This window comes from Capsicum annuum, chromosome 4 (assembly GCF_002878395.1).
Source record: "Capsicum annuum cultivar UCD-10X-F1 chromosome 4, UCD10Xv1.1, whole genome shotgun sequence".
Taxonomy (NCBI): Eukaryota; Viridiplantae; Streptophyta; class Magnoliopsida; order Solanales; family Solanaceae; genus Capsicum; species Capsicum annuum.
Window position 1 is genome coordinate 112,370,972 of NC_061114.1, and position 72,089 is coordinate 112,443,060.

Genomic DNA, 72,089 nt, shown 5'->3' on the forward strand with positions numbered 1-72,089 from the left:
ACAAAATATGACTTATTAGTCAACTCCCAATATCTATACTAGTCTGATAAGCCTCTAAGAAATTTAATAAAACCAGCGAGCCATTGAGACATGCCCCAACTGACTCATACTCAGTTATCAAAAGTAAATGATTTCGTGAAACCAACATCAGACATCACATCCTAGGAAGATGAGGACTTACCACAACAAAGGATGTAGACAGTGTGCTCGAAGAATCACTGTCAAACCTGGAACTGACCACCTGAACCTATATTCTGAGAAAATGTAGCCTATATCCGAAGATATAGGTCAGTACCATGGAAAAGAACCGAGTATATGGGGTTTTATGCAGTTGTATAACATCATCATCATAAATATTTATAAGAAATACACAGGATGTATGAAAGACTCACATAGCCCGATGAAAATCATCATAATCATGAGAGGATGAAATAAGTACAATAACACATGTAAGTCATCATGTAATTTGTCAATATGTTTCAGTTCATCAAGAATATCAATTCTCATTATGTGAATATCATTTAAATATTTCAAAAGAATAACTTTCACAATTTCACTTTCAAATCACTTCACCATTCACCATAGACACAAGGAAACTCACACACACTAGGAGATCCTACAACCGACATAAACCATGTGAGATACATGGAGTCCAACGTACAAGCCACTTTGGGGAGAGCCATCCTATCCTTTCCATCATAGTAGGACTATCGATGTCAAATCCACACAAATTAGTAATCACTATATAAATCAGCCTCAGGCTCACTCCTATAGGGGCACGTAGTTCTAGGGAAGTAAGGTCACTTTTTACCTCCCACTCGGTGCTAAAGATTTCTCCCGGACTTAGCTCACATCATTTCAAAGACAATCCACAACAAAACAATTTCAGTAATATATAAATATACATCGCGAGCCATCATGCTTCCCATCTATAGAAATCAACAACGTTGTGGATTTCTTTCACACTCGAGTTCAAAACAACTCCATTAAGATAAAAAGGTCAAATCATTCAAAATATCTCAAATGTTCAATATCAACGTGCTTATAACACACACTTTCTCAAAAAAACACAATTTCCAACGGGGACTCACGACCCAAATATCAAAATTATGATAAATATCATTCAAGATTCATGCTTTATATCTCCACACATGCAAATTCATCTTTCAAAATCATAAACATTAAGATTTCATAATAATAATCATAAGATATGGGTTCATGCTTCAAATTCATAAAAATAAAATAAAAATCATGCCTTTGTAAAGAAAATTACTTTTGGGCACAAGAACGAAAGAGAGCTCTTGTTGAAAAACCCCACATACATTGAATGATGAACTTTTGATCGATACTCATTTTTGAGATGTTAATCGTGCCCTTGAATGATAGTTCTTGGAGTCCTTGAACTAGGAACTTGGAATCTTGAATAAATTTGCAGAATTAATGGTGAACTTTAGAGGTTCTTGAAGTTGGATGCAGGAGCTTAGGATTTTCTTTTTTTGGGAATTTGTTGAAATATAATATATAATGTTTCTAATAGGCTTTAGTATAGGATTTGAATGGATTTTGGGTGAGAGAAAATGACCAAAACGCCCCTAAAAATCAAATAATTCTAGAATCTTTCCTTTGGTGGACTGTTTTGGTAGTCTGAAGTAGATCAACCATAATGTTTTACTTCGATATCCAAATTGGATGAAACCAATTTCATTAGAAAGAGGACTCGCAGAGCTTTCCATTGATATATAGTAGATCACACAGATCATTATGTGCAAGGAGTGATGATCGTTTAAAATCAGAGAAAAAATATGCCAGGCGTCAGTACTTTTTCCTTCACGTTTTATTGTTCACTACTATTCGCGGTTCGATCGGAATGTTCATAACTCGTCGCTCGAGTGTCCGTTTTGGATGATCCACATATCGTTGGAAAGATTATTCAATACTCTAAACAATGGTGGGTCATAATCTAAGACATTCCACATGGAAAATTTATAATTCATTCTAGAAGATAGAACTCAACACGTTTAAGCACAAAATTTCAACGAAAAATTTTCTGGGGTATTACACAACGGTTCATCGCTGAGGTGATGGTACGTTACTTGGTCCGTCGTTGGAGCTCTAGTGATACTGCATTCTATTTCTTGTCGAGGGTTTGGGTGACGGTTCATCGAAAATTCAATGGTCCATTGCCTGGACCATCACGGAACTTCCAATGACACTACTTTTTGCTTCTAGGCGACGGTTAGGTCGATGGGCCGTTGCACTGTCGATGTTCTATAGCCTAAGTCATCGCTTGTCATTTTTCTCTTATTTTGCCCAATTTTTCCAAGTTATTCTTCAAACTCAGTTCTTGTCCCGAAAACACTAAAGTCTAATGTTAAATACAATATTAGTTGCTTGAAAACACATAATCATTCTAAGAAAAAGGCCTAAAATGTTCTTTCCAAAGCCAGAACATCAACATCCTCAACTTAAGGAAATTCCTTGTCCTCAAGCAACTAAACACCAAGATGCATGTATGAACAACATCATGATGGGTATTTCACAGTCAAACCAACACAATCATACAATTATTCATCCGCCCATTCGACTATGTGACCTCAACATATATGGATCTACTACTGGCATTAACTGCTAATCAGCACATTCACAGCCACAAATACAACACCCCAAAGAAATAAGTAGACCAGGTATAACTCAACATGCCCTAACAGTAAAAGAAGTCCACCTCAAATTATACAATCAAGTCATGGACGAAACAAAGACTCTCACTCTCAGACAATAAGTTACAAACATAGTGTACACCCATAAGCTTGGGCTTATTATCTAACGTTCTGTCAAAATTGACTCACCAAGATAAAGCAAGACTTGCTAAGGGTTGTAATGAGGTTTTATGTTTGGTGAGGGTTGATAATTTGGATTAGTGACTTAAAGTATAAAACTTCACTCTTTTTATCCTTTTTGGTAGCTACTCATTAGTATTACAGTTTCTTTTACTCATTCACAATCTTTATTACCCATTTTTGCCCTTGCCATAACCTAGTTTTTGTTTTGTTTATTTTAGAAGAACAGCAGTGCACAATATCTATTTAGGCATCTAACTAGACCAGGGATGGATGCTACCTCTCAAGGTAACTTCAACTCGCCCTCCTAGGATGCCAACTATCCAGCAGTAGCCATCTCAACTTACGTAATTTGCCTAAGTTAAAGTTCATAAGGCCAAAAATTTGACTAGAGACAAAGCTAAGTGTTAACACCTTCTAGAGAGTGAATCAAACATATTTCGACAAAATAAACACTAACAAAGTTCAACAAGGTTTACAAAGAAAGCAAAATATTTTTGGTGGGTTATTATTTTGGCTAAGTGAACTAACAAAACATGGAGGCATACTATCCTATCTTATTGCGTCAAACACACGACAACATCCAATAAACTAGGCAAGTTCTAGGTGTAACACTTATGCAAGAACTACACATATACTCACACACGCAGACACCGAATTAATTCCTATCCTACAAACTCTTGGGATCCATATCATATAGCTATGCTTTACTTCACTTTACATTCTAATGCCAGTTTTAGACTCACAAATGGTTGAACACCACTTTACCACATAGTAAGAAGAAATAATTATATAAAAATTTAGAATACTTTACCTCCATAACTCATCATCCATATATACACAATGATGCCAATAGAATAGAAAATTACTTATATAAATAATCACTTGATGATATTTACAGCATATCACATCAAAATAAAAATACAAACTAGACATGCCAATTCTCATAAATAAAACATGAGGGAAAAGAACATCGGCAACAAAAACTCCCATAGTATAAGTATTACTGCCTAAAAAATGATGCAATGTCCTCAATGCATGCAAAGTAAGGAGAGAAAAATACTTGTACATCCTTTCAATCAAATAAGGTATCAATCAAATGGTCTGAGGCTGCTTTGGCCTCGTCTTTAGTATTATTGACCCCTATGGTGGTAGGGGTTCTCACATCAATATCCTTCGGAATCAGAGAGATCTCATGGTGAATTGGGTCAGAAATTGTCCTCCTAGCTGGGGCCAAACTGGTGGAAATACTTGTAACTTCATCGTGCAGTATCTTCTTCTACTTTTCCTCTGTTCTCTTTGACCTCTTAAGTCCATTCTACATATCATAGTCTTCTCTCTCTTTCGGTTTCATGGATTTAAGTCTCCTTTTCTTAGCTGCTCTCTTTGCAGATTTCTCAGCCTTTTCACCAATTACTGCTACTTTCTAACCCTTTTCTTTAATAGATCTCCCTTTTAAGTCAACAATACCATCATCTTCACCACCTGCAATCTAGGTTAGATTAAACATGGGCTTCTATGGATGCCATTTTAGCTCGGCTATATCTGCCTGGGCCTGTCTAAACTTCACTATAAATTTGATGAAATCTAAAATGGACAAGGCATCTAACTTCTTATTGAGTTAAACCTCCATATCATCAATTATTAGCTAAATGTTCCTGAAAAAATGTACTGCTACCTCTACAATTCTTTCAACAAAGGGTTTAAAATTCACCCCCCATATAACTAACTATTTTTCAAACCATTTATAGGCTTAGACCGACTTTGCAAAGTTCTCCTAGTTCAGCCTGTATTCAGAATATTGGGGCAATACTAATGTAGAATCTCTCATCCCACCCATAGGCATTGAAGCTAAATATGCAGATGTGGTAGGAGGCATATATATAGAAAAAGGTAATGGCATAGCTGAAGGAACCTCTGAGGATTGAGGAAGTAGTGCCAACTGGCCTTGATAGGATAGAGGTCTGTTGACTCTCATATCGAACCTTAAGTCACCCCTTGTCTTTTGAATATCTTATTTGTGCATTGCTCGGAGATCATTATCAACTCTATTGATGAAATGGACATTTTCCCACCTGCACAAATTTATGATAAAACATGGAAATAGTAATGCAGTTATGGTTTTATGAGCGTGGGTAAAAAATTCATCAGTAATAATGTTGCCAAAATCTACTGTTAATCCCTTAATCAATGCGGCAGCAATCACAACTTACTAATTTTTAAGCGGTCATCACTGCCTGTTGGCATTAGCCTCTGTCTCATAATTGCCTACCAGATTTGACCCTAAAGCTTAGGGATGACTTAGATATCCATTCGCGAGAGTTGTGTAACCATATAGGATCACCTAACCCTGCCAATATTCTTGCCAACCAAGGCCTTTTATTGGTCTCCATGAACAATCGATGCTCTAAATTTGGTATGGCACTCAGTATCCGATAGTTGGGCCCGAACAAGAATCTATTTAATGTACACTCTTAGATATATATGTTGACTCCATACACAAGAACTGTGTCTAGATTGGTCATCTCACTAACTGATGTACCTAGGGGACAGTCCTTATATAGCAACGCCAAGTAGTTGGCAACAAACTCAAGTACCAGATTTGGTTGACATATTTTGGGTGGCCTACATATCAATGCCAACTCATATTCATTGAATTGGTGCTCAAGTTCTAGATACTCGTGTAGTGTTGTTGTCATAATTTGATGTTCCTTGAAAATAGGTCTCTATATTCCAACCTATCATTTTTCTCAAACCCTTTGTAGAAATGATCTCGAGTGCCTTCAACCTGCCACCTGGTAGCCTTCCACAGTTGTGGGTCCTTGCACCGAACTATTTTTGGGTCCTCCTACTTTGGAACCTCCTCTTGTATGGAGTTAGATACTTCAACCCCTTCCTCAACTGGGCTCAAGTTAGAGATACCGCTACTACTACTTTCACCCTTTGCTTCAAACAGGGAGGATGAAGAAATCACCTAACGTCTTTGTTTGGTTTTATGTGCTGGTCCGTCCGAACCCTGCGATGGCTCTTGCCTGGATCTTTGACCTTTACCTATGCCTCTGGTTGGTGGTAGTTTGTGTTCCATATTACCTGTAATTCAAGCATTTATTAGATAACAAACTCAAACTAGAAAAAAAAAAAATTTTTGACCAGCGATGGATAGGGATATGGTCTGTCGGGCCTGCGTTCGTCCATCGACCCCAACCATCGGGTCGATTATAGTAGCTTCAATTCTGGGGTAGTTGGGATGGTTTCAAGAGAGTTCATTGGAGGTCCGACGGTCTGTCACATAAACCATCGCATGTACTTTTCAAATTTGACCTTTATTTTGATATTTTGTCAAATACCTAGTATACACTTATATTAAACACTTATAGTACTTTGCCATTTTTGATCCATGGGCTACTTAGACTTCACCTAGGGTAGTGTTTTGTCAGGTTTTGACTTAATTCAGACCCACACAGTGTCAATAAGAGAAGAGAAAATTGTTTCAATATTATTGCCTTTACCAACTTCATTTGTTCCTCATGTTGAATAAAATAGATAGTGATGAAGAGATCATACCTTAGTAATGCAGTACTTGGTCACTACTCTGACTTGCACATTAAACATAAAACAATAGATGGACCTTTGCTTTTGTTAAAGACTTTGTTTTGCTTGTGATGGAAAGATGAAAAGGAGAAATGGAGTTTAAATAGATGGTAAAGGTAAGAGGAGGATTTTTAGAAGAGAATGAAAAGACTCAGGTACGTTGAATGCATGGAAAATAAATAGTCTCAAGCACTTGAATAGTTGGAGCATTAATTAACCACTATAAATTATGTATTAAAAACCGTTTGGGTCGGATAAGGATGAAACATTCAGCAATTGAAATTGATCCGACCTGACCTACTAAACTAGGGTTGAGTACGACAGTGCTAGCGATGGTTTGTCACAGGTGCAAAGATCCGTCGGATGACCTATCGCCCCTTCCAGTAACCTTATTTTGCAACTCATTAGCGACAGTTGGGTCAACGATCCGTTGAGCTTGCAATGGTCCTTCGGTCAACCCGTCGCTACTTTTCATTAACCTGGTTTTTAGAATTTGTTATTACGGTTCCCAACGATGGTCCGTCAAGAAAGAGATAGTCCGTTGGTCACCCCCAATACTTTCAGCTTCTAGTTTCCTGCACTGTCTACCTGCACACTTACACGAACCCTTCAGCTTCACAAAACAATAGAATAACTTAAACTAATGCTTTACAACAACATAATGTGGGTTGCCTCCCACTAGCGCTGGATTTATCATCGCAACAGGACTCAGTTACCTCGATTACTCAGACTTCATCGAGATAGATGGTAGCAATATTCTTTATCGAATCCATTGGACCGATATTCAAATTCACATGCTACCCATTAACCTTTAAGACCTTTCCATCTTCATTTTTAAGTTCCACTATTCCAAATAAGTAGACTTGGTTAAATTTAAATGGGCCAGACCATTTCGATTTGAGTTTACTTGGAAAAAACTTAAGTCTAGAGTTAAAGAGGAGCACCAAGTCACCTTTCTGAACATCCCACTTTTCAATTTTGCGGTCATGGTACTTTTTCATTCTTTCCTTGTATAGATTAGCCCTTTCATAAGTTTTGTGATGGAACTCATCATCTCATTCAGCTGCACTAGTCTCATATCAGCTACCTCTTCGAGTTTAGGTTGATCTACATTAGTGCCCACAACGCTTTATACTCCAGCTCAATCAGAAAATGACACACCTTGGCATAAACCAATTGGTATGGTGACATACCAGTAGGTATCTTGAAATTTTTTCAATATGACCATAAGGAATCGTCAAACTTACTAGACCAATATTTACTGCTAGCATTTATAGTTTTGGCAAGGATAGCCCTGATTTCTTGGTTAGAGTTTTCCACTTGTCCATTGGTCTGTGAGTGGTATGGGGTAGCCACTCTATGATGCTTAACTTCATATTTTGCCAAGGTGGCTCTGAACATTTCATTGGAAAAGTGTGATCCTCCATCGCTTATGATGGTATGTGGAACCCCAAAGTGAGAGAAGTTATTTCTCTTTAAGACTGCAATAACCCACTTTGATTCATTATCTTCCAAAGCCACTGCCTTGACCCATTTTTATACATAGTCCACGACAACCAATATGCCCTTCATCCCAATTGAGTTCATAAAGGGCCCTATGAAGTAAATGCCCCGGACATCAAATAATTTTACCTCCAGCATTATAGATATTGGCATTTCAAGGTGCTTTGATATAGATCCTATCCTTTGACATTGGTCATATTTCTTCACAAACTTGTAGGCATCCTTGAACAAGGTGTGCCAATAATAGCCGCTCTAAAGCACTTTTTCTTTAAGTTCTAGTAACTACATGATAAGCTCCAACTGGGGAAACATGACTCACTTCCAGTATACTCAACATATCTACTTTTTGGATGCACCACCTAATAATGCCATCTTCACACCGCTGAAATAGATATGGCTCATCGAACAAATAATATGTCAAGTCATTGAGAAACTTTTACCTTTGATGAAAGGAAAGATTCTCCGACATTACTTCACTTACCTCATAGTTCGTGAAGTCAGATACCAAGGTACTTTTCTAGCACTGCAGCCAATATTTTCTCATCCAGAAAAGAATCATTAGTTTCTAGGTCGTCCTTGGCTTCCTGTTCGCCTTCGAGTCTAGATAGGTGATATGCCACCTAATTCTCACATCCCTTTTAATCTTTAACTTCGAAGTAAAATTCCTGATGTAGCAATACCCGTTGGATCTACCTTGGCTTAGATTTTTTTTTGCCATTAAGTACCTCAAGGCAGAGTGGTTAGTATGCACCACCACCTTGGTACCTAACAAATATGCTCGGGACTTCTCAAAAGGATACACAACTGTTAGAAGTTCCTATTCAGGCATAATATGATTCTTTTGAGCCCCATTTAAGGCATTCCATGCATAATTTATTGGATGGAATAACTTCTCTTTATTTTGGCCAAGAACAGCTCCAAGTTCCACTCCACTAGAATCACACATAATATCGAATGGCTTCGTCTAATCAGGAGCAACAATAATTGTAGCCTCCACTAGTTTCAACTTAAAGCATTCAAAAGCCTTACTGCAGTCATCATTAAAAGTGAACTTAGCCTCCTTCTTGAAAAGTTTGCAAAGAGGGTTTGCAATCTTTGAGATGTCCTTTACGAGCCTGCGGTAGAACCCCGCATGACCGAGAAAGCTACATACTTCTTTGACTGAGATAGGGAGAGGTAGTTTCTCAATCACTTCAATCTTTGCCTTATCTACCTCAATACCTTTAGCAAAAATTTTGAGACCAAGAATAATGCCCTCCTTCACCATGAAGTTGCATTTTTTCCAGTTAAGGACAAGGTTGAACTCTTCACATCGCTGCAAGCCTAACTAAGATTCAACAAGAATATCTCAAAAGAATAAGTGACCACTGAGAATTCATCCATAAACACCTCCAAGGTATCTTCAACCATATCAGAAAATATCGACTTCATGCACCGCTGAAAAGTGGCAAGTGCATTACACAAACTGAAAGGCATTCGTTAAAAAGAAAATATACCATATAGGCCCATGAATGACATTTTTTCCTGATCTTCAGGAGTAATAAAAATCTGGTTGTAACCAGAGTACCCATCTAAGAAGTAGTGGCAACCCTTTTCTGCTAGTTGATCAAGTATTTGATCCATGAAAAGCATTGGGAAGTGGTCTTTCAATGTCCACGAGTTGAGTTTTCTATAATCCATACAATCACTCCACCCAGTAACATGCCTAAGTAGGATCAACTCCTTTTTCTCATTAGCCACAACTATCATGTCCCCTTTCTTAGACATGCACTGAATGGGAATCACCCACTTACTATCTAAAATGGGGTATAGCACCCCTGTGTCTAGCCACTAGATGATTTCTTTATTCACCACCTCTTGCATAGATGGGTTTAGATAACACTAGTTCTCAATAGTCGGGACATAATCCTCTTCTAGCTGAATCTTATGTGCATATTTACTGGAAGGAATGTCGATGATATCTGCAATCATTCGACCAATAACCTTCTTCTATCTCATAAGAACAGAGTTGAGGGCTTCCACCTATTGCTTACCTAGGTCAGCTATAATAATAACAAGTATTGTATTTCTAATACCAAGAAACGCATATCTCAAACGGTCAGGCAACTCTTTCAGCTCCAAGGTAGGTGGCTTTTCTATAGAAGGCTTAACAGGTTGACTTGGATGATTTTTTAAGTCCGAATCCAAATTCTTGGGTGCATATGAATAAGAACCCATACACGTTAAGGAACACATAGTCTCCTCATAATTTTCGATACTGTCATGATTAAAATTCATTAATACAGTGGCTAAAGTCTCCACAACAAATTTTTTCTTCTATAGGCACTTCCTACTCCTCCTCATAATAGACGTCCACAATAGAGAATACACTCATATCTTTATACTCTTTCATGAAATGGCATACATCTAATCGAACTACCTCATTGTTCTGCCTTGATAGTAGCTCATTTGCCCTTAAATTCATAAGTACACTCTTGATTGCGAGAAAAGGTAAACCAAGGTAATAGCCAACTCAAAATCCAACTCACAATCAAGAATAAAAAATTAGTTGGAAATATGAAACTAGCCACCTTTACTAATACGTCATATAGAATCCTCACGGGGCACTTCACACACCTGTCTGCAATAACTAGTCTCATGTTTGTGGGAGAAGGATTCCTTAAACCCAATTTATTATACAAAACAAGTGGCATCAAGTTTATACTAGCTCCCAAATCACATAGAGCTTTTGCAAAATCAAGATACCCACTAGTGCATGGGATAGTAAATACTCCTAGGTCTGCCTTCTTCTACACCAAATATCTTATGGAGATAGCACCACAATGATGGAGATTGTCCACCAGCTCATAGTTAACCATCTGTTTCTTTATGACAAGATCTTTCATGAGCTTCACATACCTAAGCAATTGTTCCAATGCCTCCACCAATGGCAAATTGATTGTCAACTGCTTAAGCATGGCCATAAATTTTCCAAACATTGTCGTGAGCCTTCTTCTTCAATCTATAAGGAAAGGGAGACAGTGGTTTTGGTAGAGAAGTAACCAATACTTCTTTTTCCTTGTCTTGCCCCTTTTCCAATCCATCAACCAGCTGATGATTAGAAGGAACATCAATGTCATACTGCTTTTCAGAGTCTACAGGATTACTTTCTATGAGCTCAATATCTTCTTTGATTACCTCTTCAATAATAGCTTCACCCACAGAAGGTCCTGGTAATACCTTACCACTCTGTGTGGTAATTTCTATGTAAAAGTCATTATTTTGAGGGTTCTAAACTATATCAGTTGGAAAAGTTCTTCACTTTATCTGATTCAATGTTGCTTAGAGTTAGATTAGTTGCTTCTCTAACTATTCGATAAAGTTAGAGTGTGATTTTACCGACTCATAGACAACAAATCACTCTTCATAGTAGTCACCCCAGAGTTAGTAGTCTCAACTACCTTTAATAATTTCACCATCATGTCCTGCATGGACATCTTGCCAGAGGTAGTTGTAGCATTATCTCTACTTCTAGGACGTATAAATAGTCCACTCCTACCATTCTTGCTCATCCAGTTCCCCTTATCTCTATCCTTGTAACCAGCCTTATCATAATAGTTCTGACCTTAAATTCCCTGCCTATTGCCTCGGACCAACTGATTATTTAGGAAGTTTTCCCCTTCTTTCGAATTAGAGTTAGCTCTTCCCTAGGATGCAACGGATTTTACCTTCTCTATTTTTCCAGATAATAGATGCTTAGTCAATAAATCTGTCTGTGTCTTCAAGTGTGCTATGTCCTGGTAACATTTTTCCTTCTTCTTGTATTTCTCTACAGTCATATTACTAGACATAGTAGGGCTTGCTACCATAGAATCCCTGGTATGCCAAGCTCTACTCTATTTGGTCATTCGATCAACCATCTCTAAAGCCTCCAGAAAATTAAGGTCAACAAATGACCCTCCTATATCATTATCTACGACTGGCTTCGTAATAGAGTTCAAAGCACAATAAAGAGTCTCTATCAAATTAATATCCATCATGTTATAGTTCGGGTATTGCATAAGCTTTTTTTTAAACCTCTCCTAGGTCTCATGAAGAGCTTCAGTAGGAAGCTGTTAGAAGTTACTAATTTCATCCCTCAACTCTACCCTCCAAGAGGGTAGAAAGAACCTTTCAAGGAAAGCCTCTTTCAACTACCTTTAGTTGGTTATAGAGTCGGGAGTCAATCTATTGAGCCATAGTGTTGCCTCTAAAGACAGAGACAATGAAAACAAGCACAGATGGATAGCATTCTGACCCACTCCTGGAATATCAAAAGGCTTGCAAATGGTGACAAAGTTCACATAATGCATGTTTGGATCATCTACAGGAATACTACGAACAACCCCTTAAGATGAAGGAGTTGAATCATCTTACTATTAATGTTAAATTTAGCTCTAGGTGCTATAGGTGGAGGAATGATAGCTCTAGTTACACCTGCTCCATTCATTCCTTCATCATCGTTATTCAGATCAAACTGCACCAATTGACGCTCTTGTGTTGCCCTAAAGGGCCAATTTCTATTTACATTATAGTTTACTGGTGTAGCTACATTTTTTACAAACCTTTGGTTGACAGGATCTACAAAATCATCATCCCCCAGATGTTGGCTGGTTGTTATTCTACTAATTAAGTTAAGCTCTACCCTAAGCAGCTAGTCTTTCGGCATCTTGGGGGTCTGCCATTAGACTAATTGACTGTAGTTCTGGATGTACTAGTAATAACAGTGCACCTAGTATCTATGTACTCAGGATACACAATAACTACCCTGCACAAAACAAAATAACAAACAAAGGTAAAATTTGGGAAACTTTTATCGAAGGTCAAATAATAATCACAAACTTAATTGATAACCGTATTCCCTGGCAAAGGCGCTAAGATTTTACACGCCCAAATTAAAACATTCTTACAAAAGTGTAAGCAGTCGTTGTCAAATATAGAACCTAAAAATGGTTGGGGTCGAATCCCATATGGAATACTTGTGCAACTAAGTAAGCTAATTCTTAATAGATTATTGATCTAAGGTTTTAGAATAAAAAAGGGGTGTTAATGTATTAATAATATTCTTTCATTCTTGTATCACATAGAGGTCCAGGTAATGAGAGTTAATGCAAGTATAATTTCAATTAGAATGAGTTAACTAGAGTTATGCTAACCAAGATGTTCAAACATTTAGGGTTGTGAATTTTGCTTGATTTCTAACTTATAATTTCAATTGCAAAAAATATTGAATTCTAAGAATTACCTACTTGTTTCTCAACCTAATGGGTATTTCACCCTTTACTTTTTTTGAACTTAAAGGATTCATTAATTATTCAATAGAACACTCATGAGGGTTGATCCCGTTAGGGAATTAACCCTTAAACCAAAGGGTAAACCTATGGATTTCATATGAATCACCTCTTTTCCCAAAATCCACTTTCTTGTTCAAACAAGTGTGTTCATGGACTCACTTCTCATGTTTCCAACCAAGTGATGTCATTATAATGAAGAGAGATTCATGAAATTTAGATAAATATTAGAAATCAGATGGATTCACAACCTCAAGCTGCTCTATACATCAAGGCTCCCATAATTCTAGTCATGGGAGTTTAGTTACTCATCTACATAAAAGATATCAAAGACATATTGAAATTCATAAATAGAATCAAGAGAGTGCATACAAAATTTACAATATTGTTCTTCTTAATCATTAATGGAAAATATGGAAATCATAATCAGATCTTAGTATCTATGTCCAAATCTCAAAGAAAGGTGTTACAACGCTCTCAATAGAGGAGAAAGTATGATAATGTTGTCAAAACTTACAAAATAAAACCTAATACTTTGGTATTTATATGATTCGAGGAATTGGAGTTTAAAATTAGACTCAGAATTATCTTGTCATGCTCGACGGGTTAGGTAATGGTTCATCGCTGAGGCGATGGTCCATCGCCTGGACCGTCACTGGAGCTCCAGTGATACTAAATTCTATTTCTTGGCGATGGGTCAGGCGACGGTTCATTAGAAATTTGATAGTCTATCTCCTGGAATGTCACGGGACTTCTAGTGACACTACTTTCTTCTTCTGAGCAATGGTTAGGCCGACGGTCCGGTGCATGGTTGACGGTCCGTCGCCTAAGTCGTCACTTGTCATTTTTGTCTTGTTTTTCCTAGTTTTTCCAAGTTATTATTCACGCTCAGTTCTTTTCCTAAAAACACTAAAGTCCAATGTAAAATACAACAACAGTTACATGAAAATACAAAATTATCCTAGTAAAAAGGCATAAAATGTTCCTTCAAAAGCCAAAACATCAGTTATACACGTTCAAAGTTTTCCCTAGAAAAATTGAATACCAAAATTTGGTCGAATAAAAAACTCTTAGCTTAACTTTACTCTAAGTATTTCCTATGACTATTTTTAACCTCAAAAACACTCTTCATACTAGGCTAATGATCATGACACTTCAATTTACATAGGGATCATTAGTTTTAAGTTAATACACCTAGGAACAAGGGTTCAAATTCTAACCCAAAAATATGGGGTATTATAACTAGGGATGCCCAATGGTTGTGCTCTAGGGAGATTCCTATAGTTAAGATTAAGCAGAGAAACCACTTAGTGAAGGAGGCTACTTGGAAGATTTAGAGTGGGATACAGTCCCAGTATCCCCACCAGTTCGAGCCATCAGGTACATCCTAACCTTTTACTTTCGCGGACAAGAGTCCTTCTAATAGTGGAAATTTGAATGACCTTTCAGGTCATTTTCTGTATTTCAACAAATTTTCACCATCTAAAGATTTCCTAAAGTTTCCCAAGTTATTTGTGACTTATTGGAGCTGACAATTAAGTTATCGATCTATTTGGTTTGTTTTTAGAGAAAATTATCTATATTGAAGTCTTAGATGGTAAGGATTTTCTATTGGTCATAAACAAAAGGTTAACGACCTCGTATGCTAATTCTAACAGTTCTATCATCTTTGAAACATTGATTTTAAGCTTGTAGGACCTTTGTTTCCCAAGGATTCTAAACTTAATTTTGGCAATTGGTAAAAAATTAATAAAATAGCCCTCGATATGGGGACCATGTTTCATCAAAATAACCCTGCATGGAAATTTTAATAGGATCAATGTGTCCAAAATGAAAAATTTCATAGGGTATTACAGTTCATTTGTGTTTATGGGATTCTAAATAAATCTCGAGGGGCTAATGGAAACTAGGAAAATTTCAAGTTTCAGCTGAATCACTTTAGTTGCCAACCGACTGCTTGAGCCAACTAGGATTTCCCACTGACATTTCTTAATCGAAGGGATTCTGCTAAATTATACGTCACTTAAGAAATGTCTTAACTAATTCAGCCTAGTTGCAGGGATCGCTTTAGTGGTCCTTTGTCTGCTTTAGTTATGACTTCTTATGTGGTCAGGTGATTGATTAAGAGATACCTGACGAGGGAATTTAATTTAGCTCTAACTGATTTCTCCCTATTTTTCGCAAGTCTCACGAGCATTAAATACCTAGAGAGCATGAAAAATTGGGAGAGTTATCATTGGGATATTGTGGGGTATTGAAGAGCTAAGAATAATAGTTTCCTTGTCGAAAACCTTGTATGTTTCCATCAAATTCTTAGTTTTATTCTTCAATTTAGTCTCAAATCCATAAATTCATGATAATTTGATTTTGGTATCATTTTACCATGGAATTTATCCTTTCTTGAGGGTAAATAATCCTTGAGCATAGAGGGACGAGTTGATGGTTTTAAAATTATGATTTTGTAAGATGGCCCCATACGAGATTTTTGACACAATGCTTAAAAATACAACATGGGTACCATTTTTCTAACTTTAATGCTTAGGCTACTATTTTGATAGCATGTCATTATGTGGAAGCTTCTCAAAAGAGGAAATCATCAATTTAATAGACTTTATCAGGATTTTTTCGGTATCCAGGTAGGCTAGGCTTACCTTTCTCTTAGATTAGGCTTAATAATAGTATCAATATGATATTGTTCTAGTTTTGGGTTGTGAATTAGGACATGTAGAATTAGCATGAATTATATTATTTAGCTGATTAAGGGACCATAATTAGGCGTAGTTGACTTAACCACTCATTCTTTGGGTGAATTTACTATCTTAGGTGACGATGGAGCTTACTTGGTACCTTAAAGTAAAATTTGATATCTTAGTCGAGTTTTGGATAGTATTTTTCTTAAAATCAACTTTTGGGGTTAGAAGTGGGCTCCTTTAGCACATCTTGGGCCAAGATTATTATTGTTAGCTCTTGGTAGACTCAATATAGACCTTTATACATTATCTTGCTTACTTTCTTGAGCCCGAGGAGGTTTAACATAAATTAAGGCTTATGCTATTCGTATATGCAGGAGATGGTAAGATAGGTGCAAGTCCAATAATTCATGATTCTAATGCCGGTTCAAGTCTAGCAATTATGATTGCATTACTTCTGGTTCAAGTTCGATACTCATGATATTAGTTTTGGCCCGAGTCTATCTTATGAGACACCATTTTCCTATTCAATTCCATCACTAAAATGTTATTTATGATGATTATGTGATCGGTTTGAGTTCAGTGTTTATAGTATGGAAAGATCCATAATTATGGTTTTAAGATATAAATAGTTTTGGAAATTATTGTTATTACATATTCTTAATTGCATCCACCGGGCTTATAGGGGCTTGTGTTGGGTTATTTACTTTGTATGTGTATTCTGGGCTTATGGGAGCCCATTATGTTAGAAATAGATGTGTTCTATTTATTGTTATCTATTTTTGTTTTTTATTTTTAGTATCTGGAGCATTATTCAAAAATTTCAATTTTCCCTTGACTTAGCTTATTTTTCTCATATATTTATTGTATTTAATTTATGATTTAACTAAGTCGGCTGATGATGCCTACTAAGTACCCATGGCTTTGGTACTCATACTACACTTTTGTATCTTTTTATGCAGATTCAATTACTAGTGCCACCGTTGACACTATGATTGTGATGGTCTAAGGTTGGAGACAGGTTGAGCTCTCAAAGGCGGAGTTGACCTTTTCTCTATCTTCTATTTTGAATTATCTTTCTAGTTCGAGACTTTGTATGTATGACTTTGACAGTACTCATATAATTGTTATTAGAGGATCTTGTACTGACCTTATAAGGTCATGGGACATGTTCTCTTTTCTTTATTTCTCTCTGGTTATGCTACTGATTTTATTATTTGTGTCTCATAATTCATTTACTTGCTTATATCTTGCATTTATGCCATTTTCCACCACCTAGTCTATTACTTATAATTTTAGGCTACGATTTGGGTCATCTTCTAGTAGGTTAAAGTAGGTGTCATCATGACTAATAAAATTAGGTGATGAAGGACAAGTGTGGTAGGGACTAGTTGTCTGGATTATTTGGTATATAAACTATGATATCCCCCAATAGGTCATGGATAGTGGGCATGTATAAGACTCATAATATGTGTGTACACCGTGATTGAAGAGTTTGTTGGTTCCTTGAGTAGATTGAGTTATTTGATACTATATTTTGTTTCCTTAGTGGATTAAGTTATTTGACATTATAGTTTGATCTTGAAGTGGAACAGGTTACATGAAATTATAATTAGATCCATGTGTGGTCTGGTTACTTCAGATTATATTAGGATCCTTGTGTGATACAGTTAAATGATATTGTACTTTGGTTCCTTGTGCAGATTGGTTACTTCTATATATTATAGTTCCTTATGTGTGTTGATCCTTTAAGTGATAATTGTAATTGAAAGATTAATTGATTACATAAATGTTTATTTGATGATCTAAAACCATAAAATTTGAGGATTGAGATTATAATTGACAGCCATATATGTTTTACCAAGACAATAGTATATTCTAGTTGTTTTACATAATCCCTATAGTGATGGGTTGCCTAGAGTTGTGGGTTATTAATTCTTATACAAGACTTGTTAATACAAAGTCATTACTAAATTAGAGTTAAGCTACTGATTAGTAGTAATTTCAGTGTAAGTGAAATAAATCGACTTATAATTATTATTGGGGTTGGACAAGCGAATGCTATGATATTGAAATTTGATGTGAAGTGTAATGTATGATTGATGGGATTAAGATTGAAATATATAAGGTTAATTTCAGTGGTATAGATTCGTTACTAGTAATGGATTAGGTATAATTAAGTCATCGAGACTAAAAATAGAAATACTCCTAGATAATATGAGATAAAAAGATAGCATTAGTGGGTTAAAGTGATGAAGTGAATTAAATTTTTATACAAGTTTTCATGCTTTATTTATATGATTTCTATATGATGTGTACATGATCTAACCTTGGTTGGCTAATGTTACCTACCAGTACATTTGGCTTTACTAATACTTCTCTTGCTATACTTTTTTGGGGGGTATGGTCGGGTTGTATGTATGGTTGACATTTTTTAGGTGATGTGGATAGTGATCTCTAACAGCTCCTACTAACTTCATTACTATGGTGGGAACTATATTTTTTCTTTTTTTCCTTTTATTGTATAAAAAATGCTTGTACATGTCTAGACAAGGTTTTTCGGAAAGGTATTTTTATTCTTTGCATTTTGAAAATGGAGTGTAATATTTGTTAGATTTTGAGATCCTTAATAAAATTATTTATAACTTTTACATTTGTATTGAATCGGTGTTAAGGTTTCTCCTATCTAGGTAGAATAGTGTAGATGTCTACACAATCTAGTTAGTTGGTTCCAAACAAGTTTGTATTAGAGAACAAAGATTATCGGTCTAACAAGTACAAAAGCAAATGTCGACTAGAGTCCTGTTGATTGGTACAAAGATGTTAAATCCCCGTTAAGCTATGCGGCATATGAGGATTTATTGCAACCCGATTTCTTAGGTCATGATGTTACCTACTATAACCCATAAATTGTTAAGCCAATTCATAATTCAGAAAACTTAGTAATAAACTATCAAGATAAATGGAAGAAGCTGCAAAAAATAATTTAATAAAGACTCTAATGTAAATATTACAACCCCAGGACTAGTGAAATTAGTACAGGAGCTTCTAATAAAATTGGTTTTCAAAGTGGAATACAAAATAGATACATGTGCAAACTGTCTCCGAAATACAAAATAGAGATCAGTCTAGTAGTACGAGAAAGAGCAAGAATACTTCGAATGTCCGGCGCACACTCTAAATCTCCAATCCAAAGCAGCTCTGCACGATGCACACATCAATAACAAAAACTTGTACTATGATGTGTAGGTAACAACAATGTAGTATGTCTAGAAAAAATGTTATACTCAGTAGACATCGACCGACGGAGCTCCAAATAATGCAAGCATAAATAACATGTAAATCAGGGATATAAACTTTAGGCATTTATCTATGAAGCTAAATATAATCATGCTAATGGATTAATAAGGTTGAACTATCCTATTCTAGATGTTTTCATGAACTAAAGTACAACACCATTTATCACGAGACACAACACAAATAAAGAGTGAATGAAGGTTATATAGTAGTAAAACAAGGCCAAATACAAATACGACATGGATAAATAAGGAATGAGAGGGATATATAATAGTATCATGTATATCTATATATATATATACATATATATACCTTTATAGGAGTAAACCCAGAGATTATAATCGAAGGAAACTAATCTAACCGCTCGAGGATCATAGCCAAGAAGAAAGGCTAATACTAGCATAATTAGGCCTCTGTCCAAAGAATGTCAGAATATTAGATAATCTAACAATAACATATACTATGATAAGAAATTAAAGGAGTTAAAAACATACCGACAACCTCAGAAACTCGTCCATAATTATCCTACCACAAACTTAATAGAATAACCAACAATAAAGTAACCAACTAGGCCGAAAAAATAATAACCTAATCGGACCACCATAAGATTAGAAGGTGAAAGCATGTACTCAAAAAACAACAATCATAGCTTCTACCTATACAACATCCAATAATGTTGATAGATATAACCACCAAATAATTATCCTGGTGATAGGCAAGGCATATGAACGTATGGATGCAATAAAGCGATAATGCCATGTCCAAATCCGAGTGACATAAAGTAAAAAATATATACACCTCCTCCCACTAAGTAACTCAAAAAGGAAGGCCCTATGATGACCATCCTTCACCAGCACTGGGCTCAAAAATAAAAAGGTGCAATGGGACTCGAGATATCCATATATACTGTCTGGTCAAGAACCAGGACTTTCAATAATCATCATAATTTATCTACTCTATATAATATTGAATAAATGTATATATATATATATATATAAAATATGTCGTCAAATTCAAATCGAGACTAAAATAGTGTAAATTAGTAAATATATTACTCAAGCTCACGTTTGGGACTAAATCATCATAGAAGCATAGAAAGGATTGAAATGCCCATTAAAAAAAGTGAATAGTAGTTTTAAAAGAATGGACTAATTATGGATCAGAATCAACCTCAATCTAGTTTCTAGAATAGCCTATTTAGGTATAAAAGCTCATCATTCACTAAATTGGATGGTATGATTCCAGTTGTGAAAGAATTAATTTTAAAAGTGAAAAGTGAGTATAAATCCCATATTATAAAACAATAAAAAAATCAATGTTTAATTGGATTCATACCGCTAAGTGACCATATATATGCCTAAAAGTATGCATGACATCACTAGTATCCAAACAATACAACCATAAGAGCCTAAGACTTATTACCTGGAGTCCAACTTGGTTTGTAACTATGACCTTGGGCCTAAAAATATATATAACTAGACTGATAATAACACCATAATCCAGAAAACTACTGACCGAGTCACTAAGTCAATAGTATAGAAATGGATCATTAACATGAATCTGTGGTTAAAATGTCTATAATCAATAATAATAGGATTCCATAACCATAATGGGTGTTCTAGGGTAAGTTTCGGTAATTTTCCTATTCTAAATCCCCTAAATAGGTCAAGTCATAAAATTGCTAGGTATAAACCTATCCAATAATCCCTACCTAATATGGAATGTGTACAATACACAATCTCATTAAGAAAATTAGATCAAAGGCTACCTCATAGCCGAATGACAAACTCAAACCATCCACAAATCACTCATCTTCACACCGCTATCTCAAAATAATGTCAATCTATCACAATTATAATCTACATATTAATGGGAGTAAAATAATACGCACATTGATATATTAAATTTTGGGTTAAAATTCATGTTAAAAAGGGGCTCGTAGGGCACAAATGTGATTCCAAAATTGAAACTTTCATAATTTCACACGAAGAACAAGGAATTCATGCTCAAAATTTAAGAACAAATAGAGCTCTAATTGAGGCCCAAATCAGCCCATGAAATTGAGAAATTCAAAAACTAATTTCTAGGAATTTAGTAGGAAAGAGTGGACTTTGACAGGGAAAATAATGGAAAATGATAAATAAGTGTTGAATTAGCTTTCCTTAGACTCAATGGATTACTTCCCATAATTTTCTTTGCTCCAAGCTCTAACAATGGCAGAAAATAGTTTTGAACCATAATTTTTGGAAGAAATGATTACAAATAAAATAGGTTTTCTTGGAATATGAGAAATATGAAGTTATGATAACATAGACAATGATTATGTGAGAAAATCAAATTTATAATTTTCAAATTCAAAGCTTCCTCATGCTTAAATTATCAAAAATACGTAATGGATTCGGTTTGGGTCTTATACTCAGCGATGGCTGCTGAAGCGATAATTTTTCTGCTAAAGTAACTAGATCAAAGGGTCAAAGTACCACGAAACCGGTCAAATGGTCACTTTAGCAGCCTGATCAAATGGTCATCAACTGCTAAAGTAGCCACTCCAGCGCCAACAACATTCAAAATTTGTTTTTATCCTCAAAACTCATCCAAAACTCCATGAACATGAAACAATAGTGCACATCAATCATGAAAAACATTTCGCATAGAATGCAATTATCAAGTTTATGAAAATATGTCGTTTAAGAAGACTTAACTATTAAGACCCCTTTAAGGCAATTTTAACTAATTTTCATTTAAACACTCAAAACGAAATATAAATGCTCAAGACCAAAACTAACTATGCGACCACATTAAATTCAACATTCTAGACTCAAAGATGCAATCAAAATTCCATATGAGGTCATTTTGATCAAATGTGGGTCCCACATCTGAAGGACCATTGTAACCAAAATTCAACGAATAGCCCCAAATGAATCTAAAAGCCTCGGGACTTGAACCAAGGATTTTCCAAGCCTAAAATCAACATTCTGGAGTTACAATGTTGTTGAATTTCTAATCCAAGGTCATTTACTAGGAGTTTTGGTTCGATACCAATTGCTTAACAACAAAAGCTCCAATTTAGGAAAATGATCCAAAAATCTAAATAAATTATCTGATAACCAAACTGATAGTTTCAACAAGTCATAAATGACCTGTAGCCACTAAGGAAAGGCTTGAAACACCAAAAACATGCAAAAATTGATAAAATGACTAGAGGGTCATTATAATATCCACTTCAACAAGGAATTTTATCCCCGAAGTTTAATGGATAGAATGAGTCCAAAAGCACAAAAGATAAGGTATTGGGCTCGCAGCCTCTATGCAACTACTCTCCAGATAACCTCTATGAAAAAATAACTCTTTCATGGGTTTTACTAAAGGTATCCCATTTTTACTAACTTCCTTAATTTACTTTTAAAATAAAAAAGAACTCCTACTCAACCACCAACTATCCTCCAACTAAACTAAGCAAAATCAAACAAAGGCAAGATGACATCACAGCAAAACAAGCATAATCACATTTATACTCAACCAAGCTAAAGACAATCCAAGGCATCAACTTTACAACTAACTCCAAATTTCTAATTTAACATTTTCTTGCCTATCCAAACCTAATGTCAGCTCTAAATTTTCAAAAGTCTTCCCTCATCATTTGAGTCCTATTCGTATAATTACTTCATACTAAACTCAAAAGATGAAAGAAGATCTTCCAAAATCCACACAGACTAGTATAAGAATCAAGTCCTTAATGCTTTATTTGAATACTAAAACGCTTATGACCTGTGACAGTGATCTCTACCAAGACACTAACTGGCACTGATAAACCTTATATTCAATTATCATGAGTTTGAGAAACTCTCAAAATTGAGGGTGAAACAAGCTAAGCCAAAATTGGGTACACTTCTCCTATTGAATACATAATCCAAATATTCGTGCAATAACTAAGAATAAAGGTCAAAATCCATAGAAAATAATATTGTGTGCTAATGGCCTATGCTCTGAGAACCTATCAAGCACAATCTACCTAAAATAATGAGAACTAAAGAGGTAGGTAATGAGTAGTATTAGTCAGCTAATAAACAAATGCTTAATTGAATAAAAATCTCAAAATAAAGTTGCATACAAGTTAGGCAACACATAACTAAAGCTGAGCTACTCAATCTCAACTATCAAAACCAATCATGCTTTTGAGTAGGCATCCATACTCCAAAATCTATCACACCATTCAAGTTGTTATTCAAAAGAGTAAAAAATAACTACAGGATCAACCAAGCCTTCACTGATGCCCCAAGCCTTCACTGATACCATGTACTTAACTGAATCTCCCTACCAAAAATCAAGCACATATACCATGTCCACAAAAGAGAAAAAAATAAAATATTATCGAAGAATATAACCCTAATTAAGAGAAAATAATAGAATAATGAAACAAACTATAAAATCCCCATTTTGAAGGCATAGAACTATAAGGCATAACTAATAACTCCTTAAAGCTACAAAGAGTACTAATGGTATCCAAAGCTCGAGAAACTAAAAAAATTATACCTTAGACTGAATCTAGTTAAACCATTAATCCATTTATTGAAATGCATACTTACACTCAAAGAAACTTATTTTTGTTAATGAAAATACATATGTAAGTATATATAATCAAGATGAAGCATTCCACAAAAGTTACATCAGGCTAAGAAATTTCTCAATCCACCCATATAAACTAGCTTAAACTCAATTAAATCATGAATCACATAAAAAAATTATTGTGTACTAATCTTAACATCAATTTCAAGGTCAAGACTACTTCTAAAAATAAACCAAGCAAATTAGGATAACAAATTACCAATTTTCCATCTAAAGAAGCAAGTATAGAAAAAGAACAACTAAGCTAGAATTGCATATGATTTGTGAAAAGAGAGGGCGTTTTCTTGTTATAAAAGTACTCCTTATGTTAAATGAAAGAATTGCATGTGATTTGTGAAAAGAGTTGGCCACCGTATGTTAAAATCTTGAAATATGATATTTTTCTTAAGTTTTTGTGTGCTACTAGAATAAGAACTATCATACATAGTTTAAATATTTTGGGTGGCCATTTACATGATTTTTGAATAAAAGGGCTATGAATATGTTATGACATGATTTGACTTACAAGTCTAGGTATGACAATACCTATCATAAGATGCCCTTGACATGAAAGCAATAAATGTTTTAAAAGTATGAAGCATGGGTTTTAAAGAACTAAAATTGGGCTTAAAGAGAGCTAGTTGGTTTCCCGAAGAAGGCTTTAGTTTAAGTGACTCGTAGCCTAAAACTGTGTTTTGCCGGTACGAGTCTAATATGTCCCAAATTAGGAATTTAAATTGGTGGTGGCCCTATGGTGTAGTATGTATAATTTTTCCCCATTCTTGAGGCAAACACGAAATGGGGGCCCGGATTTTGAGCCATGGGAAGAATCCATATAGCCCATGGATTTCTATGTATGTAGGGTGACCCATCTAGCTTAGGAGTAATACAAAGAGTAAGTCATAGTTTTATAGAATTTTTTTCAAAGATTATCAAAGTATGCCCATACATTTTTTGTTACTTTATTACAAATTGCTTTATGAAATGCATTCAGCTATGTTATGTAAGAGATATGTTATCTTTGGATTTTTCTACGTACCAGTACTTTCGAGTATTGATCCCTATATTTCAGGTTTTGTGGTATAGTCCCATGGTCCATCACATCAGTATAACACTTGGGATGTGATAGAAATAGGTGAGCCATCCATCTTTGATAAGACATTTACTTATATTGTACTTAAAGAGAGCTAGTTGGTTACCCAAAGAAGGCTTTAGTTCAAGTAACTTGTAGCTCAAAATCGTGTTTTTTCGATATGGGTTTAATATGTCCCAAATTAGGAATTTTACATTGGCGATGGCCCTGTGGTGTAGCATGTATAATTTTCCCTATTTTTGTGTAAAACTTGAATTGGGAGCCTATCCACTGGGCTATGAGAGGAATCCATATAGCCCGTGGATTTCTTTGTATATAGGGTGACCCATCTAGCTCAGGAGTAATACAAAGAGTGAGTCATTGTTTTCTAGAAAATTTTTTAAACATTATCAAAGTATGCCCATACATTTTTATTTTCTTTATTACAAATTACTTTATGACATTCTCTCACCTATGTTATGTAAAAGATATGTTATTATTGGACTTTTCTACGTACCAGTACTTTCGAGTATTGACGCCTATATTTCAGGTTTTTTAGTAGAGTACCATGATCTATTACATCAGTATAACACTTGGGATATGATAGAAATAGGTGAGCCACCCATCTTTAAGAAGGCATTAACTTATATGTAGATTCTTTCAGTATATGGTCCAGTCAGGGGCTTTGTCCTGGCCTAGATAGTTAGTTTCATTAGAGGCTTCATTGTTAAGAGTTGTGTATTGTATTGTCATTACAATCTTGACACAATTTGTATTATAATATATCTCTATTAGTTATTATTATATCTTTCACACTTTGATTTATGTATAGATTATATTTAGGATAGCATGTTATGGGGTCTCGTTGGCCTTCAAGGTTCAGGACACCCATCATGGACAGGTCCTCAATTTGGGTAATGAAAAATATGGTATCAGAGCATGGTTCATGGCCCCAAGGAATCTATAGAGTCACATTGGATAGAGTCCTTTTTATGGGTGTGCAGTGCGCCATACTTTAAGGGGGAAGCTACTAGGCGTTTGTGTGATATTTTCCCATTCTTTCATACTCTAGATCCTGTCATTGTGTTGTCCCTATGTATTTTATCCAAATTTCTTCTTTACTCTGATATGATTAGCTATGTCTTATTGTCGAGTCGATTCAAGTGCAGAAGCTTAAAGTCTAAAGGATGTGGTCTTTTCTTATTAGTCATAAAATATTATGAAATTTCACAAGGACTTGAGAGAAGTCCATAAGTGTTTTAATGTTTATTAATTTAAGCTTATACCCCTATCTACATCAATCGTGAGTTTGAGCCTGAGGTATGAAGTGTATTCAATCCCTATCAAAAATTTTATTGCAGATGTCATACTTAAGGGTAGTGATATATGTTAGAATATTGGAACAATATTTCCACCCAAGTAGTAGTATAGGTTAAGATGTGATACCCTATTGGTAGTAAGATGACCCCAAAGTTAGTGATATGAAGTCACAAGGTTAAATGTCCGTGTGAAAGTGACTTTTACGTAAATAAGTAGTCTGAGTAGTATAACCCTTGACAAAGGGGTGGGTTGCCCTTTTATGGTGATTGGCTAATATTGTAGAATTTATTTTAGAGTGTTTGGTAGTATGTGAAGGAAGTATTTGGTTATGATTATTATTTATTCAAAATAGGGAAGGATCTCATAATGGACAGTTATGGTTGTTGTAGAAATTATTTAAAGGCAGTGAATAGAAAGAGGTAGATTAGTCAATAAGTTAAAGTGGTTGTAGAAATTATTTAAAGGCAGTGAATGGAAAGAGGTAGATTAGTCAATAAGTTATGGGCAAAGACTCATTGGCGTAAATGGAATTTTAAGGTAGTCTAAATGTATGTGTGGGTAAGTAAGTATGATGTGAGAAAGTAGAATATATTGACAAAATCTTTGATTTAGTATGTTATGGGTTGTTCAATTACATGTTCTAAAGTATGGGTTAAATGTTTTACTATTATTCATGGACTTGATGTAGATTATGAAATGAAGAGAAGGTGTTTTCTTGTTACAAAAGTACTATTTCTGTTAAATGAAACAATTGCATGTGATTAGTGAAAAGAGATAGCCACCGTATGTTGAAATCTTGAAAAATGATGTTTTGCATAGGTTTCTTTGTGCTACTGGAAGAAGAACTATCATACATTGTTTAAATCTTTTGGGCGGACATTTACAAGATTTTTGAATAAAAGGGCTATAAATACATTATGACATGATTTGACTTGCAAGTCTAGGTATGATGATACCTATCATGAAATGCCCTTGATAAGAAATAGATAAATGTTTTAAAAGTATGAAGAATGGGTTTTAAAGAACTAAAATTGGGCTTAAAGAGAGCTACATAGTTACCTAAAGAAGGCTTGAGTTCAAGTGAGTCGTACCCCGAAACCGTGTTTTGCCGATACGGGTCTAATATGTCCCAAATTAGGGATTTTATGCTGTCGATGGCACTATGGCATAGCATGTATGTTTTTCCCCATTCTTGTGGAAAACTCGAATTGGGGGCCTAGCCACTAGGCTATGGGCGAACTCCATATAGCCCATGGATTTCTATGCATGTAGGGTGACCCATCTAGCACAAGAGTAATACAAAGAATGAATCATAGTTTTCAATAAATTATTTTAAATATTATCAAACTATACCCATACGTTTTCAATTATTTTATTATAAATTGCTTTATAAAATGCTCTCACCTATGTTATGTTAAAGGTATGTTATTTTTGGGTTGTTCTACATACTAGTAATATCGAGTATTGAACCCCTATATTTAAAGTTCTGTGTTATAGTCCCATGGTCCATCACATAAGTATAACAATTGGTGTATGACAGAAATGGGTGAGCCATCCATCTTTTGGAAGACATTAACTTATATGTTGAACCTTTCAACAAATGGTCCAGCAAGGGCTTTGTCCCAGCCTAGATAGTTAGTCTTCATTAGAGGCTTTGTAGATGAGAGTTGAGTAATGCATTGTTATAAATTTCTTGACATAGTTCATGCTACCATTAGAGGCTTGATTCTATCTTCCGCACTTTGATTTATATATGGATTATGTTCATGATAGCATGTTATAGGGTCTATCGGGCTTTCGGGGTTCGGGATGCCCGTGATGGCCAGGGCCTCGATTCAAATCGTAACACTGAAGAACCATTTGTTAAACTATAGTGAACAAACACTTATATCTATAAATCATCAACAAAAACATGTATAAACACAAAATAAGTCAAGAGTAAAACAATACCCAACATCATGCTTCAAAACCCACAACATTTGATTCCAAAACCATCATTTACAAGTCAAAATCATTGTTTAAACGACATGATATTTTTGAACTAACAACGAAGGAAGAGATACATTCCTTAAACAAGATTATTCATCAAAAAAAACTTGAATCCTCTTGCCCTAAGATGAACACCCTTCAAACCCTAGACTCCAAATCTTCCAAAAATTATTTGAGAGTATTGGGAATGTATATCCGCGTTCTATGTGTTTTAGGAAGCCACAATACCTTATATAGTAAGGGAAATTTAGGGTTTCAGGGGGGGAGAATAACCCTAGGGCTCCTTGACTTATAAACTAGAAAAGTGGCCTTCTAGGTGGGCACAACTCACTTGAGTCAATTATACCCTAGGGTACGAGTTGTACCCTAACTCGTACCCTAGGAATCACCTAGGACTCTTATACTACCCAAGGTACGATCACAAAACCTAGATTTATATTGAAAGGGTATGACTTATTCCCTAAACCATACCCTTAACTCGTACCTCAAATAGTCAACTCAAGTCAAGACAACACTTTATACGACTAGGTTAGGTACGACTCATACCTTAACGTATGATTGACGGTAGGCTAACTCGTACCTATGATAGTGAGTAACCCCCACCACACTACCTAGGGTACAAGAGGGAGTCACCAAGATATATCCATGGGGTACGAATAGTTACCTAAGTTGTACCAAGTCCAGAGCCCTCAAACCAAGGGAATTCTCTAAGGAGACAAAGCCTAGGTTCTTCAATTCTCCCCTACTTAGACCATTCGTCCATGAATGATAGGTAAGGAATGCATAAACACAAGTTATTGCACATCAAATAACATTATAATAATGAAACAAAAGGCAAACAACAAGGGTACAACACACATCAGAATCATTATGAATCATCTATTCATCTCATTGTCCATGTGACTCCCATTATTTATCAAAGACACCTAATTAATTAAGAGTTTAAAAACTAGGACCCACTGTCTACCAAAGACATAAATCAAACTAGAAAGACTAACACATGCCTCAATCATAAAGTTCTTGGAACAGAAAACAAATATGGATACTTGGACTTCATGTTCCCTTCTTCCTCCCAAGTAGCTTTTTCGGACTTTTGGTTCCCCCATAAAACCTTCTCCAAAGAGACAACTTTTGTTCGAAACTAGCATGCTTGGTGATCAAATATTCTTACCAGGACCTCCCAATAGGGTGAAGAGTCCAAAATACCAACATCCTTAAAGGTAACAACCATCGAAGGATCACCTACGCATTTCTACAACATAGAGATATGGAAAACCAAAAGAGCAGAACTCATGCTAGAGAGAAAATATAATTTAACTTAGAACTTACCAGAGACACATCACTATGGAAGCCTACACCTAAACTACACTACTTGCACCTTCAAACCTACCCTCTACAAGGAGAAATTAACTATAACACCCCAATTTGCTGAACCAGAATGCTACACTGTGCTTATGACCCCGAAAGACCAGAAGCTAACCCATGACTGATATTCGTACCTTTATACTGCATAAAATACTGAATAATTTGGAAACATGAACTGAAAGGCCATAAGGTTGAATACTGAACATAACATGGATGAGATAACATCTCTGGGGTAGTAAATTACCAAAAAAACTGTAAATACTGAAGTCTGCAACTAGTCTGAAAGCCTCTACTATCTGAATAATCTGAATAAGAAGTTGATGGGACATGTCCCCAACTAACTCTAACTAATAACTAATCAGTGAAATAGTGGAGAAATAATCATGACCTCGAAGGATAAGGACTCACTTATATTCTGACTGCTGAGAGTGGAATCTACTGCTGATCTGGAACTCGTGTCTCTGAACCAATGGTGTAATATAAAAAGAAAGCACCATAGCAAAAATGCATTAGTACAACAGCATACACTGAGTATACATGTGAGGTAGGCTAATGCAAGGGTTAACATGCATAAATAATGCTAGCTAACTGTCTAACATGAATGCAAGAATGCCTACATAAATACGTAACTATAATTGACAATATGATATTGTAATTACTGAATCTTAATACTGATGACATGAAATACTAATAATTGATAGCATAAATAGTTGTATCTAAATGTAACTGATAATATGGGTGATTGTATCTGACAGTCCTAAATCTGATGGAACTATATGAGTTCCTTACTGTATCTAAGTCGATTATATCTAATAGTCTTGAATCTGTAGAACTATCTGAGTTCTTTTAGTGAGACTAGTACTGAAACTGTAGGAGGTATTATTTAACCGGCATACCCCTGATTCCTCATATGGCTAAGTTGGGGTTCCAATTTGTAACCCTAATTTGAAGGGTGTCAATACCGCGCCACTGGTAAGGAAAAGCTGTGGGCGACCCTTATCAGATAGTGTCCCTAAAAGAGAACAGTGGGGCCCTTATCTGACAGTGCTTATCCACCTCATCAATCCTCATCAGACAGTGTTGATGTCTCGAACTATGTTGGCTACATAGTTCAGGAACAAAAGGATGACTTCTAAGGATGACACCCTTATCTGATAGTGTGTGTCCCCATCTTTGGGTTTACTCCGTCCTAATTCTTACTCCCATATGAATGGACATTGAATATGATTTACTGAACTAAACATGAGATGAGTTACTAAGATTCGCTGACTGATGGAATACGACTAATATCTGACTACTGACTAAGTGATAGGATAATGGAGATTTTTCCTGAGTCATAAAACTATCTAAAGTCTAAGGAATCATAGCTTGATTGAGAGTATCGTGAAAACATGACATGGATCTAGGTACAGAACTAATATTTCGGGTACAAGTACCCCCAAGACTTGATGCAAGAAAAATGTCAAAGCATGACTTACTTGAATACATAATAATGATCATAATACATTTACTGAAGCATTTAATCAAACATGTCATAGGCATAAGCTTATACGTACATGGGGATTTCATGATATCATGATAATTGAACACTTTCCCTTTATCTAGGCATTCAACCAAACACATAGTAGGTATAGAATCTATAAACAGCATCAGACAACAATTAACTGTCATGATTCAATTCCAATTTAATCATTCAAGGGTTTAGTCCTAGGGTTTCATGAATCTATACCAATACAAATCAACCTATATGGAATTTAATACTTATTCACGAAATAAAGTTCAATTACTTATTATGAACATGAACAAATACAGCTCGATCATGAAATTTATAAGAAAATCCATAACTTGAATTTAGAAAAGGGATTCTTGGTCTTCATGGACGAAAGGAGTCCATGAATGAGCACTATACATACCTTAGTTCGTTATTTCATGATGATTGATGGTGAAAACTTCTTGAATTTAAATCCCCAATAGAAACCCTAGCTTGTTCTTGAGAGAAACTTGAAAGAAATTAGTATATTTTGGGTGAAGAATAGCTAAATCACGTGTTATTGGGTTTAAATAAGGTTAGGAAATTGACACTTTTAACCCTGGACGCATCCTTTAATTTTAGTCAAACTTTCCCGAACTGGCCCTTGGAGCAACTCGGCATTATCGTACCGTGTCACTAGAAATTGACAATTCCAAAATTGAGGGATGGCGCGACATGGAGCCATCGCTTTACCCCGTCCTTCGTGACCAGAAACTTTGGTGCGATGCGAGGAAAATCGCGTTGAGACACTAGAAAAAGGACAATTCTAAATTTTGGTGCTGGCGCACCGTGCCATAATCACAGAGACCTACTGGAAATTTCCAAATGCCATTTCCTCTTGTGGCGGGCGCACCACTGACTAATATGACGTTATTTTACAATGTGAACTTGAAATAGTTATAACTTCTTGCCCAGTTATCGAATTTAAGCAAATCATTTATCGGTGGAAAGGTTATTGAATTTTCCACATGAAAAAAAGTGGAAATCTTGAAAATTCCTCATGGAATAATTATCATTAACTTTAGAAGCTAATACTAGGCATTCTTGGGATGAAATTTACTAAAAAACTTTGGATTATTACAATATCTCCCACTTGAGAACATTCATCCTCGAATAAGACTGACTGAGAGGGGAAATAATAAGCTGAAAATGAATTGAAAATGAATAACTAGAATATGATCTCATGACTAAAAAGAAGAACATGCATATCTGATGCATGTGTAATTGATTCAGGAATACTTGACTGAATGTTCCAAGGAACTATGTTTCTCACAATGATTATGCATTTCTGATGCATAATTATATAACTGGGCTGATACATGAATGCATGACTAAATATGCAATGGTACTTGATACCAAGTTTATACTGGGAACATGAACATGAAATTGAATACCATGTTCGTGATGAACACTGATCATGAAACTGAGTAAACTTAAGGAAAATTGTTACCTTGGGCTTGATCTGAGTTGGCGAAGAAAAAGTGAGGATACTTGGTATGCATGTCTGCTTCTGCTTCCCAAGTAGCTCCCTCGATGGACTAATTTTTTCAAACAACTTTAACTGAAGGGACTTCTTTGTTCCTCAATCTACGAGTTTGATAGTCTAATATTTCTACTGGAATCTCTTCATAAGAGAGATTGTTTATAATATCAATTCTCTAAATAGGAACTACGATTGGTGGGTCACCTATACAATTCTTGATCAAAGAGACATAGAAGACTGGATAAACCCAGGCTAAATCTGAAGGCAATTCAATATCATAATCTACCTTGCCAAAATGAATGAGAATCTTGAATAGACTGACATTTTGGGGACTGAGCTTTCCCTTGTCGAATCTCTTCACTCCTTTCATAAGAGAGATCTTTAGATAGATATGATCACCAACTTTAAACTCGAGATTTTTTCTACGAACATCTACATAAGACTTCTGTCGGCTTTAGGCAGCCCGTAGTCTTTCTCTAATTAATTGGACTTTTTTCTAAGGCGCCAAATAGTAAGTTAGGACCTATGACTGAGGCCTCACTAACTTCGAACCAACCAATTGGAGATCAATATCTCTTACTATAGAGAGCTTCGAATTGAGCCATCTGAATACTGGAATGATAGCTGTTGTTGTATGCAAACTCAATCAAAGACAAGTGGTCATCCCAACATCCCTTGAAATCAATTGAACATGCCCTTAACATATCTTCTAAAGTTTGAACAGTTCTTTCTACTTGACTATCTGTCTGAGAATGGAAGGTTGTACTACGATAAGCTTGGGTACCGAGACCTTTTTAGAATGCTTTCCAGAAATGAGAGGTGAACTAGGTACCTCTGTTTGAGATAATGGACAATAGAACACCGTACAATCTGAAAAAATCTGTGATGTAGAGTTTGGAATTATCCTTGGTTGGATAAAAGGTATGAACTGGAAGTAAATGAGCTGATTTGGTCTTTCAATCTACAATAACCCAGACTGAATCATGCTGCTAATGAGTTTAAGGCAAATCCATCACGAAGTCCATGTTCACAACTTCCCACTTCTAAGAAATAATATTGAACTCCTGCATGAACCCACTAGGCTTCTGATGCTCTATCTTAACTTGTTGACATGTAGAGCACTTAGCTATAAATTCTGCAATGTCTCTCTTCATCCCACTCCACCAATAGATTTCCCACAAGTTGTGGTACATCTTTGTTGCCCCTGGTTGAATAGAGTAGCACGCACCATACGCTTCTACAATAATTCACTGCCTTAAGTCATCTATACCTGGAATACAGAGATGACCCTGACAATGCAAAACACTATCTTCCCCTTAGGAGAAAACCTCTACTTTCTGATCCTGAACCGACTCTTTCAACTTGAAAAGGCTGGGATATTTATCTTGCTTTTCTTTTAACTCTGAAACTAGAGATAATTATAGTTAATCTAAACACATACACTACCATCTAAAGAATCGACTAAGCAAATGCCTAGTTTGGCAAGCTGATAGACTTCTTGAGCTAACTTCTTCTTACAATCGGCCATTACGTTGGCCTTGCCAGATGATAAAGGACACTCATTTCATAGTCTTTCAAGAGCTCTAACCACCTTCTCTAACAAATATTGAGATTATTTTGAGAAAATACATACTGAAGACTCTTATGAACTGTGAAGACATCTACGTGATCTCCGTAGAGATAATGCTTCCAAATCTTCAAGGCGAAGACTGCGGCTGCTAATTCAAGATCATGAGTAGGATAATCCCTCTCATGGGGTTTAAGCTGTCTGGAGGTGTAGGCTATGACCTTACTATGCTACATGAGGAAACAGGCCAAACCTACTCTAGATGCATTACAATACACCACGAACCCATCTGAACCATCTAGAAGAGCTAAGAATGGGGTTGAGGTAAGTCGAGTATTCAACTCCTGAAAACTCTTCTCTCAAGGGTCTGACCACTGAAACTTGACTTTTTTCTGAGTCAATCTGGACATAAGGGATGCAAAAGATGAAAATCCTTCAACAAACCATCTGTAATAGCAAGCCAAACCCAAGAAACTCCTGATATCTAGTGGAGAGACAGGTCTTGATAATTTTCTTACTGCTTCAGTATCTTAAGGATCAACTCTAATGCCATCACCAAAAAAGATGTGACCATGGAATGCTACTGAACTTAGCCATAATTCACACTTACTAAATTTGGTGAATAGCAGATGATCTCTGAGAGTCTGAAGTACTGTTCTAAGATGATCTGCATGATCGTGCTCAGTGTGGGAATAGACTAGAATATCATCTATGAAAACTATGACAAACATATCCAAGTATTGCTTGAACACGTGGTTCATCAAGTCCATGAAAGCTGATGCCGAATTGGTAAAACCAAATGACATGACTAATAATTCAAAGTGACCATACCGAGTAAGAAAATCTACTTTCAAAATGTCACTTTCTCTAACTCTAAGCTAATGATAGACAGATCTGAGGTCTATCTTAGGGAAATAGATGGCACCCTAAAGTTTGTCAAATAAGTCATCGATTCAGGGAAGAGGATACTTGTTCTTGACTTAGACCTTATTGAATTGATGGTAATCAATGCACATTCTAAGAGAACCGTCTTTCTTGTGCATAAATAAGACTAGTGCAAAATGTTGGGTCTAATGAATCCCTTATCTAATAATCCTGCAACTATTATTTCAATTCTCTGAGTTCTGCTGGTTCCGTTCTATATGGCGGAATAGAGATAGGATGAGTATCTAAAAGAAAATCAATTCCAAAGTCTATTTCCCTTTCGAGAGAAATTTTTATAAGATCTTCGGAAAAGAAATTTGAATATTTATTTACTACTAGGACTAATTCAAGGTTGGGAGCTTCGGAACTAGTTTCTTTAACTCAAACAAAATGATAGACACATCCTTTAGATATCATTTTCCTTACCCAAATATAGGAAACAAGCTGACCCCTAAAAGCAGATACACTACCCTTCCACTCAAGGATGAGTTTATTTGGAAATTGAAATAGGACTATTTTGTTTCTGTAGACGACTATGGCATACCAGGAATGAAGCCAATCCATACCGAGAATGATATCAAAATCAGTCATCTCTAATTCAACTAAGTCTGCTGAAGTAACTTTCTAAAATATCATAATCGGGAAGTTCCTGTATACCCACCAGGCTATGATGGTTTTGACGACTGGGGTAGAGACTGAGAAGGGCTCTACCAAAATTTCAAGAATGATTCCAAAATCAACTGCTATATAGAGAGTAACAAAAGACAAAGAAGCTCCTGGATCTAGCTAAGCGTAAACATGCACATAAAAGATCTATAATGTACTAGTACCTAAGGAGAATTTTCCTAATCATGTCGGGTTTGAGGAGCATATAATCTATTTGGGCTTTGCCTGCTAGTAGCACTCGTGGTGGCACCTTGCTAATTTAGGCGACCGGACTGAGCTGAGGAGCGAAGATGACTCTAATAACCTGGCTGAGGGCAGTATCAAACTCTGTGGCCTGGCTTGCCATAATTGAAATAGACATCGCTGCCAGCTCTGCAAGCACCCTTGTGGTTCTTACCATAACTCTGACAAAGGGGATTAGTTCGGGCATTGCTGACACTGCCCTGAGACTTAGAGCCTGAGACTCTATCTCTGAACTTAGGATTTGGAGGACTGGCTTAAGAAGCAGCTGGAACTAATAATTTAGGACAAAACTAATAACGGTTTCCTCCTTTTGATTTAGGCTGACTAAAATTGAAGTTACCCATCTTAGCTTTCTTATTCTGCTTTTCCTTCTACTTAATCTTCTGCTCCTCTATCTGCTGAGCATGGGTCATAAGTCTTGGAAAAGTCATGTCACTATTTATCATGGCTGAACTGCACTCATCAACCATGCTATTATTTACCCCTTAAGCGATCTTACTTTTCTTGGCTCTACCGTCTGCAACTACATGAGGGGTATATCTGGCTAATTGAGTAAACTTTAGAGAATACTCTTTCACCATCATATTTCCCTACCTAAGGTTGATGAATTCTAGCACCTTAGCCTCTCTAAGCTCTTGGGGAAATAATCTATCTAAGAATGCAGTGACAAACTTCTCCCACTCTATAGGACCTACATTATCTGACCTTTTTGACTTCTACTGTTTGAACAAAGTATGAGCCACATCTTGTAACTAATAACAACTAAATTAGCACTCTCAGCAGTAGTTACCCCTATGATGTCTGTCACTTTCTAAACTTGATCAATGAATTCCTGATGCTCTTCATCTACTTTAGACCCGTGGAAGGATGAGGATTCATTAGGGTGAAGTCCCGAATCCTAGCTGCAGCTTAGTTGGCCAATGGATTGGATGGAACAATAGCTGGTCGCTTATTATAGGCATCTACGGACTGAGCAAGAGTGGTAAATGCGGTGTTGAACTCCTCATGAGAAACATGATCGCCCAAAGGTTCTTCGGGCTAAGGGCCTGACTGATTTCTTCTCTTAGGAGGCATATTATGAAATAAAGAGAAGAAGTGGATTAGAATAAGAGATTGACTTGTGATTATGCTCACTGGCATGACATAAATACTAAAAGAATGAAAACTACTCCTAAACATCTCATAGCCTCTTGCACATAAACATGGCGTGCAACATACCCATGCACAAGACTCTACTAGATGTGGCTTTAAGATTTCTTAGGACTCTATTGAACCTAGATCTGATACCAATTTTGTAATATCCTAATTTTGTTGAACAAGAATGCTACACGGTGCTCATGACCCCTAAGGACCACAGCCTAACCCATGAATAATATCTGTACCTGTATACTGCATAAAATACTAAATAATGTGGAAACATGCACTGAAAGTCCATAAGGTTCAATACTAAACATAATCTAGATGAGATAACATCTATGAGGTAGTACAATACCCAAAACAAAACTTTTAACACTGATGTCTGAAACATAATAGTTTGTATCTAGTCTGAAAGCCTCTACTATCTAAATAATCTGAATAAGGAATTGATGGGATATGTCCCCAACTAACTCCAACTAATAACTAATTAATGAAATAGTAGAGAAATAATTATGTCCTCAAAGGATGAGGACTCACTTATATTCTGACTGCTGAGACTGGAATCTACAGCTGATCTAGAACTCATGTCTCTGAACCTATGGTGTAATATAAAAAGAAATCACCATAGCATAAATGCTTTAGTACAATGGAATGCATTGAGTATACATGTGATTTAGACTAATGCAAGGGTCAACATGCATGAATAATGCTAGCTGACTGTCTAACATGAATACGAGAATGCATACATAAATATCTAACTATAACTGACACTATGATGTCATGATTACTGAATCTGGATACTGATGACATGATATACTAATAATTAATATAACTGATAGTATAAATAGCTATATCGGAATGTAACTAATAACATGGGTGACTGTATCTAACAGTCGTTAATCTGATGGAACTATATGAGTTCCTTACTGAATCTGAAGAACTATTTGAGTTCTTTTACTGATATTGATACTAAAACTGTGGGAGGTATTATTTAACTAACATGCCCTTGATGTGCCAATATGGCTAGGTTGGGGTCCAATTTGTAACCCGAATTAGAAAGGTGTCAATATTGAGCCACTTGTAAGGATATGCTATGGGCGACCCTTATCTGATAGTGTCCCCAAAAGAGAATAGTGGTGCCCTTATATGATAGTGCTTATCCACCTCATCAACCCTTATCGGATAGTGTTGATGCCTATTCTTATGCTGGCTACATAGTTCTGGAATGGCAGGATGACTTCTAAGGATTACACCTTCATCTGATAGTATGTGTCCCCATCCTTGGGTTTACTCGGTGCTTATTCCTACTCTCATCTGAATGGATATTGAACATAATATACTGAACTTAACCTAATCTGAGTTACTAAGTTCCATTGACTGATAAAATACTACTAATATCTAACAACTAACTGAGTCATGAGATCATAGAGATTTTTCCTGAGTCATAAGACTATCTAAAGTCTAAGGATTCATAGCTTGACTAAGAGCATCATGAAAACATGACATGGATCTAGGTACACAGATAATATTTTGGGTATAAATACCCCCAGGACTTGATAGAAGGAAACTGACAAAGCATGACTTACTTAAATACGTAATAATCATCATAATATATTTACTGAAGCATTTCATCAAACATGTGATGGGTATAATCTTGTACTTACAGAGGGATTTCATTATATCATGCTAATTAGACACTTTCCCTTCACCTAGGCATTCAACCAAAACATAGTAGGCATAGAATGTGTAAACAACATCATACAACTCTGAACTATCATTATTCAATTGCAATTTAATCATTCAAGGGTTTAGTCCTTAGGTTTCCTTAACATATACCGATACAAATCAACCCATAAGGAATTTAACACTCATTCATGGAATACAACTCAATTTATCATTATAAACATAAACAAAAGCATCTCAATCATGAACTTCATAAGAAAATCCATAACTTGAATTTAGAAAAGGGATTTTTGGGCTTCATGGACGAAAGAAGTCCATGAATGAACACTATGCATACCTTAGTTCGTGATTTCGTGAAGATTGATGGTGAAACCTTCTTGAATTGCATCCTCAATAGAAACCCTATCTTGTTCTTGAGAGAAACTTGAGAGAAAATAGTATATTTTCGGTGAAGAATAGCTAAATCATATGTTATTGGGTTTAAATAGGGGTAGGAAATTTGCCCTTTTTAACCTGGACGCATCATTTAAATTCAGCAAAATTTCCCCTAACTGGGACCTTTACGATATGGCGTTATCGCACCATGTCACTGAAAATTGACAATTCAAAAATTGAGGGATGGCGCAACATGGAGCCATCGTATTTCTCCTTAATTTGTGACCTAGAACTTTGATGCGACGCGGGGAAAATAGAGCTGAGACACTAGAAAAAGGACAATTCTGAATTTTAGTGCTAGCGTGATGTGACATAATCGTAGACACCTACTGGAAATTGATAAATGCCATTTCCTCTTGGGGTATGGAGCGCCACTGACTAATGTGGCACTATTTTATGATGTGAACTTCAAATAGTCATAACTTCTAACCCGATTATCGAATTTAAGCGAATCATGTATCGATAGAAAGCTTATTTTATTTTCCACATGATAAAAAGTGAAATTCTTGAAAATTCATCATGGATTAATTATCATTCACTTTAGAAGATAATACTAGGCATTCTTGGGATAAATTTACTAGGAATCTTTGAGGTATTACATTAACCTAATCCATCGGGTCCTACCTCTTACATCCACACAGGACACTGCTTTGCTTTTACGACTTTATCCAAGAATCATGCCTTACCGAGCTTCTTAAGTACCCAAGACACTATTGGTATATCTATATATTACAACATTCAAGCCTACTCATTCTATATCTGCAGTACGATTCATCCTTCCAAGGTTTTAGTAACCTATTAAAGTTCCTTGAAGATTTCTTACCACATATTCATTTCCTAACTATTCTCATAAAAACAACCTGATTTTACATCCCAAAACCTTGTTTCAGTAGTCGCCCTAAAATATCCCCCACTTAGGGACTTCTACATTTCCCCATTTCAAAATATCACCATGCTCCATAAGTCACTACCACCCCATCAAAAGAAGGGTCACTAAGGACCTAAAGCACAGGAACCACTAATAGGGAAATACTTTTGGAAACTTATTAGTCACGATAATGGATTCTAGGGAAGGAGTTTCTAAGTTAGAATCTTCAACAAAGACCAAATGATACAAACACCCATTTCAGATCAACTTTTGGGCTTTAAGAAATGAAATAAACCTCCCTTTAGGCACTAATGAACCCTCTTCTAATACAATGACTGGCTCATTAGAGGGAATTTGAACATGACTGATCTTGGGTGTATTTATACACATAAGCAACACAACTTACCCATATTTTAGCTATGTTTTGAGAATAATGTGCTTAGTTTCTTATGTTTTTATTCTACTGTCTATTAAGTGAGCTAACCTATATGATTAGCATGATTTCAGGTATACATGAGGTGGATGGAGATATAAAGGGACCATAGATTGTGGATGGCAGTGAGCAAAAGAAAAAGTAGTATGTTGGATGTAATGTGGTGCCTAAAAAGTATGTTCAATCCTATTTAGTTATTTAAAGTAGTCTAGGGACTTTGTAGTCAATTTGAGAGAAAGTTACTTAAAATACCCCTGGTTGATAATTGACAATATTATTTTGTATTATTTTGAACTGAGATTGGTGACTTAGCACTAAGAGAGAAAAATGTAACTCCATCTTCATCACCAAGATTGTGTTTACCTTTTGGTATGATGAAAATTTCAATTGTGATTTCCATTTTACACTTGAGTAGCTAAGTTTATTAATTAGGGTTATGGAAGCCTTGTATCATACAATCTATTACTATGGGTTTTGAATTCATTATGCAGTGATTTACTTATATCAAACTCTCCTCATTGATCTTGAATTCTCATGGTTGCAAGCAGCAAGAATTTGTCATTAAAACTCAACTTATTCGATAAAAAGGTTTATTTTGGGAAAGAGAGTAGTGATAAGAGAAAGGGTTTCCAACCTCTATTTTACATGTTAATGCCTTAATAGGATTAACAACTTGCAGAATTTGTATAATTGTATAAATAATTTTAATTTGTGAGAACTTAAGTGAATTAGTCCTTAATGGTTGAGAAATGTTTGGATTAAGCTATTGAATACGTTTCTCTATAGGTATGATGCATGTATGAAATCTTAAAACTCATAGTTAGCAAGTATTGAAAATGACAAGTTAGACATAACCCTAGCTTGAGATTTCTCTGAATTCAAATACTACTACAAATATCTCATCTTGTTAATCCAAAAGTATAAATTTGTGAACTGAAACAAACCCTCTTTTTATTTTTCTGAAATAAATGATTAAAAGTCAACTAATTTACAGACAACTTAATTAATACCATATTTCCCATGGGATTTAAATCCAACCTAGTTTGGTTATATATTTGACAACGACCGCTTATACTCTTACAAGAGAGTTGTAATTTGGGCATACAAAATTTTGGAGTAGTTATCGAGGAATATGGTTGTCAATTTAGTATATACGTGTTAATTGACTCTTTGTCAAGTTTCCTAATTTTACTTTTATTTGTTGTTTTAGATTATTTCAGGCATCTTGTTGTATGTGCCACAAACCATACGGTCAGGAAAACTTTGTTACCTATCAACCCAGAACCACCATAAATCTGGTGAATGACTGATCAACAAGAGATGAAAGATTAGCCTCTTTGGCTATGGCTCAATTCAACCAATAGAATTTTGGAATACCCAAGAGTTTACCCAATACCGATGATAAAGATTTGTATGATGATGAGTTGGTTGATCTTGCAAAGAGGCGGCATATTGAGAATATTGTATTAGCAAATTGAAACTGACAAGCAAGAGGTAGATTACACCGACTGCCTACAGTGCATTTTCCCTTGGATAATAAGGATGATGGTGATTTTGATGGAGATGGATCTACAGAGGCAATAATTCCTTCACCAATAGCTCGTGAAGTAAAATTTAATATCACCAATACTATGATCTAACTACTGAACTTGAAAGGACTCTTCTGTGGATTACTTGGTGATGATCCAAATATCTATTTGGTGAATTTCATCAACATTTGAAGGTCATTTGATAATCCTTGAGTGGGGCAGAACAATATACATCTGAGATTATTCTATTGTCTCTATCTGGAGAGATAACTCTATCAATGAATAAGTTGGCACCCGACTCTATGTCAAACTGGAGAAAACTTAAAGGAGCTTTCCTAGAAAGGTTCTTTCTACCTTCCAGAATATTATAGTTAAGGTATGAGATCAGAAACTTTAGGCAACTGCCTAATGAAGCACCGCATGAAACTTGGGTGAGGTATAAAGAGAATTTGAATCAATGCCCAAACCATAAGAGGACTGATGAATAGTTGATGGAAACATCTAAAGACCTTTGAATTTCTTACAAAGACAATTTTAGATAATACGGTAGAATGAGCTTTTATGGAGCTCACTTTTATTGAGGCTACCGAGACATTAGAAAGAATGACTAAGACATGTAAATCTTAGCATACAAAAGATTTTGAGGTAGCAAGAAATACTTGGTCTATTGCAATATCATCAGAGTAGCATAGGAGAGAAGAGAAGCATGATCGGGACATGGCTCACATGAAGACACAGATATATTTACATACAAAATATCTGCTATCAGGGAAGGTAGAAAAACTTAAAATTGTGGGGTCACAAGGTAGAAGAGCTAAATCAGATTTTGAAGAGGATGCAAACTACTTGAATAATCAGGGGGTTTTTGAGGCAATAACAAATAAAATCAAGGTCGTAACTATGATGACAAGGCTATTTATAAAGATCATCACCAAAGTGACAAGAAGAATAAAAATGATTGGAGCAGATTATATGTACTTCATGGGAACCATTATAACGCTGCTACTAGTTCTGGTAAGATGTCAATGGAGGATATGATGGCCAAGTTGTTAAAAGAGGTAGAGTTGATTGATGTTGGGGTGAGAGAGATGAACAATGATCTTTTATCTATGAGTAAATTAGTTGAATCCCATTCAACTTTCATTAAACAACTAGAGCAGTAGATGAATCAACTATCGACGATGTTCAATCAGAGAAATAATGGAACATTATTGAGTGATTCTGTGTAAAATCCAAGAAATGCTAATTCTTGCATAGATATAAACATGAGAAGTGGTAGAGTCTTACCTAGCCCTTTTATGGCAAAACTTATGGCAGATGATATGGTAGAGATACAAGAAGAATATCTAGTAGAGTCTGAATAGCCAAAAAAGGTTGATGACCCATCTACACAAAAATAGGTTGATGATTTAGTGAAAGACAAGGGGAAGGAGAAAGTGATCACTTTTATATGAATGCCAAAAATACCTCCTTCATTTCCACACAGATAGTAGAAGAAGAAAGATGACACTAAATTTAGCATATTTATGGCCATACTAAAATAATTAACTATAAATATGCCTTTTGTTGAGGCACTAGAACAAATGCCAGGTTACGCTAAGTTGATGAGGATATGGTGATAAAGAAATGGGACCGTGTGCTATGAACTCATGGATAATCTCCACTATTTTAGTGCTATTGATACAAGATCCTTAGTGCAAAAAAACAAGGATCCGGGAGCATTCACTATTCCATGTACCATCAGATCATTCAATTTTGAAAAGGCCCTTTATGATCTTGGGGCAAGTATAAATCTTATGTCATTGGCAATTTTAAAGAAGCTTGGCTTGGGAGATCTTACACCCATTAATATGTGGCTTTTAATGGCAGATAAATTTGTCAAAAGGCCGGTTGGGGTTCTTTATGATGTTCTTGTTAAGGTTGATGACTTTATTCCCAACAGATATTATAATCCTAGATTGTGAGGTAGATTTTGAGATACCCATAATAATGGGTAGACTGTGCTTAGTAACTGGGATTGTATTAGTTGACTTGTAAACTAATGAGCGAAAATTCTGGCTTAATGATAAAGAGGTCAGTTTTAATGTTTGTCAATCGATGAAGCAACATAAATAGATAAGTGTATTTTCAATCATGAATGTGCTCTATATGGATAAGCAAGTAGCATTAGTTGAAGAGAGATTCGCTATTGAGACATTGGTTGAAGTATTGATGAATTTTGATAACAATAGGATAGAATAATATGATAAAATAGTGTGTGCACTGACAGGAATGGTGTCCTATTCTTATGCTCACAAGAAGCTTGAATTGGACCTTAAAAATCGTTTAACACTACCGGCTAAACCTTCTATTCAAGAGCCACCGATGTTTGAACTGAAGGAGTTGCTGGGCCATTTGTGGTATATGATTATGGATAGTGGAAACACTTTAGTAGTTATTATTGCAATAGACTTAGGGGAGCAGCAGGTTGAAGCCCTTATCTCTGTACTTAGAAAATTCAAGATGGCTATAGAATGGATGATTGCAGATATTATTGGTATTTCTCTGGTCATTTGTACCAACTAAATCAATCTTGAAGAAGAGTGCCTATGGAACATTTAGCATCAACATAGATTAAACCTACCAATTCAAGAAGTAGTTAAAAAGGAGATTATTAAATAGCTTGATGCATGGGTAGTGTACCCTACTCCGATAGCAAGTGGGTGAATCTCGTGCAATGTATGCCCAAGAAAGGGGGCATGAGTGTGGCTGCTAATGAGAAGAATGAGTTGATTCCTATTAGGCCGATGACTGGGTGGTAAGTCTGCATGGACTATTGGTAGTTGAACTCATGGAAATTGAAGGATCACTTCCCAATGCCCTTCATAAATCAAATTCTTGATTTCTTAAAAGAAAGGGGTTACTATTTCATTTTTTGATAGGTAATCGAGATACAACTAGATCTCTATTGCCTTGGAAAATCAGGACAAATAATATTTGCGTGCTCGTATAGAACATTTGCATTCAAGCAAATGCCATTCGATTTATGTAATGCACCGGCCATATTTCAAAGGTGCATGATGTCGATTTTCTTAGACATGGTGGAAGACACCTTAGAGGTGTTCATGGACGATTTCTCTCTAGTTTCTGATTTGTTTGAATTATGCTTCGTAAACTTGAGTAGAGCGCTATAGAGATTGTCAGGAGTTCAATCTCGTGCTAAATTGTGAGAAATACCTCTTCATGTTGAAAGAGGGAATTGTACTTGGACATCAGATTTCAGTAAAGGGGATTGAGGTTGACTAGGCCAAGGTAGAAGTTATAGAGAAACTGCCCCCTCCTATCACAGTGAAGGGAGTCCATAGTTTTCTTGGTCATGCTAGATTATTCCTTCAATTCATTAAAGATTTCTCCAACATTGCAAATCAACTTTGCAAACTGTTGGAGACAACATGAAGTTATTTGAATGCCATAAGGAAAAGCTTGTTGCTTCCCCGATTATTGTTGCTCCAGAGTGGTCTAGGACATTCAAAATAATGTGCGATGCAACTGGAGTAGCACTTGGGGATGTACTTGGTTAGAGGAAGGAGAAATTATTTCACCCCATTTATTATGCGAACAAGGCATTTAATGGGGTGTATAAAAATTATCATATCATTGAGCAGGAGCTTCTTGCTATTGCTTACGCATTTGAGAAGTTCCATGCATATTTGTTGGGAACCAATGTGGTGGTTCATACAGACAATGCTATCTTGAGATACTTAATGAGGAAGAATAATTCTAAACCAAGGTTGATTACGTGGGTGCTACTTCTACAAGAATTTGACTTTGAGCTCAAAGATAGAAAAGGATGTGAAAATCTAGTTGTAGACCACCTATCCAAGCGAGAGATAGATCAGTCCACAATATAAAAGCTTGACATTGATGATGATTTCCCTAATGAACAAACCCTTGTGGTTTCACTTGACAAGGTACCTTGGTATGCAGATTTTGCCAACTCTGTGGTGAGTGATATTCTTTTAAAAAATCTTTCTTTCTATCAGAAAAAAAGTTTCTCTATGATGCCATGAGGTACTTCTGGGATGAGCCATACTTATTTTGGCACTATGATGACAATATTATCATAAGGTTCATCCTGAAAGATGATATGCTGAGTATTCTAGAAGCCTGCCATGCCTCCCTAGTTGGGGGACACCATGTAGATGATCGTATTGTGAGAAAAGTGTTGCAAAGAAGATATTATTGGACAACACTATTTAAGGATACGTACGATCTTGTAAAGAGTTGTGACCAGTGTCAAAGACAAGTTTCGATCTCAAAGTATCATGAGATGTGTATGGCAAAGATGATGTAGATTGAACTATTCGATGTTTGTGGTATTGATTTCATAGGGCTATTCGTGAGCTCCAATAGGTTGAAGTATATTCTGGTGGCTATGGACTATTTATCTTAATGGGTTGAGGCAGTTGCTTTGGCTGACAATAAAGGAAAAAGAGTGGTAGCCTTTCTGAAGAAGAACATCTTCTCCCATTTTTAGGTACCAAGAGCTGTCATAAGCGACGGGGGATCGCATTTCTACAACAAAATATTTTGGGCTACTTTGTCAAAATATGGTGTGAAGAAACATATGGTGGCTACTCCATACCACAAACAAAATAGTGGGCAAGTGGTCGTTTCGAACCAGGAGATTAAATCAATCTTGGCCAAGAAAGTTAATGTGAGCACAAGTGATTAGTCTCAAAAGCTCGATGATGCCTTATGGGCATATCAAATACCGTTCAAGACATATTTTGGGATATCGCTGTATTAGTTTGTTTATGGAAAAGCATATCACCTTTCGATTGAGCTGGAACATAAAGCTTTGTGGGAGCTTAAGTGGTTGAATCAGGATTGGAAGAAAGCAACAAAACTAAGATTGGGACAACTGTATGAAATAGTTGAATTCTATCTCGGTGCATATGAGAGAGATGACTTGTATAAGGAGAGAATAAAGAAGAACGATGATTAAAGAATTGAGAAACAGGATTTTTAGGTAGGCAATTAAATATTGCTCTTCAACTATCGAATGAAGATCTTCCCGATAAACTTAAATCTAAATGGTCTAGCCATTTTAGACACATAAGTGTACTCATCTAGAGTAGTTGGTGGAAAATAAAGATGGAAGGGTTTTTAAAGTAAACGGGCAGTGAGTCAAACAATACATCGGTACGATGGAATTAGTGAAATGTTAAGCACAATTTATCTTATTGAATTTTTAATAGTCAAATAAGCGAGTCGTGATGCGACATTAAATCAGGTGTTGCATGGGATGTAACCAATTATTTTACTTTGATTATATCATATAAAATAAAAATACAAAAATAAGAGTCAAGCCACGACCAAGATTATGGTTGTTGATGGGAGGCAACCCACCCTTCTAATCATTTTTAGTTATTTTCAATTATGTGTAGGTACATGAAGCGCTAAGGAGGTAATAGGTACCAAATTTGATTTAGAAGTGAGTCGCATGAGATATAGTGAGTTTTTGAGTATCGGGTATTTTACATGTAAGTTAGAGTGGTCCAATAGTAAGTCTCAAAACATGTTCACATTAAAATTATGGTGTCTTAAATTTGGTACGTGTACCCTGTACCTCATTGGCATAGAAAAACTACCTCATCAAGGCTATTAGGTGTGAAACGCCCAAGAAAAAGTGTGTTATAGGGTGAGCGGTGCCTAAGCCCAAGTAGGAAATAAAAAGTGTGTTGCACTACTAATTGTCTATGCCACTGCCTCATTTAGGCGATATAGTGGACAACGCCTAAGGCAATATGTGAGACTAGTTGGGCGACGTAAAAGCCCCTTTTTGTGATATCTTATGTGGCACCAAAGCAAAAGCGTAAGCCCACTACGTCACTTAGGTGATATAGTGGGTGGCACCCAAGGCAACATGGACAACAAGTTGGGTGATGCAAAAGCTACGTTAGGCAATCTCTTAGGTGGGACAGACCACACTGCCAATGAGACACACACTTATGTTTGTCCATCCATTGTACAACGGAAACCCATTAAATCCCCAACATCACATCGGGTTAACCCGACCTGGATGTCACAAATATAAATAAAACAACACCCTAAATCCCCAAATTCACTCTTATTTCCCCACAAAACTGTGCTTTCAAAATACTCTATGTCCTTCAAGAATCTTCTTTACTTAGGAATCCAAAGAACTTTCCCCTTTTTTTCTCAATCTTTCATCTTCTAGGTAAGTTTTTTTTCTTAATCCTTAGTTGTTTTAACTTTATGTTGTAGTTGTTATTTGGTTTCTTGTGGATTGTTGATTGAATTCTTGCCATGACTATGTTAAAGAAAGGTACCATTGTTATAATGAACACCATTGTTGTAGTACTTTGAGCTTGTGCATGTGATTGAATCGTTCATAACCAACATAGTAGTTGTGTAACAATTATTTTACATCATAATTTATTAAACATTATGTTGGTAAAAATTGTAGAAAAGTAATGGTGTTTTGTGTATTTTGATATGTTGAAGTTGAAAGGCATAACTTTTTTCAACAATCGTTTAATTGAAATAAAATTGGTAGAATTGGTGGTGTGAATGGCTGATTTTGTACAAAAATTGTGTGTTATTACATGTGCTAATTTGAAATGCAATTTGTTGTGGAATTTGAGGGGTTTGTGGAGTAGAATTGTGAATCAAAAAAGAAAAATACAAAACATCATGAGAGTTGCAAATGTACGAATACTATTGTGAATAATGTTGGTGCCCAAGGTCAAAGTGTATGTCGGCGAAGTCTAACTACCCTACAACACCACTTAATTGGTTCATGCAAACAAATCAAATGTGGGGTGGTGATTTCACCATCCTCCTCTTAATTGTATTTAGTTTAATTATGTGCGGCTAACATAAATGTATGATGAACTCAAGTAATATAGCTCCCAAAGGACGCACAGGAAAAGAAATAGCATCTACATCTCAGAAGGGACAAAAAAGGCACGGAAGAAGAAATCTATCTCATCCTCCCGTAGAGGACCTCGACATTCTTTTGGTATTAAATGGTCAAATAATAAGGTCAAGAGTGGTACAAGGACAACAAAGCATCGAGATACTTTCCACTGAGCTCATCCAGTGAGAGAGTTTGTCAAGGCACTACCCCTTGTATTTTGTCTAGGATCACTGAACTGAAGCTTGACTTTATTTTTTAAGACATACGTAAATGTAATTTGGATTGGGTTTGGGAATTTTACACAAAATTTTTCCAAATACCCTTGGGAATAAAGTATAAATTTGATGGAAGATCCTAAATCTGATGGCTGACTGATTGAACTCATGCCTAGGTACTCTAGATGTAGACCACTCAAGGTTGAAGGAACTGTATAGAAAGCTTCCATATAGATCCATTAGACATACTTTGTACATTTCATGGTCTCTGGCTTGGTGGTCTTATCACAAAGAAAAAGGCCACCACAACACTTTCCCATATCCTTTTCCTAATAGGGAAGCGTGTATCATGCTAAGGATAGTCAATCCTTACTTGATTTTGGGAAAGTAGTTCATCAAAGTAAATCATAATCGGTTATTTAGAGTGTTTTATTTGATGACTTACATTGCTATAACTATTGGCCCAGTTATATGTGCATCTATGCACAAAGCAAGGATGTATAAAAAGACAAAATTTAGTTCCGAAAGCTTGCTGACCACCATCTTAAAAAAGAATAGAATTAAGGATGGGCCATCAAATCACAAGTTCAAATAGAACCCAAAAAGAGTGGATGTCACAAAGGGTAAGGATCCAAACGCCAGCCAAGGAACAACTCTTAGCACAATAGAAAAACACACACTATATGAGAGCTTCTTCTAATATCTTTATGGCATGACAAAGCTTACAATGATTAGTGGAGGTCGTGTACCTACTATAGCGGAGCTACATCCAATTGACCATGATCATTCACTTAATGTGCATGTAAGAGCTATATGTGAAGTGGAGCTTACTTTTCAGAAGCTAGTGGATGATGATGCACAGATTGATGAGGACCAGCGGCTAATGGATTTGGACATGGACGCTGAGTCTAGTAAGGATGAATCCGATGATGATTCCAATACAGGTGGAATAACTTCTAATATGGAGGAGGAGTACTACTAGCCAGGTTCTTTATTTTTTTATTTGCACTGGGGACAGTGCTCAACTTTAGTATGGGGTGGCTGGTTACTTTGCTACTTGTTTTGTAGAAAAATAGTACCTTCTCCCTAGTATACTTCTTTGATAGGATTTATTAATGTGTTTATTTTTTTTCTTTTTAGATATGTGTTTGATTTAGTCATATTTAGGTGCTTTTCTTGATGATGGATGGATGACGATTGTCTTCTGAGAAAATTAGTCATTTGTTGCATGTAAATGTTCTTGTGGATCACATGGCATTATAGCATTAGTATATGATGCATCGTTATGTTTGAAACACCTAGGCTCTAGTTGTGACTCTTGTTGTGATTGTTAGCTTTATTTGAATTCATTTGATTGTAGTGTTGAGAATCTATAATACTCTTAATTGAGTTGACCATGTGCCATGAGTGTGTAAGACTATTGTATATTTCTTGTTGCAACTGATGCTAGAACACGCCTAGTTTATGTGGAAATGGAAATAAATATTGTGAGTTTAAGAAATGATTTAGGCATATCTTTAACAACAATTGTTCATAACTTCTTTTAACCTACCTTTGTGCATAATCTTAGCTATCCCCGTTGAGCCTTAAGATTTTTCTTTGGAAACTTTATTTTTAGCTGAAACCCTTCTTTTGTTGACTTTAACTTGATATAAAACTCCTAAGCGCTTTAGAAAGTGTTTTTTATTGAGTAAGGAGTTTGAAAATGAGAAGGAAAAGGTGAAAGTAAAACCCAGGGGTATAGTTATTAGTATGTAAAGAAATTTTTGAGGTGTGGTTGGGAGTGATATATGTTTTTTTAAATAATTAATAAATAAAAAATAAAAAAAGAGAGATATAAAGAAATGGTTGTTCAAAGTGGAATAATGTTTGCATAAAAAATTACTCTTGTTATAAGTTATGAGACTTAGCTTAATGAGATGGGGTGACAAACAAATCTGTGAAGGCAGTAGAGGTAAAAATTGTTTTTTAGATATTGGTCTTAATTGCATAATATAGTGTTTAAAGAGCTTACGTATGATAGTCAATATTTTTGGACAAAATAGTTCATACCCATCCCTTAGCCTGCATTACAACCCATAGTAGGCCTAATTGATCCTAATCTTGGTATTTTAATATTAGTGGAGCACTACACTAAGGGAAAACATTTGGTCATCAGTTGTAATTTGAGAATTATTGGTGAGTATGGTCATTAGTTTTAATTTGAAAATTATTTGTGAGAGTGAGCGTAATTGGATCCTTATACCCATCTTACGAGAAATTGCATAATTATGAGATATTATGGGTAACTTTCTTCTTGTGAGGGTAACTTTCTTCTTGTGAGGGTACATAGTTGATGAAGGTTCGATAATTTATATGATTTCTTTGCTAAACAGTACACATGATTTGGCCAACTTAATGAGTTTATTCAGAAGTTTGGTCGTTTCTTGTAATTATTCATAAATAATTTTTTTATTCATAATTATTGTGTGAGCCTAATTTGAGCATCTCATTTTTTTCTTTTGTGGGGGTTAAGTCTTGTGTAATGGAATAAATGGATAAGTTGTTCTAGGACGAACAAAGCTTTAGTTGTGGGGTGGTGATGTTGGGTGTATTTATATGCCTACACACCATAACTTACCCATATTTTCGCTAAGTTTTGAAAATACATTAATCAAAACACTTACATGTGAAAATCAACACCAAAAATATGTATAAACACAAGTTAAGGCAAGATTAAAACAATAACCAATATCATGATTCAAAACCCACAATATTTAATTTTAAAACCACCATTTACAAGTAAAAATTATTGTTTAAAACACATGATATTTTTGAAATAACAATGATGGAAGAGATACATTCCATAAAAAAGATGATTCACTAAAGAAACCTTGGCTCCTCTTTCCCTAAGATGAACACCATTAAAACTCTAGACTCTAAATCTTCCAAAATGTGTTTGAGAGGGTACTTGGAAAGTTAGATCCACCTCAAATGCGTTTTAGAAAGTCAAAATACCTTATATAGTGAGGGGACTTTAGAGCTTTGGAGTGTGAAATGACTCTAGGGTCCTTGACTTATAAGATGGAAAAGTTGCCTTCCAGGTGGTACGACTCACTTGGGTAAATTATACCCTAGGGTATGAGTGGTACCCTAACTTGTACCCTTGGCCTCACCTAGGATTTATACACTGAACAAGGTATGATCACATACCCTTGACCTATATCCAAAGGGTATGACTTATTCCCTAAGCCACACTCTCAAATCGTACCACAAATAATCCACTCAAGTTCTAGACAACACTCTATACAACTAGGTTAGGTATGACTCATACCTTAATGTATGATTGATGGGAGGCTAAATTATACCTAGGACAACGAGTAACCCACAACATACTACCTAGGGTATGATAGATGGTGACAAAGTCATATCCATAGGATACAACTGGTACCCTAAGTACTACTGAGTCCAGAACCCTTAAACCAAGGGAATTCTCTAAAGGTTCAAAGCCTAGGTGTTTCAATGAAAACTTGTTCAAAGGCCTCTTAAAGAATATTTGTGTTTTCTTAAGCAGACTGGGAGTCACTTAAGAGATACCCAACCCTCTAGTCCCAGGCCACTTAAGCGGCCACGGAGACACTTAATTGCCCAGGTGAACAATTAAGCAGCACAAGTTGCTTTAAATCTCTTTTCCCTACATGATTTTCCTTTATTTATTTCACCTTTCTCACACCGAATTGAGATATCAATGAGAGAAAATAGTGGCAAATCTTCCATAGAAGCTAAGGTAGGCTAGCTTAACTCTCCGTGGTCATTTTCTATTATTTTTTTTTCAATTTTCATCCAAATTCATGGTAAATTCTTAGAAATTAGGTATTAAATTTCTTAACTTTAAGTGTTGATTTGTGACTCGATTTACGCTCCATTTGTGCTAAATTTTTTAGCACACATTCCTTGTCCTTCGAGGGAGCTCCTGATGGATTCAATTTTGGATTCTATTTGCAGGCCCCAATGGCTAATTCTTGACCTAAATCTTGACTCAACCCCAAGTATAGATATATATGTCTTATTTTATGCCTAACAATATATATATTACCATTTTGATAGTGGGGCTGCCTTTTGGGATTATTGAGTAGTAGCAAACAGTTTTTGGACGATTTAAGGTGTTGTAGTTCGGCATCGTGGTAGGCTTCTCTCTACTCTTCTTCTTAAGATAGTCTAATATATATGTTGTATGTTAGAGAGGGATGTTAGGATGTGATATTTTGTAGAGCATCGTGACTTAGACTAATTTATGAGTTTAGAAGTTAGAAGTTTAATTAACATTTAAAGTGAAATACTTTTATGCTTCTTAAATCATATTACCTTAGGTTTCTAGTATGTTTACACATAGTTGTGGCTAATAACTCTTTTTTACAATATTTACTAGGATAATCGGTGGGTTGTGATGGTTTCTTGGATTATGGTGTGGTTATGTTTATTATGTATTATTGGACAAAATGGTGTAATTATGATATTAGTTAGATTTTGTGAAGTTTTTTATCCTTTTAATGTATGTGACCATAGTATATATGGGTTTGGATGCTTATGATAATATTTTTTAGATACAGGTGATGGTATGCATAGATTTGGTGCATTCATGCTCACTAAATAGTAAATGGTACAATTCTATCTAAAAATGTAGTTTCACTACTATTTTACTAAAAAATAAATTATCCCCACTTTTTACTTTAAAATAGATTCTTTCATATCAGGATTTATCATACCATCTGAATGAATTATTAATGACCTTTTGTTACTAAAAATGATATTTTTAATATTTGATCAAGCTGAAATCCAACACATGATTTTACTACTTCTATTTACTTTGGTCTAGTGAGACTTTGGCCTCTTTTTTATAGTTTTATGATGATTTATTCCAAAAGTTTTGGGCAATGGATTCACAAACCTATACTCATTTGGTCACATATTAAGTCTGTGCATTACTTTATATACATATACACATCTCCGGTATTGGAAAAGTAAAAAATGATGATGACGCTTATTAGAAACCCTGGATAGGGACCAAGTCGACGTACATTGGTACTCTAGAACCCCCTAGAATCCCCTTTATTCATAAGCTATTATGCTAGAGAAGAGTGGTCAGCATAGGTCCTACCTTCGTAAGCCATCGAGCTATAAGAGGTCTATAAACTAGGCTACATAATGGTACTTGAATCGGTTATGTATTATGGATTCACTTGCATTCATCCTTTCATGGACTTGGCCTATCACCTGTATGTGCCTATATCTACCAATCCTATGAAGGATAGTATATATATAGATGGTGAGTATTAGTTACAGTGTATTGTGTGTGCTAATTAAACCTTCTTAGTTATAGGGTCCAATTAGGTATTAGTCATCCAGGCAAGTTGGTTACTTTACATTGTTATTATTATTATGGTTAGTTGGTGATAGGTTGATTATTGGATTGATACTAAGGTTTGAGGTATAATTCTGATTCCTTTCTCTTATATTATATTACTACGCATGATTATCCTATGATTAGGCATTATGGTTAGACCATGTTTATGTTAGCACTAGTTCCTACTTTGATTAGCACTACCCAATGTCCTACGTATCGATGTGGACACTCCCGTAACCTATCTTTGGGAGGATATAGGGAATTCTTAGTGAATTATGTTAGTGACCCCTTATCATGTGTCCATATTTTTATGAGCCTCAATTATATTCTTTTTGTCTATTCTATCTAAATAGATAATGTGAATTTGATGATAGATACAGATAGGACTTCAACACGTATTTCTAGAGCTTTAGTGTAGAGTCGATCTATTTTGTCAGTGATAGATGTCAAAGATCTTCAACATCAGCCAGATTTGGGACCAGCTTAGGCTTTGTTGGAGTTAACTATTACTTTAGCCTTTCGAAAATTAGAATTGGTGGTTATAAGCCTCTTTATTAATATCTCATAGCCAGGGATGACATTTAGTTATTTGAGTAGTCCTTAGTTTTTTTTGTGGTGTTTATTAGGGTTACTTGTCGATTACAGAGTATGATATTGAATTTTTTAAGTGGGTCAGGCATATTCCTATGCTATATCCTTCGTATCCTAATATGGTACCTGGATTTATCAGAGGATTAGCTTTACCCCTCTATTTAGTGGTGGAGCATTTGATAGTATCTGGGTTTTCCTTCTTTTGGGTTATTGATCCAGCAAAGGACATAGAGAGAGCATCTATAAATACTTATGGAGGTGGTAGTAAGAAGCTATGCAATTAGTATAGTACTATGGTCATTCCACGGGGGAGTGAGGATCCTTACGAGGTGGGGGGGTCATCTATACTTGCAACTTATAAATTATACGTAGTTATCTTTCAAATTCTATGGGTGGCTCTAAGATTGATCATGGTGGCCATAGCGATAAAAGTTCTTATTGGACCTTAAGTTCTTGCTATAGGTCTTTAGACCATGTCGATAATGATGGATCATTTGGGGCAGCCCCCAGGGTATTTTAGAAACTTGCTGCAATTGTGACAAGATTGGTTCAATAGATCTCACAAGCCTACCTCAAAGTGGTGCTATAGAGCCCGCGTCACCCGCTATATCGCGGGGGTACAAGCCCCGCGTCGCTTGTCTTATTCCAACAGTCAAATTTGCCTTTACTATAAATACATGTCATTAACACATTGTAACGTACTTTGTGACGTCTTGGAACATTATAGAACATTTCTACAACTCATTCTTTTAGCCTTTATATTCTTTATTTTAGCACTTTAATGGTTTTAATCAGGTATTCCAGAAACTTGATTATGGCTATGCATATTAGTGGCTAAAAACTCCCTTTCTGGGGTTAAAGACAATCCCATGAATACTATAGTTATGAATTAATTTTGTTGGATTCACTTATCATATTTGGTTGCTTGTTTATTCATGTTGTAACTATTATAAGAATTGATCACCCATAGAATACATATATTGCCGACCTTATGAACTCGGGAGTGAGAATAGGGAGATAGAATGTGGGGATGAACAAAGTATGGTTCTTGTTATTTTATAAAATAAAGAATTCAAATTAGCATCTAGGCTAGGGATGTACCTAGAAGCATTACTTGATTCACACATAGGATGATACCGTTAAGCGCTTAATTAGATTATTACATCCCCACTCAACGGTGTAGTTGTAATATCCAAGTTAGGTAGACAATTAGAGGTTGGGAGACCATGATCATACAATAAACCGTATTAATCAACAACCAAGATATGTGATTTAACAAATGAAGTTCAATAACATATTACGATTGTTTGAAATGCTTTAACCTTGGGCTTTTCTCTATTGAATGTCTTATATCTTTTATTTTACGCATTTTTTACTTTTATTATAGTTTACAACCTTTAAAATCTTTCATCTTTTTGCTTTGCACTAGATTAATTTAAATTGTGAGCTAAAATCAAATAGTTGTTAGACAAGTCCCTGTGGAATCAATATTTGGCTTTCTTAAAGACCACTATACCACTTGGTAGACCACGTACACTTGCATGTGCGCTTGGGCAATGTCTATTATTTGGCTCTATTGCCAGGGACTTGAAATTTGGAAACTAATTTAGTTTTAGTTTTACTTTTTAGATTTATTTGGTGCTCTATACTTGGTCTTAGTTTTGTATTTGCAGAAAATAGGTTTTCAAGCAAGAAAGCTGGCAAGGGATAGGGATTTAATTAAACCAAGCCCTGGACCTGACCAATACTATCATCAAAGAGGGAGAGAAGCAATCCTTATCCCCCAAATTCCTTAAATCAAAGAAGATCAAGCCGATCCTGCTCTAATCGGTGAAGAAAAGGTAGTCTGTAGGACAGTTAGAGAAGTGGCAATCCTATTTCCCATAAATATGTTCTCTCCCTACATGATGTAGATTGAAGAGCCTAAAAAGGCAATTTGTGAGGGAGATATTGACCTCGAGAGCTCACACTCAAGAGGAGTGAAATAAAAAAGAAGATGAAGACCAAGTATGTGGAAGAGAAGGAAAGAAAATGACTAAGTCAAAAGTTGGGTCGTGTCACGACACTAAATCAAGTGCTGCTTGGGAGGCAACCCAAGTTAAGGTATTTTTTTATTTTTAGTATTTTAGTTTTAATTCAATTGTTTTTGTTTTTCTTGAGTTACAGGTTAATGTTAAGTCTGAGTACTAGATAATATGAGCTAAAGAGCATGGTAAAAACTAAGCGTTGACTTCTCAAACCCCCTTAACGCAAAAAAATGCTACTAGCTAGGCCAAAAGGCCTCATAGAGTATTTCTATCTCTAACTTTTAAAGTTTACTTTGGGGACAAACTAGATTTTTAAGTGTGGGGAGGGGAAATTCCCATTTTTAGGGTAAATTTAATTTTTTTTAGGAATAAATTAGATTTTTGTTGGTGCTATTTTTGACTATATGGTGCAAGTTTTTTGGTTGGTAAAATCATGTTGGGTATGTGAATTACTATTTCATTGTCTCCTAGGACCATGTTGTTACTCTTGTACTTGTGGCTTAAAATTTGAATTCATGCTACTGTTGGTTTAGAGTCTATGATGATCCTATGTGAGTCAAGCATTTTCATGTGTGGGTAAGGTTTTTTTATATTCCTTGTTGTATTTGATGCTAGAACTTGACTGATTTGTGTGCAAAACAAAATAAATGATGTGACTTTAGGAGATGATTTGGGAATTTCTTTGATAGCCATGTTTTATGCCTTCTGTTGACCTACCCTTGTGTTTAAATTTTAGTTAGCACCATTAAGCCTTTAGCTTTTTCTTTGGTAGCCTCATATGTATCCTAATACCTTCTTTGATAGACCTTAATTTGATCTAAAAATCCTAGTTTCTTTAATGAAAAATTAATTGAGTAAGGAGTTCGAGAAATAAGAGGAGAAAAGGTGAGAGTGAAGCCCCAAAGTGATAGTTATTAGTGTGCAAAAAGTTGTTGTGTTATGATTGGGAGTTAGAGAGATTGTTTGGGAGAAGTTCTCATTTTTAACCCAGTTGTGTTAAAATGCAATTATTTTGGCCCTGGTCCTCCTTGGACATTGTGCACCTCAACTAAGGCAAATCGCTTAAGTTGAGGGTGGCTATCATAGGGGTACGTAGCATAAAGTGGGTGCGAAAAAGTGGTAAAACTGAAAGATATAAATTGAGCATACTCCTACCATAGTGTTTATGAATAATCTTAATAAGATAGTGTGAAAACAAAAGAATGGGGTATACAAAAGAGGTGTAATTTTGTTGTTGGAGATTGGTTCTAACTATATAATGTGATGTGTTAAAGTGCTTAGGGGAGATAGTCGCTATTATTGGCCAAAATAGTTCCTACATATCCCTTAGACTACATTACACCCATTAAATACCTATTTGATCCTAAGCTTCAACATTCTTATATTAGTGGAGTATGACACTAGGGGCAAGCATATGGTCATCATTTGTAACTTATAAATTCTTTATGAGAGTGAGTGAAATTTGATTCTTGTGCCCATATTGTTCTAATTTCATTATTGTGAGTGATTATGGGTAACTGTAATATTGTAAGGGAACATGCTTGATAAGTGTGGGTGGTTTATATGATGTCTTGTATTAAACAATATTGTAAGAGTTTGCCACGTGTAAAGTCAATTCATGAGGCTAGGACATTTGGGAGTAGTATTCTTGCGCTTTCAATTGGATATGACATGCTTAGTGTAGAAACTTGAATTTTATGAAGTCATTGTAGTACTAGCTTGAGTATCTTGTAGTATTAATAGTGTGGAGCTGCCTCAACTTATGATGCTTAGAGTTAAAAGTAGTTCAACAATAAACAAGGCTTTAAGTGTGGGGTGGTGATGTTGGGTTATGCATTCTAACATTGCTATTCTAGCTTATTGAGCCTTGTTTTAAGGATACTTCGTGTGATTTATGTGTTATTATGAAATAAATAAGCATATAAGTGTTCAGGGATGTTATTACAATGTTTAAAAGTATTTTAAAACAAGTTTGTGTTCAAATTCATCATTTAGAGTTCAACCGAGAAAACTAGTGTTACTAGCTTGAGCTAGGTGATATTTCAGTCTATCTCGTTGAATTATAATGTGTTGAATGAGTTGCTATGGGTTTTAATGTGTGATTATGTAAGAAATTGTTTATAATGTTCAAAGTGTAATCGAGTTAAGTAAAAATCCAATGCAAAATGTTAAAGGTTAAGCGAGCAAGCCTAGTCTAAGATCGTGTTTCTTGCTCATCGTTGTGGATGTTGTGTTGTGTTGAACTCTAATACTTGGTGTTTGATCATATAGTATTCTTGAGGGATTAAATTTAATGATAAATTGATGTGGAACAAGCTGGAAATTAAGTCAAAGTAACAGCACAAGAGAAGAATAGACTATCAACACTCAGCTGAATTTTTTGAAGCAAATTCTAGTGAGGGAATAAAGATGATCCCGCATCACCTGCCTTAGATCAGTGCTACAGAGCCCACATCTCCTTCCATAGAACAGTACTATAGATCCTTCAATGCCTTCGTCAAAGAGGTGGTATAGATCCCTCATCTCCTGCTATATCGTGGTGGTACAAACCCTGCGTCTCCTGTCTCATTCCACATGGTCAAATTTGCCTCTACTATAAATACACAACATTAACACATTGTAACTTACTTTGTGACGTCTTGGAACATTATAGGAGGATGTTGCAACTTGTTCTTTTATGTTTTATATTCTTTAATTTAGCTCTTTAATGGTTTTAATCATGTATTCAAGAATTTTGATTATGATTATGACTATTAGTGGCTAAAAACACCGTTTCTGGGATTAAAGCCAAGAACATGACTACTATCGTTATGAATTAATTTCGTTGGACTCGCTTATCATATTTGGTTGCTGATTTTAACTATTTTCAGGATTGATAACCCTTAGAATACATATATTGTCTACCTTGTGATCTCGGGAGAGGGAATAGGGAGATAGAACATAGGAATGAACAAAGTATGGTTCTTCTTCTTTTATAAAATAAAGGATTCAAATTATCATCTTGGATAGGGATGTACCTAAAAGCCTTACTTGATTCACACGTAGGATGATAACATTAAACACTTAAATAGATTATTACATCCCCTCTCAATAATGTAGTTGTAATATCCATGTTAGGTTGACGGTTAGAGGTCGGGAGACCATGATCATGTAATAAACCCTATGAATCAACAACAAAGAAAAGCAATTTAACGAATAAAGTTTAATAACATAGTACAATTGTTGGAAGTACTTTAACCTTGGTCTTTTCTCTATTGATTGTCTCAAGTCTTTTACTTTATGCACTATTTAATTTAATTTTAGTTTACAACTTTCAAACTCTCTCTTCGTTATGCTTTGCACTAGATTAATTTGAATTGTGAACTGAAATCAAGTAGTTGTTGTAACAAGTCCCTATGGTATCGATATTTGGCTTTCTTGAAGGTCACTATATTACTTGGTGGACCACATATACTTGCATGTATGCTGTCATAAGATCGTGTTTTTCCCTAGATTAGGTCTTCTAGGGTTTTCTACTCTTGCAAAGATTTTGATCATTCTAGAGACTATCTCCTGCATAGTATCATTAGTCATTCAGCTCATTTAATCTGTCTTGATGTCTTATAGAGCCTTAGGTCAGAGGTACTGTGCTTAGTGACTCAGTTGGTGATTCAAATGGTTAGTCTGAGTTTGGACCCATTCGAATTTATTCTCCCCCACACCTGTCAACCATGTGACTTTGGATTCCACCATGATAGGTGCGCTTTTTATTTCCATCCTTTAATTTTTTATTTGAGTATATTAGGGTTCTTGTACCCATCAATGTTTCACGACCTGAACCAGGGACTGGCCATGACAGGTATCTCAAGTACCACGTGGACCGGATATCACCCCCCGCACCTACGTAAACTAAACACATCTTCCCCCAAGGCTGGATGAATTCTGAACATATAGCAAGATAGCGTAAAAAAAGCGTAAGGAAATTCAAAATATGTCTAAATCCGACGACCTGTGACTGGCCAAATAACCGATTGACACATCCCAATAACCGCAGTAATCCAAACAAAGCCTTCAAAATAGAGAACCAAAACTGAATATCAATGAAGTGTCGTGACATTCCCACGACTATAGCCAAAACAAATCTAAAACTTCGAAGACATAAGAGACCAAAACATGAAATGTAATCTTTTGATGTATGGAAGCTCACCACTTTAATGTCAACTTATGAGATGATCCTGAATCCTAATCACGGGGTCAGAGGAGTAGAAGTAAGAAAAATTCTTGCATCGCGTGGGGATACAACATCCTATGATGATTAGCGGTTGGAGTGTCAGCATGAAACTCATGGATAAGGGAAACATAATGACATGATCAACAGATCAAAATCATTCAAAACCAATACACGTAATCAAATTCATATACGTATATATTACATGCCAGGATAGGGAACAAGGCTTAACATGCACTTTAAAAATTTAGCCTCGATTGTGTATCTTAACCATCATAAGATTTACCCGTGGGCTATATAGGCCTCAACTCTCACCCCCTGGTCGGGCCCCAGTGTGTGTAGCTGCACGAACTAGAAAATAATCTCATATATATGCACGGGGGACTTGAACCTCCCAATAATATTCTATGGTTACTTATGCTGCCGATCATGTAATGATTTACAGGGCACTCAAAACTCCCTAATTATGTAACAATAATGAGGGGGACTCAAACCTCCCTAGTCACTTTGACCCCAGCATTGGCATATGCGATTTTCAGTATCGGTCACTTGAACCTCCTCTTTTACAACTCATCTACACAACCCCCATTAAATCGTAATTAAAACATTTATCACACAATCCTATTCACTAAACCACAATATACATTTAGGCATACCTTGTTGGTATCTTCATACTAACTATACTTGCAAGGTAACATTAATATGCCAAATCAATTTTCATCATTTGGGGTAATTCACAATCCCATTGGCTCAATTTTACAAACTCCCACATTTCTCATAATTATAAACCAATTTCATGTTATGGGGTTAGGGTCATAACCGCTTCAAAAGTCGCAAGTTTGGGAAAATAACAATTTCCTAGTTTATTCACCATACCCATGCACCCACAAGTTCAAAACCATAATTAATGCATGAAAAATCATATATAAACCATAAGAAAACATTATTCAATAACAAGCACTCAAAACCCTAAACCCTTGTTATGAAACCAACATGAATACCTCATGAATAATACTTTAAAAAATGTCCTTTTAACAAATTAACAATGATAGAAAACTAACATGCCTTAAACACCAAGAAATTTGGAGAGGAATCGACCTATGAGCATTTAGATGACCAACTTGATGAAACCCAAGATTGACTTGCTTTTTGGAATTTACAAACACCTTTGGAGTGTTTGAGAAGTTAGTTAGATTTATTTCTGAGTTCTAATGACACCCTAAAGAGGTTAAAATACGTGGGTTTCAATTCGGGTAAGAGGAGATATAAGGAATGTCCTTTACTCAGAAGCTGGAAAAGTGTTTCCATGGACTACAGCTCAACCATTGACTCGTAGCCACTCCTTACAACTTGTCACCATGAGTCGTAACCAAGATAGTCTCTAGGACTCCTACACACTGTTTACCCAATGACTTAACTGGTACGACTTGTAATAGCACCCTAGGACTCATAGGGTCCATTCATAGTCAACACAGAACCCAATTGGGTAAACACTAGACCTCCTACAATTTGTACCCAATGATTCATAACAAGTCGTTATGACTCACAGTGAGCCACACGTACTCTGAGAAAAACTTAGCCACTTAATTTCAAATTTGGTAACGATTACACCCCAATGACTTATCATGTGTCTTTACTACTCGTGTCCCCAAATCATACCCAAGATAGAAACTCAAGCACCATTAACTGGACACCTTTCGACTAGGGTTACCTGTTACATTAAGACACCCTACGACTCATAGGGTGAGTCGTAGTTAAGGCATGAGCTTAGAACTCAGAACTCAAAAAATTTTCAAGGGCCAAAAACCTGATGAATTACATACTCCTACCATAGGATCATTCATCCTCGAATAATAGGACTAGCAATTTACTAGCACGATCTTACTCCACGTACTACTACTTTACCTTTAACAAAGACAGAAAACAAAGATGCCATGGAAATCAGAATTTCCTCTAACAAAGTTAGAAAACAACACGCTAAGGAATACTCATACCTTAATCACGACTATCCAAAATGGGAAACAAGAACAAATAGTTAGACTTTATGTCCTCCTAGGCTTCGTAAGTAGCTTTCTCCACCTTTTGGTCGCTCCAAAGAAGCTTTATTGATGCCACATCTTTCGTCTGCAATCGACGAACTTTCCAATACCAAATGTCAATCGGCGCTTCTTTATAGGACAAGGAATCTGAAATACGTACTTCCTCCAGGGGCAAAATCATCGAAGGATCACCTATTTACTTTCTCAACATCAAATGTGAAACACTGGATGAATGGAGCTCAAACTAGAGGGAAACTCCATTTCATATACGACATTACCAACCCTCTTCAAAACAACATACGGACCAACATAACAGGTATTGATCTTCCACTTCTTACCAAACAACATCCCCATATGGGGGACACCATAAAAAACACCCAATCACTAACACTGAACTCCAACTCCCATCATCTCATATCTGTGTAGGACTTTTGGTATGTTTAGGCAGCCTTAATTCTATCTTAAACCACCTTCGCCTTCTCCATAACTTGGTTAAATAAATTAGGGCCAAACGACCTATTTTCACAACCCTTACACTATCCTATAGGAGACCTACACCTCCTACCATATAAGGCCTCAAACGAAGCCACACCAATTGTATAGTGATAACTGTTGATGTAGGTAAGTTCTATAAGAGGTAGGTAGTTAACCCAACCAGCCCAAAAATTAAAAACACACCCTCAAAGAATATCTTCCAAGACTTAAATTGTCCTTTACGCATGCCCAACCGTCTGAGAGTGGAAATCAATACTGAGGGTCACCTTAATATCCACACTTCACTAGAACAACCTTCAAAATTGATATGAGAACTGAGTAGCCTGATCAGATATGTGCGAACTAGAGTATTATGCTACTTCACGATCTCCTCGATGAACATCTTGGAATAATCATGAGTAGAGAAATTAGTCCTTATTGGTAATAAGTGAGAAGACTTAGTCATCCTCAAATCAAATTATTGTGAAACCGCAGAATATCGATAAAAAAATCCATATTAATTTTCTCCCATTCCACACCTATAATTCAATCTCTTGATTAAATCCATTACTCCTCAAGAGCTCTATCTTTACTTGTTGATATACCATACACTTAGCCATAAAATATTTCATATCCACCTTCATATTATTTCACCAATAAATATTCTTAACATCATGATACATTTTTGTCGAACCAGAATGAATAGTGCAATACGACTCATGACCTTTAACAAAAATTCTTACTTGCAACCCATCCACATCGGGATCACTTAATCTACCTTGGTACCTCAAGATACCATCACCACTAATCTTAAAAACCATCACCTTATTTTTTCTACCTACATCATTCTTAATTTTCATCAAATTAGGATCCAACGCTTGGTTTTCCTAGACCTCCGCCTGAAAAGATGACCTCGCTACCTCTTGAACAAACATCCATCCTCAGAATCCAGGAGGCAAACTCCTAGATTTTCCAAAAGGTGAATATCCTTCACCAAATCTCGCTTCTGCCAATCCACATGAGACAAGCTTTCGATGGACAACCTGCTAATAGCATAAAAAACCACGTTAGCTTTACCTGGATGATAGTGGAGACTCGTGTCATAATCCTTTAGAAACTTAAGCCACTTTCTTTGCCTAAGATTCAATTCTTTGTAGGTGAACATGTATTTCAGGCTCTTATAATTAGAATAAATAGCAACATCAACCTTATACAGATAATGTCTCTGGATTTTCAATGCAAACACCACAGCTAAAAATTCCAAGTCATGGGTAGGGTAATTCTTCTTATGAACTTTCAACTACGTAGAAGCATAAGCGATGCCACGCTACATCAACACATAACCCATCCCTACTTGAGATGTATCACAATAGACAACAAAACAATCAGTGCCCTTAGGTAAAGTGAAGAGGAGAGTCAAAGTCAACTTATTCTTTAGCTTTTTATAACTACCCACACACACATCAGATCACCAGAATTTCACCTTCTTCTAAGTCAACATAGTCAACGAGGCCGCAATATAAGAAAAACACTCCACCAACTATCTATAGTCGTTGACTAAAGCTAAAAAGCTTTGAATTTTAGAATGAGTCGTGGGTCAAGACACTTCTTAACCACCACAACCTTCTATGGATCCACCATGATCCCTTCACTAGAAATAGTATGACCCAAATAAGTCACAACTTTCAACCAGAACTCACACTTAGAGAACTTAGCGTTTAACTATTACTCCTTAAGGGTCTACAACAAAAGGCATAGGTGATCGATATGATCTGCCTCACACTTGGAATATGCCAAAATATCATCAATAAAGACAATGATAAACAAGTTCAAAAACTAACAAAAAACCCAATTCTTAAGATACATAAATGCGGTAAGGGAATTTTCAAACCAAAGGACATCACCAAAAACTGAAAATGAACATACCGTGTTTAAAAGGTTATCTTATGGATATCCACCTCCCTAATTATCAACTGATGGTACCCAGTCAGAAGATTAATATTGGAAAAGAACTTAGCACCGTAAATCTAATATAAAAGGTCATCAATTCTCTGAAGTGGATACTTATTTTACATGGTTAATTTGTTCAATTAGCCGTGTTCAATACACATTTGAAGGGAACCATAATTCTTATGTACGAAGAGAATAGTAACTCCCAACTGAGACACACTTGAGTAGATAAAACCTTTGTTAAGAAGATCTTTAAATTGCACGTTGAGTTCTTTCAACTCAGCCTAAGCTATTTTATAAGTAGGGATAGAAGTAGGATGAGTGTCCAGAAAAAGATCAATCCTAAAATAAATTTCTGTATCAGGAGGTACACAAGGAAGATCATCAGGGAATAACTCAGAGAATTCACAAACCTCAGGGATAGTATGCAAAAAAGGACCTTCGACTCTAGAATCATTTACATGCACTAAGTGATAGATGCATCTTTTGGAAACTAATTTCTAGGCTCTAAGATACGAGATGAACCTTCCCTAGGCACTAGGGAACTACCTTCCCATTTTACTACCAGCTTATTTAGGAAATGGAAACTAACCCTTTGGGTCTGATAATCAAGAGATGCATAGCATGAATATAACCAATCCATCCCCAAAATCACATCAAAGTCTAACATGTCTAAATCTATCAGATCTACTAAGGTCTCTCTACCATGAAATGACATCACCCAAACTCTATAAACCCTTTTAGCTATAATGGATTTATCCACTTAAGTTGGCACTTATAAGGGGTCCAAAATATACTCAGGATCAAAACCAAAATGAATTGCCACATAAGGGGTCACAGAAGAGAGTGAGACCTGGGATTAAGTAGATAATATACATTATGAGAAAATAGTTTAAGCGTATTAGTAACAATATCAAGGGATGCATGTGAATCCGAGCTAGTGGTAAGAGCATATAGATGGTTCCTACCAATGACAAAGACTGAAATAGAGTAGCTCTCTTTTATGTGGGAGTAGATAAACTATAAAAAAAATCTTATTTGCCTCAAAATAAGCCTTAGAAAGGTAATCCCTATGCAGATAACCAATATGACCATATTTAAAATACTTATTCCTTCACTTATTGCAAAAATCACGATTCACCTAACCTCAAAGCCTATAAGGAGAATATGTTGAAGCTGACTGAGCTCTACAAGCCTATAAACCCATTATCATACCGAGAATGGCAGTCACTTAATGTTTTTGGATAAAGAGAACTAGTCTTAGAGTAGGAACCAGAGTGTCCCCACTTATTTTTAGACCACTTCCCACCGTCTCTACCACTTTGCTGCTAACCTCTTTCGTGATCTGAATAGTAAAACTTCTTACTCTACCTTTTGCTTATCTTTGCCTGCTTCTTTCTCTCTTTCTCTACTTGTTGTATATACACCATAAGTATAGAGATTTCCATATCTTTGTTCAACATGGTAGCCTTGCTCTCCAAGATTCAACTTATAGGACAACCTCAAAAAAAATTTCCTCATTCTAATCCTCATGGTAGACACCAACTCAGGAGCATAATATGACAACTAATGAATCTTAAAGGCATACTCCTTTATTGACATCCTGCCTTGCTTAAGATTCAAAAATTCCTCAACCTTCGCCTTTCTCAACTCCTAAAGAAAAAAGCAGTCAAGGAAAGCACCAGAGAAATTAGCCCACAAAGCTAACTCAACATCATCTCCTCTATACTGGACCCATTTCTCTTACCACTGATATGCCATATCCTTTAATTCATAAGCGGTGAACCTCATGCCCTCCTCATTAGTAGCGTGCCTCACATGGAAAATCTTTTTCATCTCATAAATACATTTTTTAGAATCTTTCTCAACTTTAGAACTAGTGAAAATAGGACTCAACCTTAGCAATTGGCTAACACTAGTGGCCTCAGATGATGGAGCAATAGAAGCAACACGCCTAGTCTTGGAGGCCACCAACTGGGTAAGCAATAAATCAATTGGAGAATTTCAGCATTAGACACATCAGCTTGAGATGCTTGAGATGGAATAGCGGAAACCGGTCAAGCTCTATTAGGGCATTCAAAAGCAGTGACCCTAGACTGGGTTTGAACTCCTAGAATAGGAAGAGCTTCATCCACATTGTCCTCAAATGGAATAGAAAAGTTCCAACAAATATCATATCTTCTTGGCGGCATAATCTGTAAGGCAAACAAATAGGAATAAGAGATAGTTAAGATCATAGACTCTATATCTTGAAATAGAACAGAAAGAAAGGGAAATATTCCTAAATGTCTTGTAGCCTCTCCCTTATATGTGTGGCGAGCTACACACCCAGAAACAAGACTCTACTTGATATGGCTTTCTTGGACATCCAATGATATCAAACCTAGGCTGTAATACCATATTTATCATGACCTAAACCAAGTCCTAGCTGTGATAAGCATCTCAAGTCCCACGTGGATTAGAGAAAAAAGATTACCAGTCTAACAAGTACAAAAGAAAATGTCAACTAGAGTTCTATTGATTGGGGAAAATATGTTAAAAACCTATTAAGCTATGAGGCATATGAGGATTTATCTCAACCCAATTTCGTAGGTTATGATTTTACCTACTATAACCCATAAATAGTTAAGATAATCCATAATTCAGAGAACTTAGTAATAAACTATCAAGATAAATGAAAAAAGCTACAAAAAATAATGTTATAAAGAGACTAATGTAAATATTAAAACCCTAGTACAAGAGATTCTAATAAAACTGGTTTTCAAAGTGGAATACAAAATAGATACATGTACAAACTATCTCCAAAATACAAAATAGAGATCAGTCTAGTAGTAAGAGAAAGAACAAGAATACTCTGAATGTCTGGCACACACCCTAAATCTCTAATCCAAAGCAGCTCTGCATGATGCACACATCAATAACGAAAACTCGTACTATGATCTATAGTAGCAGCAATATAGTATGTCTAGAAAACATGTTATACTCAGTGGACATCGACTGACTGAGCTTCAAATAATGCAAGCATAAATAACATGTAAATCAGGGATATAAACTTTAGGCATTTATCTATGAAACTAAATATAATCCTGCTAATGGATCAATAAGGGTGAACTATCCTATTCTAGAAGTTTTCATGAACTAAAGTACAACACTATTTGTCATTAGACACAACACAAATAAAGAGTGAATGAAGGTTATATAGTAGTAAAACAAGGCGAAATACAAATACAACATGGATAAATAAGGAATGAGAGGGATATACGATAGTATCATGTATATCTATATGTATATATATACACATATATATACCTTTATAGGAGTAAACTTATATATAATAATCGAGGGAAACTAATCTATCTTCTCGAGGATCATAGCTAAGAAGAAAGGCTAATACTAGCATAATTAGTCCTCTATCCAAAGAATGTCAGAATATGAGATAATCTAACAATAACATATACTATGATAAGAAATTAAAGGAGTCAAAAACATACGACAACCTCAAAAATTCATCCATAATTATCCTACCACAAACTTACTAGAATAACCAACAATAAAGTAACCGACTAGACCTAAAAAAATAATAATCATATCTGGCCACCATAAGATTAGAAGGTGCAAGCATGTACTCAAGAAACAACAATCCTAGCTTCTACTTATACAACATCCAATAATGCTGATAGATATAAGCACCAAATAATTAAACTGGTGATAGGCAAGCCATATGAATGGATGGATGCAATAAATGGATAATGCCATATCCAAATTTGAGTGACATAAAGTAACAAAAATATACACCTTGTCCCACTAAGTGACTCAAAAAGATAGGCCATACGATGACCATCCTTCACCAGCAGTGCAGCACATAGATGAAAGGTTGTAATGGGACTCGAGATATCCATATACACTATCTGGTCAAGAACCAGGACTTTCAATATTCACCATAATTGATCTACTCTATCTAATACCGAATAAGTGTGTGTATATATATATAATATGTCATCAAATTCAAATCAAGACTAAAAGAGTGTAAATCAGTAAATCTATTACTCAAGCTCACGTTTGGGACTAAATCATCATATAAGCATAGAAAGGATTGAAATGTCCATTAAGAAATGTAAATAGTAGTTTTAAAATAAGTGACTAATTATGGATCAGAATCAACCTCGATCTAGTTTCTAGAATAGCCTATTTAGGTCAAAAAGCTCATAATTCACAAAATAAGATGGTATAATTCCAGTTGTGAAAGAATTAATTTTAAAAGTTAAAAGTGTGTATAAATCCCATATTATAAAACAATAAAAAATCAATGTTGGATTGGATTCATACCACTAAGTGACCATATATATGCCTAAAAGTATGCATGTCATCACCAGTATCCAAAAATACAACCATAAGAGCCTAAGCACTTATAAACTAGTATCAGGTCTATTCAAGTATAGAATACTCACCTGGAACCAAGGATTCTCCTAGCGTAATATCAACATTCTGGAGTTATAATGTTATTGAATTTCTAATCCAAGGCCATTTACTAGGAGTTTTGGTCCAATACCAATTGCTTAACAACAAAAGCTCAAATTTATGAAAATAAGCCTCAAATCCAAATAAATTATCTGAAAACCAAACTAATACTTTTAATAAGCCATAAATGACTTGTAGCCACTAAGAAAAGTCTTGAAACACCAAACACATGCAAAAATTTATAAAATGACTAGAGGGTCATTATAATATCCACTTCAACAAGGAATTTTATCCCCGAAGTTCAATGGATGGATTGAGTCCCAAAGAACAAACGATAAGCCATTGAGCTAGCCGGATCCATGCAAGACTCTCTAGATAACCTCTATGGAAAAATAACTCTTTCATGGGATTTCACTAAAGGTATCCCTTTTTTATTAACTTCATTAATTGACTTTCAAAATAACAAAAAACTCCTACTCAACCACCAATTATCCTCCAACTAAACTGAGTAAAACTAAAATATGAAAATTCAAACAAACATATGACAACATCACACCAAAACAAGCATAACCACATTGATACTCAACCAAGCTAAAGACAACCCAAGGCATCAACCTTACAACCAACTCCAAACTTCTAATTTAACATTTTCTTGCCTATCTAAACCTAATGTCAACTCTAAATTATCAAAAGTCTTCCCCTCATCATTCGAGTCCTATTCGTCTAATCACTTCATTCTAACCCTAAAAGATGAAAGCTGATCTTCCAAAATCCACACAGACTAGTATAAGAATCAAGCCCTTAATGCTTTATTTGAATACTAAAATGGTTATGACCTATGACTGTGATCTCTACCAAGCCACTAACTGGTACTGATGAACTTTATATTAAATTATCATGAGTTTGAGAAACTCTCAAAACTGAATGGTCTACTCAAAATACCCCACAGACTAAGGCTGAAACAAGCTAAGCCAAACTTGGGAACACTTCTCCTATTGAATACATAATCCAAATATTCATGTAATAACTGAGAATAAAGGTCAAGAGCCATAAAAACTAATACTGTGTGCTAATAGACTATCCTCTGAGAACCTATCAAGCACAATCTACCTGAAATAATGAGAACTAAGATGTAGGTAATGGGTAGTATTAGTCAGCTAATAAACAAATGCTTAATTCAATCAAAATCTCAAAATGAGGTTGCATAAAAGTTAGGCAACACATAACTAAAGCTGAGCTACTCAATCTCAACTATCAAAATCGATCATGCTTTTGAGTAGGCATCCATACTCCAAAATATACCAAACCATTCAAGTTGTTATTCAAAAGAGTAAAAACTAACTACATGATCAACCAAGCCTTCACTGATGGCAAGTACTTAACTCAATCTCCCTACCCAAAATTAAGCACATATACCACATCCACGAAAGAGAAAAAACTAAAATATTATCAAAGATATAACCATAATTAAGGGAAAATCATAGAATAATGATACAAACTATAAAATCCCCATACTGAAGGCATAGCACTATAAGGCATAACGAAGAACTCCTTAAAGCCACAAAGAGTACTAACGGTAACCAAAGCTCGAGCAACTCAAAATATTCTACCTTAAACTGAATCTAGTTAAACCATTAATCCATTTATTACAATGCATACTTACACTCAAACACACTCAGTTTTGTTAATGAAAGTACATATGTAAGAACATATAATCAAGATGAAGCATTCTTTAAAAGTTAC